The following is a 72,089-nucleotide window of genomic DNA, read 5'->3' on the forward strand; positions in this document are numbered from 1 at the left end:
TGCTGGACAGTAAAGGATTTATGCCCAAGCAGGGGTTGGGATTAGATGGGATGGAGGGCAGGAAGATTGGGCGAATGACCGAAGGAGTGGACGAAGAGGAATGTGTTGAGACAGGCTTTAAAGAAGGCAAGCAAGATGAAGGGACTGTGGGATGGAGTTCCAGAGGGTGGGGGCAGAAAGGCTGAAGGCCTAATGGTGGAGCAGGAAGGTCGGAGGATATGGAGCAGGCCAGAGCTCATTGAGCAGAGGGAGCGGATTGGTCGGTATGGACCTGGTATGGTTCATAGTGGATGACACCTGGGAAAATTGTATTTCTTCTCCATAATCTCTGATCAGATCTGGCACCGTGAATGCATATTTTCCATTGCAGCAAATGTTTCATCGACTGGAGGATAATAATAATAATAATAATAATAATAATAATAATAATAGGATGAACTTACTGCACCAACCAAACAATGTTTAGTGGGTCTTTTAGATCCAGCTGATCACTGGTACAGTTTTACGAAACATGCATTAAGTTTCTCACACATTCTTCATTGCTTGGATCAAGGATATCTTTTGAAAACTTTTCTTCATTTGATAGCTTCTGCTCTAATAATGTTAACAATACAAAACAATATAAAAAAGGCAAAATACAGATGCTGAAAATCTGAAATAAAACCAGAAGTCACTGGGAACACTTAGCAGGTCAGGCAGTTTCTATGGAGAGAACAAAAAGTGGTTTAACGTTTCAGATTGATTCGTCTTTCAGGAGAAGTGGAGGGTGGGTGACAAAAGGCCATTGACCTGTAACGCAAAACAATATTAATTCCGTTCCACTGGAGGAAAGTGTTGGGAAACAAAAACACAGGAGAATCCAGCAAGCAGAAGAATGCATCCCTCTACCATAAAATTTCCTTTACCAATCCTCTGCTCCATGTGCTGAATCTGTCGATGTGGGCAAAGTGCTATTCGGTTTTGTTCTGTTCTGTTGTTTTAAATAGTGTCTCTGTACACTTTAAAAAGTTTTGCAATTCAATCTCCTATTGATATTGCAACCTTATTTATAAATTAAATTAAAATTGCATTAAGTATTACAAGTACAAGTTACTTACAAGTACCCAGGGATAAATTCACAAAGACCCTGTGTTAGTTTGGCACAGTGGTAGCACTTTCACTTCTGAGTCAGAAGATTGTAGATTCAAGTCCCACATTGGGACTTAGAATCACATACTCTAAGCTGACACTCCAATGCAGTGCTGGGGTGGGGAGGGGTTACATAGTTGGAGGTGCTTTCCTTCAAATAAGACGTTAAACCAAGTCCCGCCTACCCATTCAAGTGGGCATTAAGGATCCCATTGCACCCACAAATACATAGTCACTCTACTTCACAGTAAAATCCTATGAGGCATTTTGAGACGACCTCCTGATGTGAAAGGCGCTATACCAAGTACAAGGATTACTAGTATTATAATTAAACCTAACTGAATGAACAGAATATTGCTTTGCCCAAAGCAACAATCTCACTACAAAGAACGCACAGAACAAAATAGCCTCTTAAATTTTATCCTTGGCCTTCTACCTAGAATTGATTTTATGAAGTGTCGAATTTAGCTCTGAAGTGAACCACAGGCTGGGAACTGGCAGTGAATGCTCCTATTTTTATGGTTTGGTATTTTAGAAAACCAAGAGAGAGACAAATATTGAGCCAAATTCATATGACCATTTTATCAGCACTTGCACTTGCAGCTTTAAGAACAATGAATGGTGTATATATTTTCCATGAAGGAAATGCTCATTGTCGGGTCCAAGAATCCTTCAGCACATTGTTTTTAACAGTTTGAAAGCAAAAGTAATATATTCCCTTTTTNGTATTTAACTCTTTTGAGGCTATTTGGTGCTGGGGTAATAACGTTGGTATATAACTGATGCTGGTTTGATTCGATACGTCAGTGGCCTTGCATAGTTACAAAACTATATTCTGTAAAGTTCTTAGTTCTTTTGTGCAAAATATATTTCATTTCTTTCTGTTCTCTTTGCTAAAATAACTTGCGTTTTTAAAACATTTTCAATTGCATATTTTATGATGTGACCTTCTTTGTTTTATAAAGTTTGTGACCAGGAAGAGTTGCGTTGGGTAAGAGTATCTAATGCTAGTGTAAAAGTTGTATTGGCTCCAAGGTAAAAACCCTAATTTTACTGGAAGAACATTTTGTACCACTACTGAATGAATCATTCCAACTACCTATAATCATAGCCCTAGTTGCAATCATCACAAAGCAAAAGACTACCACGGAGGCAGAACGCTGAGAGGAATAGTGTAACCAGATACTGTACACTGCATATCATTGAGCACAACAACAACAACAACAATATTTGATTTATAGAGCGCCTTTCACGTCGGGAGGACGTCCCAAGGCACTGGACAGTTGGGTCAGGACCCGAGCAGTGGGGAAATGGTCAGGGTGAGGGGAGGGAAGGGAGGGAGCGAGGAGGGGGTAGAGAGTCGAGAGGGGAGCTGAAGGCACGGTCAAAGAGAAAGGTCTTGAGACTGGCCTTGAAGGAGGAAAGGGAGGAGGCGGCGAAGGCACTGGGGGATAGAGTTCCAGAGCCTCGGGGCTGAGAGGCTGAAGGCCCGGCCACCAATGGTAGGGCGATTGGGGCGGGGGATGTGGAGCAGACCGGAGCCAGAGGAACGGAGGGTACGGGCAGGTAGGTAGGGGGATAGTAGGTCAGAGAGGTAGGAGGGAGCAAGGCCGTGAATTGCCTTAGATGAGGATGAGGATCTTGAATTCGATCCTCTGGGGGATGGGGAGCCAGTGGAGGCGAGCGAGGGTGGGAGTGATGTGGTCCCGAAGCCTGGTGCGGGACAGTACACGAGCTGCAGAGTTCTGAATGACCTGCAGCTTGTGGAGGGAGGTGCGGGAAGGCCGGCGAGGAGAGAGTTCCCATAGTCCAGCCTTGAGGTGATAAAGGCGTGGACCAGAGTTTCAGCAGCGTGAGGGGTGAGGTAGTGCCGTAGTCTGGCGATGTTTCAGAGGTTATGGAAGGCGGTGCCAGTTGTGGCGCGGATATGAGGGAGAAAGGACAGCTCAGGGTCGAACAGAACCCCGAGGTTCCTGACCGGCTTTGAGAGGTGGAGAGTGCAGCCTTGGATGCTGATGCTGTCAGCGCCTGAGGTGCGGAGGCGCTGACGTGAGCCAATCAGGAGTGCCTCAGTTTTGCGCACGTTGAACTGAAGAAAGATGTCTCTCATCCAGGACTCGATGTCGGACAGGCAGGCTGTCAGGACATCGGTGGTCGTGGAATTGAGGGTAGAGGAGGAAAGGTAGAGTTGGATGTCATCCGCATACATGTGGAAGTTAACCCCATGTCTGTGGATGATGTCACCAAAGGGGAGCATATAGAGGGTGAATAGGAGGGGACCGAGGACAGAGCCCTGAGGGACACCACACGAGTTAGTGCGGGGGCTAGAGGAAAAGTCGTTTGTGGAAACAAAATGAAGACGGTGGGAGAGGTACAACCTAAACCACAGGGCCTTGAAGGTTGAGGTGGGAGGACAAGCGGTGGAGGAGGATAGCGTGGTCGACCGTATCGAATGCGGCCGATAGATCGAGGAGGAAGAGGGAGCCCTGGTCGCAGATGGTCAAGATGTCATTGGTGATCTTGACCAGGGCGGTTTCCGTTAGCACAGCACGGTTATCAGAGAACAGCAGTAATAAATAAATTGGATTATTTTGCACACAGATATATAAAAGATAGAACCCTTTACAATGAAGTCTAGTTATTGATAGGATACCATCCTATCAAAAACACTGCGAGAACAGAAATAAGATCATTGCTGAGTAGCAGAAATCTCTGTGTCAAGAACTCAAAACTGTATTCACTTTCTGTCACTTCAGATTGTCACTTTGATCTGGCAACACAGAATCATTAACAACAACAACAACTTGCATTTATTAGAGCTGCTCACACGGGGTAGCATCCAAGAGCGTTTAACAGTGGCAGAACACTACCCAGGTGTGGGCGTGGGGTAGTTGACTGTAGGCACAGTCGAATAGGAAGGGCTTCAGGCACAACCTGAAGATGGGGAAGGAAGGGGCAAGGTGGATGAAGAGAGGAAGAGTGTTCCAGATTTTCGGCGCATAGTGGCTGAAAGTGTGGCACTAATGGTGGAACAGAGAGCACAAGGAACATGCAGAAGGCTGGAGCCAGTCGAGCAGAGGCAGCGGGTTGTGGGTTGGGGTGTAAGCAGGTCAGAGAGGTAGGGAGGTGTCAGGTAATGAGGGATTTGAAAACAAGTGTGAGGATGTTGAAATCAATCCGTTCGGCAATAGGGAGCCAGTGGAGCCTGGCTAGAACTGATGTGATGAGGATACAGAGGGAGTTCAGCACATTAATTCACAGACCTATGGGGTTTTGATATTCTCACCCGTGATGGTTGATATGCTTATATATAATATCAGTGTTGTGCAGAATTGACATGATTAAACTTAAATTTAACAATAAAATGTGGTTGACTAAGAATTGCATTGGGTAAGAGTGGACAATAACAATTCCGGCAAATGAACTGATATGCAATTGTCAGGAACCTCGCACCATGATTCTTCCCTCACCCCACTGGTCGATGCTGCTGGATATCCTACTCATTCATAACTAAGGCATGAGTTCACTCCTCACTGATGCCATTTTGAATGAAGATTATGCTACGCCTTTGCTCAATAATGAGATGCATGATTTTGAATCCTTAGTTATAGTTCTGTTGGCTAGTTGTGGCACAAGCATGATTAACTAGGATTTGAAGCCATAATCATGATGTTGCTCAGAGAACCAAGGCATGCATAAGGGAGCCTGCATAAGGATGAAGACCTTGAAATGTCAGCGATAATTAAATATCTGTACTAACTATGTATTAATGTGGTAAAGCTTTTTAAAGATTGGATTTAAATTTCTTTTATTGAGAATCCTAGGTGACAGATTCCTGCCCACCATGCAGAAGACCACCAACATTGAAAAAAGTAGTAGAGAAAAAAAAGAATCAAGAAGCATTGAGCTGGCGACACCAAGCTCAGTTGCCACGCTAAAGTTAATTAGAACCATTCCTAACTAAGTAGTTAAATAGGTGATTTGGTTCACTGGCGGCAACCATTTGATCTGTGCCAAATATTGGAATCTGCAGAGTGAAGTTAGCATTGCTCAAAATACCCTTGCTACCTACATTGATATTTTCCATCTGTTTGTAATTGGACAATTAAATTACCAGCAGTCTGAATATCCATTTCCACTCATGAAGGGTGACTACTGAGTACGGCTGATTTGTGTAACTAAAAATCGTATTAAATTGTCTGCTTAGAATTCATAGCTTCTAAGCATCTACAAAACACAAACTATGAAACGGGTCACTTTTATGAAGCTATTTATTATTTTGTATTTATTTTTGGTCAGCTGGTGTCTGACACATGCAGAAACCCATCACCATGCTTTATGAAGCTAGTATGGGGCCAAATATTAAGTAATGAAGCAGGATAAACTCCTTAGAGGAGCACAGAAAGATTCCTGCTTTTATCTGTAACATTGACTGTGAGGGTTTTAAACAACAATAAATATACAGTACATCACAACTCTTGTATTTATGAATAACTATCCAATCAAGATTATTTCAGTGTACACTTATAATATTGAGTTTGACAGAGCTTTGTAATTTTATTCTGTGAACTACACTTTCACCTTATGTACATGAGCAATAACATAGCAAAAACAATTATTCATTGGAACATTGCTGGCAATCATCCATTAATCACTAGTTTGCAGCCAATATTTTACTTTTGCTTCCAGATAAGAAGAATAGGAATACTTGAATTTGATACAGCGCCTCAAAGCCCTTCACAGAATATACTGTAAAATGAATTGACTATATTTTGTGGGTGAAATGCGGCAGCCAATAATCTTACAAGATCATTTGTAAGATATTTTCCTTCCAGAAACTAGGTTTGTAGTACTTGCGGAGTAAATTTTATATTTTCGTGCGCTACCCTTTATCCTTAAGGATTTATACTTGTCCTAATCATTTTATGATTTATTCAAAACATATGAGAATTCTATGCCAATCCATCCAACTTTTAAATAGGACATTCATAGCACGTGGCTATTTTCATGATCTTTGACCATTAGACTTTCCTAACAAGATTGCTCTTGCAGGGTTTATGAGTTCTTGTCAGAAAGCAAAATACTATAAAGGAATCAAGAACACAAAAGAACGACCAGTAGGAGCTCAAGTAATCGTGTATTTCTTCTATTGGACTTTCGCAATCTTAAAATAATGTAGAATAAAATGAACGAAACTTTTGGGCACAGTGGAAAAGGTGTCACCTATAAATCAATGTGGCTTTCAGTTTTAAGACTGAAATGTTAAGCTCCCCGGAGACATGTTCCATTACATTTCTGGGCAAGCTTAATAATCGTGCACTAAATACAGCTGGATAGCCTATTCCTAAAGATTACAAGAGCCATTGACGTTTTATTTCCAGGTGAAATTAAATGATATAGAAAAGGAACATAAAAAGAGAGATTCTCACACCATTGCAAAGAAAAGGCAGTGCTGTAAATATAACAGTTGACTTTTTAAAGTTAGTGCATCTCTAAGTAGATTGGAAGCAGATTTCTGTGACTTGCTTTTTTGTAATTAACTCAGAAATTCAGCAAGGAAAACAAGCAAGTTTCATTCATACAGAACAAAAAACTTTTAATGAATTGGTAAATAGTTTTTTTGGTCAGCTGGGTGTCTGACACATGCAGAAACCCATCACCATGCTTAAGAGTGTCCAAACCAAGCTGAGATTTCCATACACCCACCTACACATGGAAATCTCAGAAATAGATTGTTGGAATGGAATGCGCACTCTCTCCCTGGAGGGATACATCCTACTTACCTAATTCTGGAAAGTATTAGGCACAGGTTTGCAAGAGCCAAGGCTTTGGGATCCCAGATACAGTAAACTCCTGATGTAATAACAATAATAATAATCCTTGTATTTGATATAGCACCTTATCATGTCTTTCAGACATCTCAAAGCGCTTTACAGAATATACTGTAAAGTGAATTGACTGTATATTTTGTGGGCAAAAAATTGTAATGTGTATCACTCCAAAGGAAAAGAGTTCACTGACTCTATCCAGGGCGATTATGTAGGAATTAGTCCTCCAGGAACCTACACCAACATACATGTGCAGTTTTTATGCTGTACCCAGTTGCAATGAATGTTTAACGCTTGCCATTTCACAGTATGTTTGTCACAAAGTTAGATTTTCTGTCAACAACAACTTGGATTTATATAGTGCCCTCCATGCCGGAAGGTGTCTCAGAGCGCTTCACAGTTTAGGATCCTGGGACCAAGCCAGGGGGAGGGGTGGGAAGGTGACCAAAGGCACGGTTGAAAAGAAAGGTCTTCAGCAGAGACCTGAAAATGGGAAGGGAGGGAGTGAGACGAGGGGAGTGAGGAAGGCAGTTCCAAAGCCTCGGGGCATTGGGGCTGAAGGCACGGCCGCCGAAGGTGGAGTGGAGGACTCAGGGGACAAGGAGGAGGCCAGACCCGGAGGAACGAAGGCAACGGGTACTGTTTTGAGGAGAGAGGAGGTCAGAGAGGTAGGGGGGTGCAGAGGAGTGCAAGGACTTGAATATGAGGGTGAGGATCTTGAAGTCGATCCTTTCTGGGACAAGGAGCCTGTGCAGTCTGGCAAGGACTGGGGTAAGCGGGGAGCGGAGTTTCATGTGGGTGAGAATGCGGGCGGCAGGGTTCTGAAAGAGTTGGATTTTATGGATGGTAATGGATGGGAGTTTGAATAGTAAAGTCGGGAGGTTACAAAGGCATGGACCAGAGTTTCAGCGGCTTTTGGGGAGAGGTATTGGCGGAGACGGGCGATGCATCGGAGGCGGAAGAAAGCGGTGCTGGTGAGGGACCATATGTGGAGGAGGAAGGATAATTGGGGGCCGAACCTGATGCCTAGGTTGGGTACGGGTTTGGAGAGTTTTAGGGGGAGGTCGGGTAGGTGGAGGGGGAGAGAACCATGAGATTCTAGATGTTGACGAGAACCAAAGTGTATGGCTTCTGTCTTGTCAACGTTCAGCTGAAGGAAGTTTGCGCTCATCCAGCCCCTGAGATCTGACAGGCAGGCTGACAGAACATCAGGGGTCTGGGGGTCTCAAAGAGAGGTGGAAAAGTAGAGTTGGGTATCATCTGCATACATGTGGAAATGTACCCCATGTCTGCAGATGACATCCCCGAGAGGGAGCATGTAGATCAGAAAGAGGAGGGGGCCAAGGATGGATACTTGGGGTACCCCGCAGGTGACCAGGTGAGAGCGGGAGGAGAAGCCGATTATGCAGATGTACTGCTGATGGTTTGTGAGGTAGGACTCGAACCAGGCGAATGCGGTCCCACTGAGGTGGATGACGGAGGAAAGGCAGTGGAGGAGGATGGCGTGATCGACTGTGTTGAACGTGGCGGAGAGGTCCAGGGGGACAAGGAGGCAGAGGGAGCCCTGGTCACAGATAAAGATAGATAAAACAATAATAAATTGGTCATTTTCAATCTACGACTGTTTGTGGGACACTGCTGTGCGCAATTGGCTGCCGCGTTCGCTCACAAATATACAGTCAATTCACTTTAAAGTGTCTTCTGTGAAGCGCTTTGGGACATCCTCCTGATGTGAAAAGCACGATATCAAATGCAAGGATTATTATTATAGAGAGGATGTCGTTTGTGACTTTCACAAGCGCAGTCTCTGTTCTGTGGGCAGGGCGGAAACCGGACTGGAGGGGTTCGAAGAGTGGGAGGAAAGATGTGCGTGAAGTTGATTGGCAACAACACATTCTAGAACTTTTGAGAGGAAGGGCAGGTTAGAAATAGGGCGGCAATGGCTGGGGTTTGAGGGATCTAGGGAGGGTTTTTTCAGGAAGGGGGTGATGATAGCAGTTTTGAGGGAGGCAGAGACTGATCCGGAGGAGAGGGACTAGTTGATGATGTCAGCCAGTAGTGGGCATAGGAGGGGGAGCTGTGTGACCAGTAAGTTGGTGGGGAGTGGATTTCATGGAGGTGATGGTGGGTGAGAGGGAGGAGGGAGAGATGGGGAGGAAAGAGTGCAGAAAGGGGGTGGTGGTAGGAGCAGATGATGAGGAGAGTGAGGGGGACAGAGAGGGCGTGGTGGTCGGTGACAAGGGGCAGGTGGACGAGACTGCCTGGCAGATGTTTAGTATTTTAGTTGAAAAGAAGTCCATGACCTCCTCACACTTGGCATTTGATATGAAGATTGAGGAGGCCTGAGGGGGGGCACGGAGGACGTAGTGGGTGGTGGAAGAAAGGATTTTGGGGTTGTGTTTAGCCTCCAAGATGATGTTGGATTAAAAGGCCGTTTTTGCGCGTGTCAAAGAGCGGCAGTAGCTGTGGAGATGCTCAAGCCACAGTTGGCGGTGGACTGTCAGGCCAGTTTTCCGCCATCTGCGCTCGAGCAGACGGGTTTGGGTTTTTTGGCGGCGGAGATAGTTGTTATACCGGGGGATCAGGTGGGTTTGGAAATGGTCCTGGATTTTAGGGGGACGAGGAAGTTGAAAGTAGAGGAGAAGCGATCATGGAGCAGCTGGACGGCTGCTTCAGAATCTCAACGGTTGGAAGGCCAGACAGTTAGGATGTTTGAAGATGAGAGGGCCTTTGTGAGGGTCTCAGGGGGTAGACTTTTCCAAGGGCGGTAGAGGATGGTTGAGGGCTTGGTGGAGAAGAGAGGGATGTGAGAGGAGAAGGAGATGAAAAAGTGGTCCGAGATGCCTTGTCCACTATGCTGAGGTCAGAAATGTCAAGGCCATGGGTGATGATGAGGTCAAGTGCATGACCACGGTTGTGGGTGGGTGAGTTAATATGGAGGATAAGGTTTAGGGAGGAGAGGAGGGCAGTGAAATCGGCAGAAGTGGTGCAAGGGGGAGTTTAGGTGGAGGTTGAAGTCACCCATTATGAGTAGGCGCTCGGAGCAGAGGGACAGGGAAGAGAGGAGAGTAGAGATGTCTGTGTGGAAGGAGCCGGGGCGGCGGTAAACAAGGAGGATTTTCAAAGGGAGAGAGGGGTGGAAAAGGGTGAGGTAATCGAAGGAGGGGAAGCAGCCAGAGGAGTAGGGAGTGAGACCAAGGGAGGCTTTGGAAATGAAGGCCACCCCGCCGCCACATTGGTTTGGACGGGGGGTGTGGTGGAAGATGTAGCCTGGAGGCAAGGTTTCCACTAGGGGTACGGGATCATTGAGGGAGAGCCAGGTTTCGGTGAGCCCAAGAATATCAAGGTGCTCATCCAGGATAAGGTCATGGATGGTGAGGGCTTTATTTGAGAGGGAACGGACATTTTGGAGGAAAGTGCGGGTGGGTTTGCTGGAGGGGTGAGTGGGAGGAGAAAGTAGTGCGGAGAGGATTTTGGGTTGTATAGGAGAGATGGTTGTGGAGAGTGGAGAGTTGGGGAGGGTACGTATGAGGAAGGAGGAGTTGGATTTGCCTTATGGAGGCGGTTTAAGCGGAAAGAGTAAGTGATGGGACACGTGGGGTTGCTGCTCTGGGACAGCCAGTGCCGGGAACCACGATGATCCTAGCGGAGGATGCCCAGGCTGGAGCAGAGGGAAGTGGTGATGTGGTCGAGGAGAGACAGAAGGCGGAGGGCGGTGGGAGAGAAGGGCAGAGGGGGAGTAGCAGATAGAGGGGGGTGGGAGGAGAGACATTTAGAGGGAGGCTCGGGTCGGGGTGGCAGCCAAAATGCGCACGCAGAGACCGGGAGCGAGCGATCAGCAGGACGGCATCAGCCCGCAGGCTTCGCCTCCCAGGTCATGGCCGAGTGGCAGTGGCTGCCAGGCCATTGTTGTTGTTGCTGATTTTTAAAAAAATTATTAACTGTGACGTCAAGCTGACGTCACTTTGTGAAACACGCCGCCCCACCCCCTCACTTACCTCAGCTCCTAACTCCACTCCTGACTGAGTGGCTCCTCACCTGTCTGTGCTTTATATACACGGCTAGGCCTCAGCTCCACCCCGTGCTCTCCTACCTTAGAAGATATACTACAACCTTACACCTACTTCCCCCTCTGCACCTAATTCCCACTCTCACCCAATTCCTTCTCACTCTGGCCTCGCCTCCCTCCGGACGTAGCTCACTCTGGGCTCTCTGCTCGAGTAAGGCTCTCGCAACTATCACCTTTTTATACCCTCTGGATGCAACCAGTTTCCGATTGTCACTTTCTTCTGAAGGATTATGACACATTCCCTGCAGCTGACAGCAGAATCAGAGGTCTTGTACTATTAAGGGATTTCCTCTCACTTTGGCCAGTAATCATTTCTTCAGATAGCTTGATGAGCTAAGTTAGTTTAACCTTCTGAGAATCACCCCACCTTCAGAAATTAATACTGAATTACAATTCTCCAATTCTTCATTTTCATCTTCATGTGTTCTCATACTAGGCCACCTCATTGTCAGAGTTTGTGAGCATTTGCTTTGGGTTCCCACCACGCGGCAATGGTTAGCTGAGCATCTCAGTGACATTTTTCTGCAGAACAACAATAACAACATTACATTTGTAAAGCGCCTTTCACATTGGGAGGACATCCAAAGGCGCTAATGATATCAAGAAAGTTCGCTTTGATAATATATCCGATAGTTTACTTACTGGGATGTATAAAATTTGACTTTATGTTATATGTGGAGTGATGAAATAAAGGGGTCCCTTATTCACATTTTACATTGGAAGCAACTGAGAAATTGGCAGCATAGTGATACAGCAAACCTCACATAAGTCGTATCAATTGGGACCATACATTCCATATTATGCAAAGCATGAGTTATGTCAAATTGGCATAGAATATAAACTCTTCAACAAGACTTGGGCAGATATACTTAGGCAATTATACAATTTATATAAATCAGACTTATGCGAGTTTTACTGTATAAGATATGTGATGATATAAGGGCAGTGTTTTATTATAAGGAGTTAATTGTAATTGTTATCTAATGTAGGTCAGTTATGAGCACCACAACCACTGTGGCTCTTCCAGATGGATGTTATATGGGCATCTTGATTTTATTAAAATGTTGATAAAGTCGATAGTGTGTTTTAAAATTTCTTGCTGTGTCAAACTATGCAACTAAAATTGGTTTGATGCTGCGTTCATCATTTTAACTCCAACTGGCAATAAGTGTAAACTAAGTACAAACAACTGTGTTTTTTTTCCCATTTTGGCCACTTCAGTGACATTGCTAAACCCATTTGTCAAGTTTCACTAAATAAAAAGGGCCAGGCAAATAAAAGTTGCTTGCTTATAGCAAGGGAGTAGGCTCCAAAAAGCTGAGATTAATAATTATCAGAGGCACAGCTAGTTGATGTCCATGTGTCACACTGACACATAGACACCAACTAGCTTACTAACCGTCATTAACTCTAGTTTAACAATTGCCATGTATGTGACTCCAGTATAAGAGAATTAACTTTGCCAGCATGTTCCAACTCAACTACAATTTGGACGTAATAAACCTCTGCTTCAACTGTTATAAATTTATATTTATAAATATTTATTATTTAATATTTTCTGCAGATTCCTCCCTCCCCAAATGCACTTTGTTGAAGACCTATACAATGTAGGATGACCAGAATATGAATGACTATCGCAAGTATAGAAGGAAAGTGTATGTAAAGGGGCAAAAGAGAGAAATTCCACCTGTATCTAGATCTAAAACTCTTACTTGTTAGCACTTCAGAGTGTGCAAATTTTGGACAATTCTTAAATTCAGTCTTAATTTAAAGCATGTTCTCTGTATCTTTAAACGTTGCAGGACAGCTGCAGAAAAACAGCTTCAAAAGTAAGACTGAATTTGAATATTTTTTAAAATGTGCAGTCTCTGAAATGCTCAGGAAAACTTTGAGGTCCGGATCCAGCTGGGATTTCTGTCACTTGTAGTTCCTTGTTTCCCTGAATGAGGGGAGGAAAGATAGAAGAGTCACCCCTGGGGCACTCATGTAGTCCTGTTAGCTGCAAGTTGTTGAGCAACATTAACAGAAGCAACAGATCTCTTTCCAACCCCTTCTCCGACCAGCCTGCATTCTCCAATTAGCATGAACAGGGGAATTCACAAAGGACAAGTGCAAAAACATTTTAAAATCATTTTCTAAAGAAATTAAAGTTCCAGTGTAAGAGTAGAAGGCTTCCTCCTTCGAAGATTGATGCGTTAGACACCATGAGAGCAATTGGAAATAGGGACATGTTAAAACAGCTACTCCTATTTGTCACAAGCAGGGAGATTAGGCAACACAAATGCATAAGCACAGGGCACTCACATTGAAATGAAACCATTAAACATACCCTGACCAGAATCATTTGGTACTTTTACTACCAAATTACTTTCATTTGGTAGTTGGTAGAGGTAGAGCACAAACAGATCAGTCACTTCCCTAAAGTGCATCCTCAATGATTCCTCTCATCATTAGGAAAACTGTGGCGTAAATGCGGACTTAGTGAGACATACATGGGTTTCCTTTAGGAGATGTACTTAATGTCGATGGAACTTTTTCCACTATTTTATACAGCTGGATTCCAAGAAGCGAGTTTCTAACTCCAAAACCCACTATAACTGTACGGCCAGTGCTCCACAGATTATATTTTGCACCTCACCTCTGGAACTCACTGCTTTGCCCCCTCTTTATCTATCTTTAAATACCACCTTAAGACTTACTTTTCCTGCTCTGCCTGCTCCCTTGCTCAGCATCCAACTCCCACTGTGCGGTGCTCCAAGATGCTATCCTGTATGAAGGACACTGTATAAATACAAGTTACTGTTGTATTTTCAGTCTCACAGCACAGAAACCATATGAATTCTGCTTCAAACATAGTTCCAGGGCATGCATTCCATGTTGGAACAAGACTTTGTGTTAAAAAAAAATTCTCCTTACTCTTTGGTGAATCTTAAATCAGGGGTCTCCAACCGGTCGATTGAGATAAATCAGGCAATTGCGATCAACTTCTTGGAGGTAAAAAGCCAAACACCTGCACTAGCCAAAGTTCCAGTGGCTATCAAGCTACACTACCCATGGCGCAGCCATCAATGAAGAAAAATTCAATAAAGAAAAATGTATTTGTTGGCTGACCATAAAGGTTGGTCGCCACTGCCTATGCCCTCCAACTACAGGAATAAGAAGAATGACCACTTCAATGAAATATTGAAGGTTGGCTGGTATCTATGGAACCAGATCCACAGATGTTTAGGAGGAAAAAGGGAGAATAGAGTGAGGAGGATTTTGATGTTAATTTTGAATCTATGTGGTGGAAATCGAGGAATAAAAACTTTTATTTAACATAGATTTTTAATGGCAATCTACAGTTTTCTCCACGGAGACATTAAAACATAAGACTATTTTACTTGCAGCCAATGCACTTAAGGTCTCAGATTATTTGGCAGAAGACAATATTTATCCTCAACTACTTCCATGTGCAGTATTGCACTATCCACAGAGCAATATCATTGTGATTATCTTTAAAGACAATGTCATTTTCAGTGATCAATGAATACAGAAACAGTTGAGTGAAACATCGCAAGGAAGAAACAAAATACTTGTAACAGTGATGCAGATGGGTTTACCCCACTAAGTGTGAGGAAGGATAACAAGCAATAAGCACAAACCTGAAAGAGAAACTGAGGCCATTAAAAAGTAGCCAGACTTATAATAACTGAGAACATATGTAGGAAAGAGAATCACCTGGTACCATATCTGCTAGGCCTACCTACTGGCCTCCACTTCATCTCCACAAATGGTTTCTCCTCTAGCCCCCGCACTATCTTGTGCGGCATTCCTCAGGGCTCTGTCCTTGATCCCTCCTCTTCAATATCTACATGCTCCCTCTTGGTGACATCATCCACAGATATGGGTTCAACTTCCACATTTATACAGATGACACCCAACTCTACCTCTTTGCCTCCACCCTCGACTCCAGGACAACTGCTGTCCTGACAGAATGTCTGTCAGACATCAAGTCCTGGATTAGAGCTAATTTTCTTCAGTTGAACGTCAACAAGACCGAGGCTCTCCTGATTGGCTCCCGGCAGCGCCTCCTCACCTCAGGCCCTGACAGCATCACCATCCATGGTTGCACACTCCACCTTACTGAGCCAGTCCGGAACCTTGGCATCTTGTTTGACCCTCAACTATCCTTTCTACCTCAAAATCTGGCCATGACCTACTCTGCCTTCCCCCACCTCTGCAACATTGCCCGGCTTCACCACTGTCTCAAATCACAGGCTGCCAAAACCCTCATATCCGCTTTCATAACATCGAGGCTTGACTATGCAAACTCACTGCTTGTTGGCCTCCCCAACCCCTCCCTCTATAGGCTGCAGATCATCCAGAACTCTGCAGCCCGTGTCCTCTCTCGCACTATCACTCCCATCCTTGCCCAACTCCACCGACTTCCCATCACACAGAGGATACAGTTCAAGATCCTGGTCCTCACCATCAAAACCCGCCATGGTCTTGCTCCCCTCTATCTCTGTGACCTCCTAATCCCCTACCACCCTGTTCGCTTTTTCCGCTCAGTGGGCTCTGGCCTGTTTCACGTCCACTGCCTTGCTCATTCCACTCAGTCCCTCCACCTCGCTCACTCCCTTGTCTCCTTCAAGACCCATCTCAACACCCTCCTCTTCAACTGTGCTCTTGATCACCCTGCTTCCCCCGACTACCCTCTACCCTCACCGATCCCAACCCCCAGCTCGGGTCCAAAACTCTGACTGTCCAGCGCCTGGGATGTCCTCCTGGCGTGAAAGTCGTGATACAAATGTAATTTTGTTGTTGCATGGAGAAAGCTCAACAGTCTACGGGGAGCAGAGATTGTGCTTGTTTTTAAAAATTGAGTTTGTTTTAAAAATAAGTTTTTTAAAAATCTGTTGATGCCCACAGCTAAACCATTCAGTGTCAAGCAGTGGACATTATCTGGAGTGGCAGGATTTTGAAAACCCAGAATGGATTTTTAGCATACGTAATCGCAGGATTTTTTCAGACAGACCCAGTCAGGCTAATTCTGAATTCTTGAGATCCAGATAGCTGGGGATTTACTGAAATTAAACTGACAATGCAACAACAGCAGAGGTCGTGGGGTCGAGGTTGGAGGCAAAGAGATAGAGATAATAATCGAATAATAAATGTACCCGAAAACGCATAATATGTTTTACGGTGACAAAAAGGATTTCAAGGATTTCGCTGTCTTTCCAACAATGAAAACATGTCTGTGACTACAAAATTCTTAGATATGCTAAATTAAACATATTATGTGTTTGAGTTTTTTAATGTTATAGTTATAATCACATGGTTTTCGGGTACATTTCGGGTACATTTATTGTTCAGTTATTATCTCTATCGCTCTGCCTCCAACCTCGACCCCATGACCACTACTGTCTTGACAGATTGATGGGTATCAGAGGATCGAGTTGAAAATTCTTGTCCTCACCTTCAAGGCCCTCCATGGCCTTGCCCCTTCCTACCTCTTGGACCTGCCACCCCTCATAAACCTGTCCACTCCCTCTGCTCAGCAGGCTCTGGTCTGCTCCATGTCCACCCACCCAGCCTGCCCAACCATCGGCAGTTCGGGCCATCTGCCTCTCTGTCCCCAGTCTCTGGAACTCCATCCCACAGTCCCTTCACCTCACTTCCTCCCTTAACTCCTTCAAGGCATGCCTCAACACCCTCCACTTTGACCGTGCCTTCGGTTGGCTGATAATGTCAAGTGTCAAGGAAGTTATTTGTCCACCATTGTATTATCACCCTGTATCATTATAAATAGATTGAGTAAAGTATAAAAGCCACAGCTTAACATCAGTACAGCAAGATCTTAACCACTTATGAGAGTGGATGTCCTTTATTCCAGGCTTGCATCTCTCAGTGCTGGTTTGTGTGTGCACTGCCAAGTAATTCCCTGTATCGTCCTCACAGGGCTACTTTGCTTGATCTCAGTTCTACTGCTTTCTCTATGATTTCAAATCTAATTCAAGCACTTCGCCTTTTATAAGCCCAGTCCCATCAAATATTTTCCCTATCAAATATCTCAACTTGACATGCATCTCAGTGTCTCCAATAAAAGGCACCAACCTCCAGCTTCCTCAGGATACCAACATCTGCACCTGCCAACACAGTCACTAAACTTGACTAAAATTCCTCAAAATAAAAATAATAATCCTTGCATTTGACCTTATGCACCTTATCAAGTCTTCAAAACATCTCAAAGCGCATCACAGAAAATACTGTAAATGAATTGACTGTATATTTTTGAGACGTTTTGACATGATAGGTGCTGCCATATAACAAATGTAATTATCATTATTTCACAAGATTTTACACGCAGAATTTGCTGTACAGCATTTTACATTTTCAGTAACGTAACAAATCATTCACAGATCAGATTAAACAGAAAAACAGCAGTGTAAAAGGTGCCTCATACCAGTACAAGCATCTCAGGATGTAAAGTGGCTCCTCAAGGAATTCCCAGGTATGTCACCCACTCATGAGAACCCAAGATCTTCTCAGGTCAGAGCTGAGTTTTCATAAAAAACAGTAGGATGTACATAGGCTTTCCTGCTGCAGGTGCACCTTTCATTACAATACTTTTTTCCAGCACTATTTGATTTGGTATCATTTTTCAATGAGAGCTTTTCAACTCTGTGATGTTTACATAGATTTGCATAGAATATAGACCACGGAAATAGGCCATTCAGTCTAACTCGTCCAAGACAGCATTTATACTCTATGTGAGTTTCCACCCTCTCCTTACTCCCACGATAACCTTCTATTCTTTTTCATTGAGGAAGGAAAAGACATTTCCATCAACAATTCATCGAAACGTCCAACCTGAGTTATTTGGCAAGCTTCACACTGCTTGTCCATTTAAGTCCACCCTACACATTAAAGCTATGATTACAACAACAACAACAACAACAAGATTCCATTTATAAAGCGCCTTTCACGTCAGGAGGACGTCCCAAGGCGCTGCACAGTTGGGTCATGACCCGAGCAGGGGGGAAATGGTCAGGGTGAGGGGAGGGAAGGGAGGGAGCGAGGAGGGGGGAAATGGTCAGGGTGAGGGAAGGGAGGGAGCAAGGAGGGGGAAATGGTCAGGGTGAGGGGAGGGAAGGGAGGGAGCGAGGAGGGGGAAGAGAGTCGAGAGGGGAGCTGAAGGCACGGTCAAAGAGAAAGGTTTTGAGACCGGCCTTGAAGGAGGAAAGGGAGGAAGCAAGGCGAAGGCACTGGGGGATGGAGTTCCAGAGCCTGGGGCTGAGAGGCTGAAGGCCCGACCACCGATGGTAGGGCGGTTGGGGCGGGGGACGTGGAGCAGACCAGAGCCAGAGGAACGGAGGGTACGGGCAGGTAGGTACAGAATTAACAGGAGCTGAGTGGGAAGAATCCCTGCCCCACAGTCTAGCCCTCCAAGTCCTCCTGATGACGCAAGCTGGCTGAACAATGCTGCAAAGTATTACGGACCCGCCTGGTTCAAAAACAGTATCATCAAGATTGCCACAGGGGATCAACTCAATGCTAATATTCAATTTTCAGGCATGTCACCTTGTAGCCAGCTCAGCCCCAACGAGACTTTACTTATGTTCCACCCAAGGAGTTAGCTGATCTCAATTGGGAGGCTAATAGGTTGCAACAATTCAGCGAGTGAGGGAAACAATCATCTATTGATCACTATCCAATGAGATATGCTGGAAGAAGTGGATGGCTCTCTTGGGTGCAACCCTGCGTGAGGGGAGTAAATAAATGCAAGCTGTTGTTGTTGGTGGGTGGAAATTGGGGGAGAACGTGTCTAGGCTCAGCTGTGATGCCTCCAGTAATGGTTGAAACAGCTTGCCGACACTCTTTGTGACATTTGAAGAATAGGCACTTGGACGAGGTGCTGGAGGCCAGCCAGTGGCCCCGGAAGCATACCCTTGCATGATTCAGGGGATAACACGAAGGGGAGAAAATTAAAGGAAAAAAAAATGAAAACAAAACAATAAATACATCTCTTCAGAAGCAGAGCGAATTGAGAGTTTACAGTATGAAAATGAAACACTAATTGCCAATGAAAGTTTTTCAACTGAATGCACTGTCCAGACTACTTAAGTTTGTAGTTTTTGAGTACTATATGTGGATTTCTAGAAGCCCGACTGGATTTCAACCCTCTCGCCAAAGCCAAATGGCAACCCTGAACTATCAAGGGAAAGATTGCTCCAGAGTCACAAGACATGCCAAATGAATTATACTGTTTCTCTCAAATCCATGGCATTTATCTTCATTGCCCCTGCTCTTTTTTAGGAAATTATCTGGCTGAAAAACATATTGGCTGTAATCCGAGGCTTGGACTGCATACAGAATATACTTTACTAACTAATTCCTACATCTGCTGTGCATACGCCCTAAAAAAACACTAAGTTGTCAGGCAATACAATCACAATTGAAGTTAGGACAGAATAAATAAGCTTGTAAATGTTCACAAAATGGGGTTTTATCTTCCAAGATGGCAGTTTTCCTTGCCTCTCCCCAATTTTCACCCTTTCCTCTCTGCAGAGAGTAACTCACGATGAAGTATGATCCACAGATGTCGACAGTTCTCCAAGTACCTCGTCCAAGTAACCCTTCTTCATATAGGAGGTCAGACAGTGTGCTTGTCGGGAGACTATGCAGTGAATTGCAAAGCATCTTGGTTGAGTCAATGTAAACTGATCAGTGCAAGAACCTTGGCTATTCCATAGCTCGTGAACACTATAGTATTTGGACAGTGGCTAACAACAACTTGCATTTATATAGTGCCCTTCACCCCGGATAGGGTCTCGGAGCGCTCGGTCACTCACTAACCTGGAACCGATGAACATTGTGTATCAGATAGATAGCATTTTGATGGGCTATTGTTTTTCCTGGAATAGCTGCAGACCTTTGACTGTACCAAAGGGACAAATATAAAAGTTGTGAATGGTAACATTCTGAACAAGAACAGAAAATCCTGGCAATACCAAAGGAGGTTTTCAGGCACCTGAAAGGGAAACCCATGTTTCAGGCAATACTCTTCATCAGACAAAGTGCACAGTGGAACTCCCTACAATGGAGTTTATTTAACCTTCAGAAGCGGTTTGATGAAATCTCACATCGGAGGTTTTCTAGTTAAGTTCAAAGTTAGTTATTCAGAGTCGAAAGTGCGACTGGATAGGAATTGGCTTGAAAACAGGCAGAAGAGAATGCCCATGAGAGGCTGATGTCAGGTTAGGGAAAGGTGCAAAGCAGGGAACAGCATGGCTCTATGTTTCAACCTGTGTTGTTTCTAATCTATGCTGTATAATCGACGTTAATTGTAAGCTTGTTAACTCTGCTGATGGCTCTTTAGAGGTCTTTCACATTATAGTTCACAAGGTTCAAAATGTGGTGACAAACTACACACACTGATATGTTTTGCATTGCCTCCATGCTTCTGGAGGTCAATTGTGGCTGAATATCAACCACAATTTCCCTGGTTTCACTAACGTTGTTTGAGAAGCACAGATTGCGAACTAAATTGGCCGTGAACACTCTCACAAGACTAAATCTGAGTTAAACTGGTGTTTTGTGAAGCACCAAGTTTCAACGTTAATGGTTGGAGGTTTTGTGGAAAACACATTCCTAAAATCTGGCGAGGATCACTCCTGAAATGAGCTGATAATTAAAGTCTACCCTAGACAAGAAGCGTAGGCAAATATCACGTGTGATAAATATCACATCACACGTTGTAATTACATTTGTATACATTACTGCGGCTTAATACACATGTGTGATCTTTGCAATGTCAGGCAAAAAAGGTTTAAAAAAAAGATTTATTTTTAACAAAGAAGCAAAAGTCCTCTGCTTCAAGTAAAAATAATCCTTTAACGCTGATTGTTCTGGCACGTCTAGAGATTGGCGGGGGAGGGAAATTTGTTGTGTTAGGCATTGTGGCCCATTATAGAGGAATTGTTTGTGTAAAATAAATGATCTGGAAACAGTTCAATTTCCTTATGGCAGCCCTGATATCCGCTGTTTATGAAATTACAGTGACTAATCAGTACAAAGCCATGACAATCATAATAATTCTTGCATTTGATTTAGCGCCTTATCATGTTGTCAAGACGTAGCAAAGTGGGTATGGTGTAATGTGGTGTAACTGTGTGTATTTTGTGGGTGAACAAAATGAAAAATGCTCTTTAGCATCTTAACATGCAAGAAATTAGTCTCTTGTAAGAAATAGAAGATTTGCTAATGTACTGATGGTTGATTTGAGTACAATGATGAAGAAAATAACTGGGAAACCTTGATTTATTGTCAATAAAGTGTTTGTCATAATCCAGCAAGTCCTGAGACCTGAGTTCAAGTCCAGCCCAGACTGGTCGGGTGAAGTTTCTTCTTTCTAATGTTCCTGAGTGAAAGGAGTTTAAACACTCTAAGCTGGCTTCATTGTAGCTGTGAATCCACAGCCTGCATCTACACAGCATTTGGCAATGATCCAGTGAGGCTCTCTTACAACATTTAGTTCATGGGGTATTGTTCCCCTGACAATGCATTACCCTTTCTCAACATTGTATTAAGAGTGTCAGACTAGATAATGACTTCAATTCCTGGTGTGTGGCTTCAACTCACAACTTTACAGTAAAATTCTCTCACTTATTTTCAAATCCCTTCATGCCCTCGCACCTCCGTATCTATCCGATCTGCTCACCCTCCACCTCCACCAACTGCTGCCTCCGCTCAGCCGGCTCCAGCTTCCTGTTTGTCCCTCATCCCCTCCGCTCCACTATTGGTGGCCATGCCTTCAGCCACTACGCCCTGAAACTTTGGAAATCTCTCCCTCAATCGCTCTGCCTGGACCTTTCAATCCGCACCTTCAAATCTGCCTAAAGATCTTCCTTTTTGATCGTGCTTATGGTCACCGCCCACCTCCCACTCCCCCTGGCTTGTTGTCAGACTACAGAACTGTGAAGCGCTCCAGGATACTATGCTGGGTGAAGCACTATATAAATGCAAATTATTGTTGTTGTTGAGTAAGTAAGCTATTTCCCTCCTCTTCGTTGAAGGAATCTACACGCATGTTGACATTGACAGTGTCACAAGATGTCACCGGAGCTTGCTGGATAGCGGTACATCATCCAACTGACTTTTGTTCACAATTGAGCCTGTACAGTGAGCGGTGTTAGGCTAATCAGCCTTATCGGTGTGGTGGGGTGGGGGGGGGGGGTGCACATCCAACCAAGATTATTGAGTTAGACTTGGGTAAGTAGGTTAGGACTTTGCTGTGTACATATTGGCTGCCACATTTGCCTACACAATATGCATCCATTACACTTTACAGTAGATCTATGAAGGACTTTGAAACATCCTCTCGATGTGAAGGTGCTATACCAAACATAAGGATTATTATCGTGGAGTCCTGTAGCTCAGTGGTTAGAGCACTCGCTTTGCAAGCGAGAGACCTGAGTTCAATTCCAGGCAGGGCGAAACCTTGGGCAAGTTTCCTTACTCCACACAGAGCCTAATAATAATCCCTCCAAAACCAAAAACAATAATAAATTGGTCATTTTCAATCCATGACTGTTTGTGGGACATTGCTGTGCGCAATTGGCTGCCGCATTTCGCCCACAAATATACAGTCAATTCACTTTACAGTATATTCTGTGAAGCGCTTTGGGACGTCCTCCCGACGTGAAAAGCGCTATATCAAATGCAAGGATTATTATTATTATTATTATTATTATTATTATTATTAATGCCACTTGGATGAAGTACAGAGAGTGGCCAGTGACCATGGAATTACATCCCCAAAAGTGTATAAGGGAAATGCCTTCTAGAGAAATGACCGGGGTGTAAGAAAAATGGAAGTGAAGATTGGACAAATTAGCTTTGCTAATCATAGCAGTAGAATTCGTGTTACTTGGGCTCAGTTGGTCACACTCTTGTCTTTGGGCTGTAAAGTTATGAGTTGAAGCCACACACCAGGAATTGAAGTAATTATCTAGTTTGACACTCTAATATAGTATTGACATAGGGTAATCCATTGTCAGAGATGCCATTCTTTCAATAAGACAATTATCTAAGGTTTCATTTACCTGACGTTTATAATTCCACAGCACCGTTTTAGAGGTCAAGGAGTTCTCTTGCCCTTGAATATTATCCCTGTCAAATACTCCCACATTATTCCAAACTTCACCAAAATATGACCATTTAACTTGGTTCTGCTACCTTAACTGCTGCTGTCATGAATTACTGCAACTGTCATGGAAATTTAGTTTAACTTTGCCTAAACCACTTTGAGATGTTTTAGAAGTGATTAAGGCAGTGTATCAAATACAAGTTTTTTTCTAATTCAATTTCAATACCAGTACATAGTATACATTTTAACCAATTGCTTTAATCCAAATTAATCCATTAATACTATGCCTTTGATAGGAACTATATAGTAGTGTATGTAGCAAAATAGTGTGAATAGCCATCAATTTATTTGGAGCTTTATATTAACTGGAAGACTTCCAACTGGTGCAGAGCAGAACATATGGTTTTCTTGTGTTCAGTTAAAATAAAACACATGTAGAACTGGTCAGATTCTTCTATTGCACCACTTGGAACTAGATACCCAAGCGCCAAAGATATTTTAATATCCCCAAAGTTTTTTCTGCTTTATGTTGTTTATTATTTTCTTCACATTTTCCCTCTGGGTGTCAGCCTGGTGCACAGAATAGTTGTGAAGTTTTCTGGATGCCCTGTAACTCTGAAGCTGGAGAGTGCTGGAGTATTGCTGGGAGCATTTGAATTCATCTAACAGATGACATTTGCTGGTTCTTGGACTTCTCACTAGGCGAGGTATAAAATGGTAGCAAACAGTTAAGGTCATGAGGAGACAAATGGCCAGGAAGAGATTTGACTGCACATATCAGTGTTTGCGTCCAAAAGGCAAATGGGGAGCAGCATTAAAATATTAAAGACCCATATTGTTCCACTTTCCTGCCTGAGGGAAAATGGAAGCAAAGGCAAAATAGATTGAGAAAGATGGAAGTGACAAAATAAATGAAAACAAAGGCAAGCTTAAAATAAGATAATGAATGTGCTGTTTAACCTGTTGATTACTTTTGCTGTTTGAGATCAGTAGAAATGCTGGTCATGGTGCTGTTATTTACTCACCTAAAATGCTCATTTAGCCCCATGTAGGATAGTAGATCTAGGATTCAGAGGTGAAAACCTTTGTGGTTATTGGCCTGGCTCCGTTGGTAACATCTGAGTCGGTAGACTGTCAGTACCCATATTGAGACTTTTAAGTCAAAACTCTAGTCAGATACTCCAGTGCAATCTTACTGGAATGCTGGATTGTCAGAAGCACCATTCTTTGGATGAAATGTTAAACTGAGGTCTTGTCTACCTGGTCAGGCAAACATTAAACATCCCATGCCACTATTAGGAAAGAGAAGGGTGTTTCTACTGGTGTCCTGGTCAACAATCCCCCAGATAAAATTGATCATTTGCTTCAAGGCTGTTTGTCCCTTTATCTCCTTCCAACCCCACCTGGTCACCTGTAGTGTACCCCAGGGCACCATCCTTGGCTCAATTCCTCATATATATGCTCCCTCTTGGCGATGTGATCCACAGGCATAGGGTCAACTTCCACATGTATACAGATGACACACAAATCTACTTCTCCTCCTCCAGCTGTGACTCTAGGTCTGCCAATGTTCTGCCAGCTTGTCTGGCAGACATCAGGGACTGAATGAGTGCAAACTTCTTGCAGCTAAATATTGACAAGGCGAAAGACATACTCCTTGGCTCCCGTCCACATCTTCTGTCCTGTAACTCTGACCTCCTCAACCTCCCTGGCCTATCCCTTAGACTTACTGAACCGGTGCACAACCTAGGCGTCAGGTTCAACCCGCAGCTGTCCTTCCTTCCCCATATGCGGTCCCTGACCAGGACTGCTTTCCACCACCTCGGCCACATTGCCTGTGTGCGACCATACCTTACCCCAAAAGCAGAAGAAACACCATCCAGGAGTTTGTCAACGACTGCCTCGATTATCAAATGCCCTTCTCGCCGGTCTCCCCAGCTCCACAAAATCCAGTTTTTCCAAAACTCCGCCGCCCATATATACACCCGCACTAAACTCCGTACCCCATCACACCAGTTACCCCAGGCTCCCCTGACTCCCTGTCACTGAACGGATCGATTTCAAGATTCTCACACTCATCTTCTAATTCTTTCATGCCCTCGCACCTCCCACTCTCTCCAACCAGCTTACTTCCCAACCCACTACCCACTGCCTCCACTCGACTGGCTCCGGCCTCCAGCTTGTCCCTCATGCCCTCCGTTACACAATTGGTGGCTGCACTTTCAGCCACTATGCCCCAAAACTCTGGAACACTCTTCCTCTATCCCTTGCCCCCTCCTTCCCCATCTTTAGGTCATACCTGAAGACCTTCCTCTTTGACCATGCCTACAGTCAACTCCCCCCGCTCCCCAAATCTGCATTGTACTCCGCCACTGACAAGTGCTCTTGACACTACCCATGTCAAGGGTACTATACAAATGTAAGTTCTTTGTTATTTATGGGACATTGCTGTATACAAATTAGCTGCTGACTTTGGCTAAAATTACAGTCACTACACTTTACAATAAAATCTTGTGAAGCGTTTTGCGAGATCTCAATGACTTGATAAGGACTAGTTTCAACCAAAACTACTGCATTTTGATTAACACAGACCAGGAATCAAACCTGCAACCGTTTGGTCTCTATAACCTAATGCTACTCACTTAGGTAATTCCTTAACCCACTATGTCACAGTTCTTTCCTGAGAATAAATGATTGACTGTACGATCTCAGCTGCAATATATTGCTCTTCCTGTAGCTCTCCCTTTCTGCTTTCCCACAGTATCTATGTGGATCTCTGACAATCAGAAGTGTCTCAATCCTGGAGTGGTCTAAAGCCATGTTTCTATACCCGGCTTTGATCAAACTTTTTCAAAACGTCGATCATAATTGGTGGTATAAACCTATCGAAAATGTGAAAATGCCCTTGAATTGCTGTAAAAGTGGTGCTAATGAAACCATCAACAAGTAATAGGGTTGTTCACCTAATTGGTTTATTTTTTTCTAAAACAACTTCTGTTACTAGAATATAAGTTGCTTATTGCATTCAAGGCACAAAGAGGCTGTACCCAGACACATTGTTTAACACTTTACTTCAACAAACTGAATTGATTAGGGTTTTTTTTGTGGAGTAAATAGGTTAACAACAAATCCACGTGAGCCAATCAGACAGGATGAAGAGTGGAATGGGAGGAGATCAGAGAGATAGGGAGAGGCAAGAGCATGAAGGCATTTATAGGTGAGGTGAGATCTTATAATAATAATTAAAAGTTAGTGCTGTATTTTTTTCTGATCAACCGTGTGTCTGACACATACACAAACATATCACCATGCATAATAGTATCCAAACCAAACTGAGAGTTCATGGAAATTCCAGAGACATTTATTGGATTGGAATGCACACTCTCTACCTGAAGGGACGCATCCTGCTTACATTATTCCACAAAGCATTAGGCACAAGTTAGCAAGAGTCAAGGTCTGGGGACCCCAGAGTGTGTGTTGGGGCACTACAGAAGTCTCAAGCAATGTATGTATGTACCAGCTTAGACTATGTGATTCTGAGTCCTAATGTGGGGTTGAACCCACAACCTTCTGACTCAGAAGTGAGAGTGCTACCACTGCACCAGGCTGACAACAGGGAGAAGGACTCAGAGGCACATGTGGTCTTCAAACTGTGCAGACCAGATGCAGATATTTCTAAGTAACATTTTACAAACTCACCATTCACATTTTAACTCACAGATTAACCTGTCCTGCAACAATCCTCATCATAATTGAATACTTCCAGCTCAGGTGCCAATTCAGTATTTTAAGTGCTTTGAGAGGTCCTACCAACATGCTGAAAGATGCTGTGTAAATGTAAACAACAACAACAACTTGGATTTATATAGCGTCCTCCACGCTGGACGGCGTCTCAGAGAGCTTTATAGTTTTGGATCCCGGGACCGAGCCAGGGAGAGGGTGGGGGAAGGTGACCAAAGGCGCGGTCGAAAAGAAAGTAAGTGGTATTGTAAATAAAACTTCACTTATTTTATATGAGTAATAAACCATATTGCTGCTACATTTACACAGCAGTGGGAAACAGTGGCTTATCCAATTTATTTTTCATGTGATTCCAGCCTGTATAGCCCAATGCACAAGCAGGCTCACAGACTGTGCAGTTAATTATAATCCTTGCATTTGATATAGGACCTTATTACATCTTCTAAATGTTTCAAAGCGCTTCACAGAATATACTGTAAAGTGTAGTGACAGAATGTTTTGTGGATGATTGCAAAATTGTGTTCAATTCCTGTCCCAAGTTAGCTGATCTCAGCTAGAGTAGCAGTTGGGGTGCTTTAATTGACCCAACTTTATTGAGAAGGAAATGTTGGCCAGGATCCCAATCCTAGGGATACTCCTGAGAAGCTACAACAACAACTTGCATTTAAATAGCGCCCCTCACACAGGGTAGTATCCCAGACTGCTTGACAGTAATAGAGCCCAACGCTGAGCCGAGGGGAGGGAGAGATGACCCTAGGTATGGTCGAAGAGGAAGGTCTTCAGGCATGACCTGAAGCTGGGGAAGGCTGAGGGATATGGAGGGATAGAAGAGTGTTCCAGAGTTTTGGACCATAGTGGCTGAAAGTGCAGCCACCGATAATGATCTGGAGGGCACGACGGACATGCAGAGGCCGGAGCCAGTCAAGTGGCATGAAGAGATTTTAAAACGTGTGTGAGGATCTTGAAATCGATCCATTTGGCGATAGGAAGCCAGTGCAGCCTGGCTAGAACTGGTGTATGGAGGTATGGAGTGTAGTGCGAGTGAGTATGTTGGTGGCTCATCAGTTATGTGTGGGAGGACATCTAGTTCCAACAAGATTGGCTTGCCTGTGAAGCCTGCCCTACATTGTTAAAAATAATATCCTGGCATTCACTGCTTGCACATAAATAATGGGCTTTTGGATGGGATGCAGGAGACCTTCTGGCGACTGTGCTCCAGCAAAGGGGTGGTTCCTTAAGGAGAAGTGGGCAGTGGGGAGAAAATTGCCAAAGAAAAGAAAACAAGCAAGATTAGAAGTACGTAAAAAAGAAATATAATGTGTTTTGAGTTCAACCTTTTATCAGAACTGGATAGGACTGGAGGTGACTGGATAGCAAATTAACAGACTCTCCTTTCACCTCCGAAACCTTGGTTTCGATTCCCTGCATCGATGGAATAAAAAAAGGTCATTGAAAAAGGCTCCAGTGAGGGAGGCAGTAATTGCCAAGGCAAACAGAAGGTTAGGGTAGGCAATGGAGGCGTATAATAGTAACTCTGTAAAGAATGAGCAAAGCTTGCATTAGGCACCTATTAGAACCATGGTTGTATGTTCTGTATTTGGGAGCAAATTAAAGCAGCCAACCCACACACGCAAGAAGGACACACTTCCGCAAACATAGAATTAGGAGACCTGTAGCTTAGCGGTTAGAGCACTCGCCTCACAAGCGAGAGGACCTGGGTTTGATTCCTGGCAGGGCGAAACGTTGGACAAGTTGCCTTACTCCACACAATTCTGTTTACATACCAGTAAGTAGGAATCTGGTTGTTAGCCAATTGGCGGATCGCTTTTCTGGGGGTAATAATTCCTTAAAAAAAATTAAAAAGCAATAATTTGGTTACTAAATCAAAGACTGGTTGTGGGACACTGCTGTGCGCAATTGGCTGCCGCATTTCACTAACTAAATATACAGTCAATTCACTTTACAGTATATTCTGTGATGGGCTTTGAGACGTCTCGAAGACATGATAAGGCGCTATATCAAATGCAAGGATTATTATTATAACCTGTCCTATATCAATCTGTCCGCTCCCTCCGCTCAGCAGGCTGCTGCCTGCTCCATGTCCCCTGCCCAGCCCACCATTGGTGGTCTGGCCTTCAGCTTTTCTGCCCTCACCTTTTGGAATTCCATCCCACATTCCCTTCACCTCTCTCCCTCCCTTGCCTCCTTCAAAGCACGTCTCAAGACACTCCTCTTTGACCACGCCTTTGGCCACCCTCCTACCATCCCTGCCCTCCATCCACTCTGATCCCAATCCCCCAGCTCAGATCCATGATTGTCCAACGCCTTGGGATGTTCTCCCAATGTGAAAAGCACTATATAAATGTAATTTTGCATTACATTGTATATTATAATTACTTGATGGGCCATATAGAACAGCCAGTCAGGTTTAATTCCTGCGCTGAGTTAGCTGCACACATACTGTATTTATTGCATGATGTCTTTACCTGCTAGGGCAACATGGTTATTTTATTTATTCTCACCTGCGACCAGCATATATACCTACATTGGTGAAAACCCCAGCAATTCACAAAGCAGAAAGTTTTGCATTAACAATTACTTAATGATTGTAATGGAATTGCAGGAATCACAGGCTCTTGGGGGGAGGGTCCAAATGTGTAATAAAGTTTGTTCAATATTCCATTGTTTATTTCACTCAGTCGCTCAACTTCCCAGATCGCAAATTGCCGCATTTTCAACCACATTGTTGCCTTCTCCGATGACCCATTTCTCAGCAACACTGCAGCAAAGTGAGTACAAGGAAAAGTGTTGTTGATGGTCATTGGGGTGGCAATAGTGGAAGGAGGAAACGGTCAACAAAGTTTGACTGCACGTTTTACGTCTTTATTCTTCCATGAAAAGAGCAAACAATTATGCTGTGTTATCAAAAATATTTATTCATAAGTTTTTCTAATACAATCTGTATTTTTGAATATGTTGCGATGTTGCTTAAATAAATATAGGCAGCTATGTTAACATTCTACAGGGAATGTAATTATTATAACCTGGGAATGATACTGGCTACATAAGACTTTTAGACGTTTGCAGAATTTATGAGATTTAATGATTTACAGGTACATTTTGATTATTATTTGAAATAACAGGTCACAAAATATCTTTTTTAAAAAAAGTTTAATACTGATGGAAAAAAATTACCATTTATTTTATTTACTTCAGAAAATGAAGTCAATATATTTAACCAGGAAATGTAAACAAAAATCAAAGTCCAAAAGATGCAATAAAGTTAATTCTTAATCCCAGGTAAAAGCTTGCGGGTTCCATCTCTCACGCTCTCTTTCTTGAAAATGACCAGTTCACATCTGTTACCATTTGTACACAAAAATTCAAAAGTCTCTTATTCATCAAGAGAACATGTGAAAATCACCTCCGATATTTTGCAAAGTTATATAACAAACCAGTTGCTCACAAGGTTCGTGCCAGCATTTGATGTTTAAAGTATTAGGTTAAGCCCATGAATGTATTGTAGAAATTGACAAGTTTTCACATAGAAGTAGAAGGGAGGAGGCAGGATAAAAAAAAACTTCCTCTTGGTGAACAGTGTAAAAAAATGTCATGAATACTGATCCCTATCTGTCCAGTAAAAGTGTACTGCTTGGTCACCAATTGGTTGCAGTAAATCTACCGAGCGTGCAGTTTTGACTTTCTGTCCTTTTTCTATGTAAATCGCTGGTGATTTTTCTAATGACTATACTAATAGTGGTACGCATTATTCATCAGCAATGTTCATTGCTGAGTTCATAATTCCATATAGAAAAGTAGAGTCTATTGTATATTTCTTTAACAAAGTTACAAATTGGGGATAAGTTGGCAACGAGGCTTTATCCCTTTCGGGACTGCTCACCTCCAGTCATCCTCCTTCAGCAAACAGGTTGTGGTATCCCAAGCCATGGGCACCTCTGCAGCCAATACCACAAAGTATTCTATGTGAGCCGTGCAGGAGGCATACTAGCAGCAGGGTGAGAGATCATTTTATTTTTTCCTCTCTCCGCCCATCCCCCTCCCTCCCCCCAGGTGGAATGCTACTCTCTTATGAAGCACTCCTCTGCTGAGCCAATGTCCGACAAGCCTCATATCAATTGTGGCATTCAGAGTCAAGTGGCAGGTAACCCTGAGCCCATAACCAACTGGTTTGAAAAGGCAGCAATTTATGTAGCAGGCTATTCCATCCCCTGTATAAAAAAATCTTTATAAAATAAAATGTCCAAAACGTACTGAGGCACAGGTACATTTCCAGTTCCAGTTAGTGCTTGACCTGACAGTACTTTTATTTTTGTGGAAACTGGGAGTTTTCTTGATGCTGCGGATTAAAGACATCTCAGATACAAAAAAAAATCAAGATTGGTATCACTTCACATTTTCATTCACATATTCAATAGTCGTTCAAGGAAAGATTAATAAATGACAATAAATCTTTGGTTTTGTAAAAAAAAACATAAAATATCGCAGAATTAAAATCACTGCAGTCTGCTGCCTCACTGGAAATCACTTACACAAAAACTACAGCATCAGCCCATGTTCTGGAAAGGAAAAAACAAGTCCAGTTTAGGCATGGAAGCTTAGTTTGTGAAGCGAGTACAGCCAGACCCATTTACTTTCACCCAGTGAATATGGCTTGGTTCATTCAACAATGCATCAGCTGAGATTGTAATGAAGGGTGAGGAGTGGGTGGAGAAGTCATTTCAAGAGTCCAAATACTAAATCCACCCCACTATCCACAAGCACTGCCAGTGAGGTATTTGTGACACAATCAAGCATTTTGCCCAATGGAAAAAAGTGCAGAGCCATCAAAACAGTCATAATTGTTCCACACAGATTGGTTCTTTCAGCCTGAATTGCATGTAGAACTACTGTTCTATTTAGTTTCTTTGGCACAACAATATGAACCCTATTGCATTTCTTGAAGTCACAGCAGCAATGATCCATATCCTTTTGGTGGCATCACTTTCACTGCATGATACCACCTGATGCTGTAATGTTTTTGTGTGTGTTTATTTTAAACTGAATAATGATACCTGTAAATGTAAACGTCATACATCAATCACCATGTCGTACTGCTGCTCCTTTTTCCGCCGGCAGCATTTGGTGATAAGGACAATATATAGAGTTAACAGCATGACCCAGTAACAGGCATATAGTATTGCCCCAATAATGAGAACAGTCTGCTCAGAATCAGAAAAAGAATCTCGGGTTTCATTGTATATTGTGTACATTGCCCCTCCCAGAAGGATACTAAACCACACTGATACTGGGATCAGCCCAATGAAGTTCACCACTATAGTTTTCCTTCCCGACGTCCCCCAACCTGCTTTGTTTATCGTAGCAATGGCAAACATCTTTGCAGGAAGTAAACTCGACATGTACAGCACAGAGTAAAGAGACATGAAGACCATCACAATGTTGCCTCTCAGACAACTCGCAAAGGAAGATTTGATGAGACCCACAAACTGGACGGTCAATAGAAACAGAAGAATGTTCCAAATTCTTCCTCTGTAAAAAAGCTGAATAACGGTGGCTATGAGGAAGAAGGGGAAAAATCCAGTGATCACTGCTTCATACGTCATCCACAGATGGTGTTTATGGAACCAGAGAGAATTGTACAGCCACTCTCTGAAGTAGGATTTGCTCCAGCGGGTCTGCTGGTTTAACCACCTCAGGTATTGCGTTGGGGTTTCTGTGAGACATTTGGATCTTGCTGTATATTTTGTTGCATACCCTAGGCTCAGGACACGGTTTGTCAGATGTCTGTCATCCCCAAAGCTACATTTCGAGCCCAGAAACTCCTGATTGTACCAATCTTCGACAAATTTGTGGAGTAAGCCATTTCTGTACATGCCTAAAGGCCCACTAATGCATTGCACACAGCCAAAATAGGATTGACAGGCTCTTTCGACGTTAAAGGCCATCCAATACCTTACACTACTAAGGAACGATATCCAGGAGTCATATTTGTTGAGAATCTATTAATTGATAGAAAAGAAAAAGTTATTAGTTGATAGTGAGACAATGGCAACTTATTTAACAACTGAATTAATTTAACTTCTTGGAAACTGTAAAATAATTTGATTTTTTTATTTTGTTTACATTTAAAGAGTCACCATCTTCCTGGAAAAGTGCTCAGCAAATCTTTGTTTAAGACACATAATATGATAATAATAATAATAATAATAATAATCCTTGCATTTGATATAGAGCTTTTCACGTCGGGAGGACGTCCCAAAGCGCTTCACAGAACACACTGTAAAGTGAATTGACTGTACATTTATGGGCGAACGCGGCAGCCAATTGCGCACAGCAATGTCCCACAAACAGTCGTAGATTGAAAATGACCAATTTTATTATTGTTTTTGGTTTTTTGGAGGGATTATTATTAGGCGTGTGGAGTAAGGAAACTTGCCCAAGGTTACGCCCTGTCTGGAATTGAACTCAGGTCTCTTGCTTGCAAAGCGAGTGCTCTAACCACTGAGCTACAGGACTCCATGATAATTTAGGCCTGGCCCAGTTGGCATCATGCACACACCCGAGTGAGAAACTAATAGGTTCAAGCCCCACTTTGGGACATTTGAGCTCAAGTCTAGGCTGCCACTGTGATGCAGTGCTGAAGAAGGGACATACTGTATTGTAGGTCTCTTTGTCTTTCAGATTAAACTGAAGCCCCATCTACTTGCGGGATCCTGCAGCACTATTTGAAAAGAGAAGGGAGTTTCTCCCAGTGTCCTGACCAACAATTGATCATTCACACAAATAGTGATTATGGGACATTACTGTGCGCAAATTGGTGGTAGCTTTCATCTACAATACACAGTCACCAAACTTTACAGTAAATCCTGTGAAGTGTGTTAATACATTTCCAGAATGTAATAAGGTGCTATATTAAATGAAAGGATTATTTTTAATTTATTATAAAACATAAAAAACATATCACTCCTTGTCTACGCGATAACATCATGATAGCAATGATGTACAGCTCATCCAAAGTTCTTCACCTCCCAAACAAGAAATATGACCAAGCACCTTTTAACATTAAAAACAGGAATTCAAGAAGTGGGAAGGACCACATGGTCAAGCCACTCCTTCCAAAGGACAGAAAAATTATCCGTTAGGGTTCTTGATTGTTATACAAAGACTTCTGTTGGAAAGCTGAGTGTGATTTTGGATACAGACAAAGCTTGATCATAGAGCCAAGAGAACTTATGTCTAAAAGCATTTTTTGTTTGCCAGATTGTTTCTGGTATATCAAGTGAGCTGACATTGTTGGTGCGTAATTTGACGTTATACAGCTTGTGATGTACGCAAGGATAAGGAAAAAGAAATCAAATGCCTTGAGCAAGAGAGAGAAGGAAAAATCTAGCAAACCAAAAATGCTTTTAAACTTAAGTTCTCTGGCTCTATGCTCAAGATTTAAGTACTGCATATTGAAATCCATATCGTCTATGCCTCTTAGCATAAAGACCTTTATAATATACTATTATGTTTCATCTTCATATTTTTTCTCTGCTAATCTCGATTTATAACTTAAAAGGTCTATTTCAAATATCTGTCGCATCTAAACACATTCAAGTGAATCAATTTCCTTTTGAAGGTATGGTGGCAAGATATGGACAACATTCTGAATAGGAACATGACTAATCAGATTGAGTGATCTGTAAATCTTAAGAGTTATCTTTTGTAAGGTTCTCAATATGAGTTGTTTTGCCAGTTTTCTGCCCTTTTTTTCTGAAAATGCCAACCCTTGCTGTATGATACTTCCAGAGGAGCTAGCATCCCTCTTAATACCCCATGTGAGCTGAAACAGTGTTGGTGGGTAATTTGACGTGAAGAGCATCACAGTTGACCCCATTCTACATACACTTTCCAGAGGGGATAACTGCATAGTGAGCAGAAGTGGGATGCTCAGCTGAATTTTCCCTCCCTAGTCCAGTGGGATTAAGGCCAGATGTTCACTACAAACTGCTTGCCAGCTCCGATCAATTAAGTTAATTGGACAAAAATTGAAACTACAGCCTTCTTCTTTTGTATGACTTTAGTACATACAGCAGATGGTACACATAGACCAGCCACCGGAGAGCTTTGTTGTCAACAGCTTCACATTAGCTGGAATGTTCAACAAATGATTAACATTCAAGAGGATGCTAGACCTTCACACAAAGTAGTGGGGAATAAATAGAAAGATATGGGAAGGAATAAGGAGTGGGTGGAGACTAGTGTGAAGTATAAACACTCCACACTGGCTGTGCTGAGGGCCCCATTTCAGTGTTGTAGATGCTTTGTAAATCTTTGTTAATCACCCCCAACTCCTGTTCCTGCTCTTTTTCTAATGGGCGACTCTCCAGTGTGAACATTACTGTGTCCTATTCCAATCTGTATTACCCTTTTTAATGCCACTGCCCCATGATGTTAGTGAGTCCTAAAGACTATCAATAATCATGCCCACCGATTTCATTCCTTTTATATATCAAGCATCTCTTACCAAATTATGCATTCTACCCAACCATAATTTGGTGGGAGATGTGAAAGGAATTGGGATTGGTTGTAGACCACAACTAGTCAACTTACATGGATTCCTGCATCTCAGATTCTAACACTATTCTTTATGATTTCTCAAGAAGTATCCTTTTATCTCGAAATTTAGGTTTAAATCCATCAAGGTGGAATTAATCTCTTGACTGAGTTGTTTCATAGAATGATGGAACTTTTCAGCACAGAAGAAGGCCATTTGGCCCATCATGGTTTTGCTCTCACTACCTATTTAGTCTCCTCTGCATTTTCCCCACACTGGTTTCTATTTTTTTTCTTTTTCCAACTGTTTCTCTAAATCCCTTTTAAAAGCTATTATAATTTTCCTTCAACCACCATTTTGGACAGAACATTCCTGGTGACTCTTTTAAAACTCCTATATACTCTCCCATTTTATTGAATTTTAAATGTATGTCGTTTGTTGTCTCACCAATGGAAATAGTTATGTACAATGAACTCAGCCTCATACCAATTCATAGAAAGAGCAGATTCAGAGAACAACATTGACCATTATTCAACAAATTAGTACTAGGCCATCAATATCATGCAACAGAGCCACAAAAGAGCTCAGTTGGTTACACTCTGGGCAACAACAGTGTCGATTCAAACCCCATATCAAGACTCAAGAGTTTGTTTATTGGTTTTGGGGCCCTTTTTCAAGCAAAATGGAGGGAATTCTACTGTGTCAGACTCATGTCAGATCTGTCCAGAAATATTTTGATATTGATACCATTGTCCAAAGCAGAGAAAGTATTCCTTTTTTTGTACTGACTTTCTTCAGCTGAATGTCTAAGAATTCAAGAAAAGGTTCATCTCAATGGACCAATTCCAATTCTAGGAAATAACTGAAAAAAGTGCGTTGCTCCTCTGAAATTTTGCCCGTCTCTACCTTACCACTGTCACAGCCAAAACCCTCACCCAAGCCTCACTTTTCCAATGCCCTGATCATGGGCCTCCCCAATTCCTACCTCCACAAACTTAAAGACTGCCATGAATTCCACATCTTCTCCCACACCCATGTTCTTCAAGCCGATTACCAGCCAGCTCCACTCCATATCTCCTAATAGCATCTAGATTAACTTTAAGATGCTGAGTTTTGCCTTCAAGTGCCTCCAGAGTCTTGCCCTACTCCCTAACTCAAAAGTTTTCCTGGGTACCTATTCCCTCAACCATTCCCTCTCCTCTGCCAACTATGACCTGCTGTATACCTTCTATAGCTGTGAGTAGCTTTTCCAATGTTATGGGTGCTATAGAAGTGCAAATTGTTATTGTTGTACCTGGACATCGCCACCAACACCTCCAACCATTGGATCTTCCTCCAGGATCTTAACCATCTCCACGGTTGCAGCAGGGTCTAGCATTGTATCAGAATCACAAACCTGAGGAGAGCAGAACGAGCTGGTTAACTTCTTAAACAGAACGCTTTAACAAAGCACTGACTTTAAAACACTGTAAACTGCACCACCTTTATTCAGTAATCACAGAAGTATCTGAAACTACTTGTAGTATTATTAAACATTGGAGAATCAGATGAGCCGTATGTTATCTGTATTGAATTCATTAACAAATAAAATAAATTGCCATGTCCATTTTCTGAAATGCTGCAACTACCAATGCTGATTGGATAATCTCCTGAGTGAGCAAATTGTGATTTTTTTAACAAAAATAGAAGTGATCAGTAATATTCTGCTAATGGCTGTTTACCATTTTATTTGAAACACCCCTAAGACGTTATCCTACATGAAGGTCACTTTATAAATGCAAGCTGTTGTTATGATAAACAAAAGTTGTTGTTAATTAAGGCATAAAACACTTCTAGTCAATTCCTTTTAAAAATAATGGAAAGTTTTTTCAGGAAATGATTTCATCTAGTATATGGTAAAGATAGAGATAGACTTAGCTACCATATTCCCTGCGGTTGAACAGCTTGCCGATAGTCATTTTCTAGTCTCAATAACAACAACACAACAAAATTACATTTATAGAGCGCCTTTCACATCGGGAGGATGTCCCAAAGCGCTGAGCAGCCAGGTGTCGGGGTCCGAGCATGGGGGAGGGGTGGTGTAGGGGTGAGGGAAGGCAGAGAGGTGGGAGAGCGACCAAAAGCACGATCGAAGAGTCTCATTCTAGATTGGAAGATTGACAAGTCGAAGATGGAAGGGAACAATGAAAACTGAGATAAAATATTATCTAGAATTACTCAGTAATTTTTCAGACCCATATTAATTTTACATATGAAGACTTTCAGTGATAATTAAGCTTACCTCTATCATATATTCAAGCAAACATCTCTTCGTGCACATGTGAAGCACATAGTACAGTAAGTAAGTCTTACACTGGGGCTCATTAACGCCACAAAATTCTCACTAATGGGAAAACTTTTGGTTGCCTTTCACTCTGTATAAGTGGAATGAATAACCCCGCTGAAACCTGGCTTGTATGTTGGGATTCTAATGTGAGGGTTGATATAAATTAAATGGTGATTCAGTGAAAGGTAATTGGGCAAAATATGCTCCTGTTGTGTCCAGGACTTTTGCTTCTGGAACTGGTTTGGTTTTGGTCTGAAAATAATTATAACTCAATTACTGCTTAGTGAAGCATCCAATTTGACTTTTATATATAATGTATACACCCAGACATATAGAAGTTTTATCCATTCCAAAAAGCACCACATCACATATCACGCTTAGACTAATTTGTGAGACTGAGTGACGTAGTTACATCAAACATTTCGCTATTGCACACATCTCTGTTTTGATTCAGAACAAGACTGAGATGAGCTTAATTACAGTGCAACAAAATGAACGTTGTTGCTGCTGATGATAAAGGGATTTGACAACTGAAATGTGAAGAGTGATAGAGACCCAGTTCAGATCACACTTAATATTCCTCATGATCCGAGGAGAGGGTTCCTCTCTCCCCAAAGACCTGCTCACTTTCAAGCTGAAGGGTCCTGGGAGACCCTAGGATATAAGACGTCTCAAGAACAAAGAATGAAATGTATATGCACCCTGAGGGCCTCTGCGAGTGAATTTCTTTTATTTTAGCCTTGGAACAGTGCATTATCTTAAAATAAGGTTTACACACTGCAGCGAGCTGGTTAATCTAGAGAGTGGTTGCTCGGGATTCATTTTTAATCAGAATCAAGCTAAAGACTTATCTGGTAGTGGTTCAGTGGGAGCTTGCCAGACAGTGCTCTTAATGACAAACAATATTAATTTAGTAGTTAAACTCTAGTGGTATCCCAATGTATACTCTGGGGTACCCAAGCCATGGCTCTTGCCAACCTGTGCGTAATACTCTCCAGAATTAGGTAAGCAGGGTGCATCCCTCCAGAGAATGTGCATTCACAGGAACATTTCCACATGTAGGTTGAAATGTGGAACTCTTAGTCTGCTTTGGATACATTTTAACATGGTGATGGTTTTCCACATGTGTGAGTCCAAAATAAATCAGTTGACCAAAATAAAAAAAAATTCACAAAATTAAGATCAATTAAAAAACTGTACAAGACGGAACACGTTTCGTGATATGCATTTCTGGGCCAGTCATTGAATGAAGACTTCCTTCAAAATCCCTCCTCTTTGGAGGTGGATTCAAAATTCAGTTCAAGGAAAGTAGATAAAAATCTCTAGTAACCCAATGAGATTTAATAATGTGATCTGTAGTGGAGACACATCCTTGAACTGCCTTTTGAGTTTGATGTTGTGTTTACCAAGTTTGGATCAAGGACAAGAACATTAACTGGGTATTGTTTTGGGACTACTTTATAGATTACTTTACCAGGTTAATTAAAAGGAACTCCAGTCTACTGATTATCCTTCCCTCATGCCTCCAAATCGAGAGCTAATTGGATCATAAGGAACATGTGAAAAAGAAACCTTTGCAACACCTTTTGTATACACAGTTCACATCACCTCATTTCATGAGGTCAATTCATTTTAAAATATTTATCCAATGTTGCTAGTCATTCAAAGGCAGGGTAACATGTGCTGTGTTTACAAAATGCCAGAGTGAAGGACTCTTCTGTACACGAGGTCCAAGTGGTCTCCCTATTTGACTTGGAACTGTTCCAGAATGCTGGTGCTTACCTGCACGTAATCCACAGTGCAGCCCAGTGCTCTGAACGCAGTGTACATCACTTCTCGTTTCCCTCCCCATTTCTGCATGATGCAAACACTCTTATTTGCCCTGATCAGTGCCGTCACATGGTCCATGCTCTCTCTATGCAACTCATCAGTTTCACCCAGGCCCTTCTCGTGATAGTTACTCTTCCAGATGTAGGTAGCCGATCGATCCCTTCCCATGACTTCGCTAAATATGTCCATCATGTAAATATCCTCTTCCGCATTTCCATCTATAACCATGATGACATTCATCCCCGGGTAGGTCAGCCTTTTCACAGATTGCAAGCACTTCCGTAGGTAATGAGGGTCTTCCTGGTAGGCAGCGATGCATAGAGCAACTGACTTGTTCAGCTTTATGGGAGTTTCCAAAGATCGCTTCATTTTTCTGTGTTCCAAGAAAGCGAAGAGGCTTTGAATGATCAAATGCAAGACGAGGATGGCTCCATACATTCCAAAGGAGAAATAATAATTGTCTGTGGCTATGAACTGATAACCCACGATGTAAGCAGCTGCAATGCCCAGGAGAAGAGCCAAGCCGAACAGGGTGGTCCCCACTATCCTCAGGATGGAAGTCACATTTTTACAACGCATCTGCAACAATATAAGTCAAGGCATTTAGTTTCCAGTGGCAACTATAAAATACAATCAATGAGTAACTCTTTACTTGTCATACTAACAAGACGCGCGCACACACACACACGATTTCAACAGACATGTGTTTTATGCAAAATCCCTTTTGAAGGAAATCCTGTATTCATTCTAATAATGGTCTGCGAGTGTCTGATTGACTGTCTGCTCTCTTGGTCATGTTTCTATTTAGTCAATGTTATATTCACAAAGATACGAATCTCAAATACCATCACATGTTATTGAAACCAGAATATGCCCAGCACAGTTCGAGATCGCCCATGCTTTGACATACCTGAGCATATCTGGCCTTTGTCAGCTGGTAAATGGTAATGGATGAGACAGGAGATGGCCCTATAGAGTATTATTTTCTCCTTCAGTGTCAGTGAGCTGAATAGTGAAAGGTCAGAAACTGCAGTCTGAAGTTGTTGCATGTCTGGCTCGTGTATTTATTACACGTTGCTCCCTGCTAGTATGTTTGTTTTTCCATTTGTCTCTGTTTATGTTACTTTTAGGAGACAGTGCTCGTTCTGTTGATTCGTGTACACTGGATTTCCTGACAACGATTTATAATCAGACTCGCACAAATAGTGCCCAATAGAACCTTTCAAAAGTGGACATGTGAAACCTCACAAAGCTTCCTGACCAGTTCTATACTAATCCGACCAATGTCATTGAGGCCCTTTGGCCCATTTACAACTTAGCCGTGCATATAAAATGTTATAAAATGTGGTTGGGACAGTTGACAATTTACTCTCTCCCCCAAATCTTACATTTTCTGGCAGCGTAAAACTGTTTCACAACAACAACTTGGATTTATATAGCGCCCTCCACGCCGGACGGCGTCTCAGGGCGCTTTACTACCCCCACCCCCTCACAACACACACACACACACATTGGCTCTGGACTCAACTCATTATTCAACATAAGCTACAATTAGTCTTGGAACATTTTATATTTTGGGTTTTCCTCCCCCTCCTCCCATTGGATAGTTTACAGTTTCCAAAGACTTTTGTATTTGTTTCAATTAGGTCTTAAGTTAATTTTCAATGTCCCATCTGTTGACCAGAACCAATTCCAAATGCCGCCCTCTTACATCACTTATTGATAAATCTCAAGTCAGGGTTGTGAACAGAGGTATGTCACTGCTCCCGCCTGTTGCCATACAGAATGGGGTCCAATTTGTACACCAGCACGGTTTCCATTACCTAATACAGACAAGATTAGATCCAGGAACAATTAGAATACTGTTATTATCTATAATAGATGTGCTGAAAGCCAGTGGGTTTGGAAATAATGGCTCATAAAAAAAATGTAAAACACCAAGTATGGTTCTTTAATAAATAACAGGATCGTTACAAGTAAAATACAATCTGTTGCTATTATCTTAAAAGGGTGTTTAATGTCATAATTTTGAACATAGGTCAAAAATCCAGAAACAGCGATAGTAATACTTATTACCATAATCGTTTACCATAAATAATAATCTTTGCATTTGCTTTAGCACCACTCGCGTCAGACGGAGGGCTCCATGCACTTCACGTGATGTACTGTGATGTGTAGTGACTGTGTAACGTTTGTTGCTGTGGGTGTGTGAGTGTGTGTGCAGAGCAAAGTCCCAGGCTGACCACAGAGGCAGGCGATTACACGTGCCCTGGCCTTCCTTCCTTTTGAAATGAAGTTACAAAAGGAAATGAAAACAGACAGCAGAATAAAACACTGCCAATAGGTGGTAACATCAGTGGCTGAGGGTCAGAGCTGCTCCGCACCGTTTGTTCAGTGGAGCAGCTCATTCTTTCCTACATCATTTGTCTTTTATTGGTCTTAAGAGAAATCATCCTTGTGCCATCAGCTCCCTCCCTACATCAGAGCCGCTGGGAGAAGCGTGACTCAATATGCCTTACTAATGCGGAGAACTGCGTAAAAACAAGTTATGTTAACGAATACATCTCTAAAAGGAATTCTTCATTGCCAAAGTACAGGCCAAACCCTTTCACTTGCTGAAGGCACAGCCATGAGCCTGTCAACGCCTGACCACGACACGAACCATCACGGCGTTAGAAGAACGAACAGGAAAGTTGAAGCTCAACGAGATACAGATTTCAATGTTTTCAGTGACGAGCATTGTACAACCGCGCTGTTTAATTCAAGCTTTAAGGGCAGGCTGTGCGGTGCGGTTTAGCCCTCATTGCTTTGATGCAGCCGGATGCAAAATCGTCCTTGAATAACCGAGACCTGGTGGGTCATGAAGGTAAATGGCAACTGTTTCAGAGTGCAGTGTGCAATATCCTCTGGTTAAACATTTGTTTCCAGTTTGCAATACCACCTAGAACACTACGTGGGGTTATTTGAGGTGGACGCCACTCCTTTTGGCTATTTTCCCTCCTCCCCAAATAACGTTTGCCAAACATTTATTTCATGAAGTCGGCGCCCCTTGGACCGTTTCTACAATCACATCTATAACCACGATGACCTATTGACAAAACTCACGTTAAAACCTCCATACATCAGGCGCACATTGGTGCCAGTCAATGAATTGGAGCAACATGAAACAAATCCCTAGCACAATAAAAGCAACCCTTTCTTCGCTACAGACAGATAGGAGTTTCAATTCTGCAATCGGTGCTGTAATAGGGGCCATTGTTTGTGATTAGTTTTGAAAACAATATTTATGTTCCTTTTTAAATGCCTGAGGAGGTTGGAAACGTTTCTGTTTGCCATGGATGAGGAGAGGGACAAGAGAATAGTATTTGCCCTCACACAACGAAGCTGAAGATTGATAATAAAGGGTTTGTAATTGTGTTTGGTTACAGCAGGTTATCGCTTTCCGCCTGACTCTAAATTGCCCCGCTGAAAGCCAGCCAAGTCCTTTTAATATTGTTCAAATCAAGTTACACAGGTAATCACAGCCATCTGGAAACACCAACCCCGCTCTTTAAACTTAACGCTCCCACCGCACAGATGGGAGGGGTTTAAGGGTTACATCTGGAACTGATTTACTGAACTAACGGAGCAACTATATGGGAAGACGCTGCAACTTGCATGTTAACTATCATTTTAAACAATAAAAAATAAAATCTACAACCTATAAATGCCAAATATTGCCTCCAGATATGAGGCAGGGATTGAATATGTGTGAATGACATGTCAATGACATGTAACGTTTTAGTGTCCTCGTCATTCAGTTTGCTCCTCTGACCCTAATCTGAATACTGTCTGCAGAACTTCCTTATACTGTATATCCACCACTGTTTGTGGGACACTGTTGTGTGCAATTGGCTGCCCCATTTCGCTCACAAATATACAGTCAATTCACTTTACAGTCTATTCTGTGAAGCGCTTTGAGACGTCTAGAAGACGTGAAAAGCACTATATCAAATGCAAGAATTATTATTATTATCAGCCTATTTATATAAATATGTATTCCAACTTCAAACTTATTAAAACTAATCTTGAAATCCCAGCGCAAACGTACTATCAATCATAACGTACAATATTAGGCATCTTTTTGCACTGTATATAAATCAATGATTGTTCTCAAGTTAATTACACCATATTGGGTGCACCGCCTTTTCCTGTTGGGTAACCAGTAGGTGAAGCTCAAGTGTGTTTCTTTAAAGCTACTGATGTCGACTTCAATGGCCGTAAAGAGAAGATTCAAAATCAGATCTAGATTTCCATTAAGATCTTAAAAAGCTTCGACACAAAAGCCTTTGTTCTCTTAAAAGTACCTTGAAATGCAAATACTGTATCTATCTTATCTGTGTGTTCAACTGAGTTTCTTTTTGAAAGACATTGCGCCCGACTTTTGTCAATGCCTTGAAACATTTACCGTGAAGGCCAAAAATGAATTAGTTAGGCCCCTGGATGTCTGTCAATTTGCAAGGTTGGCAAAGTGGCTCGAGTAACGTTTTAATCGAAACGATTCAAGGTATGCCAAAAGAAGATCAAAAATGCGTCAAAACTTTTAAATGAAGCCTCCCGTCTTATTAATGCGTTTAATTAAAGTTTATATAAAAATATATATATATATATATATAACAGCTTTCCATAAAGCAAGCCCCAAGCGTCTGCACGTACATCAGTCCCGTGACAGACGAATGCATCGCAGGGGAGAGTGCTGGGGGTCTATTAACCCATCATACATGATGACAAGGACTCTGATTAAGTAATAAGTAATCCCTGCACTGTGTGTGTGTGTGTGTGTGTGCGCACACGCATTCCGAGTTAATTCAGCGGCTTCCTGTTCAGTGCAGAGGGAGATGTCCCACTCAGAGCCATCAGACGATCAGAGGAGGGGGTGGGGGGTGGGGGTGGGGTGGGGGTGGGTGGGGGTGTGATTAGAAAGCGAGCAGCCCTGAGCCCCCCCTCTCTCCCTCTCTGGCTGTGTGCGCGCGGCACTCCCCCCCCCCCCCCTGTCCCGAGGGGAATCCCCGCCACCCGACAGACAGCCAATCAGAGCCCGGAGCGCTGCTGGGCGTGACGTACATGGGAGTGTGACACTCGGGTGTTCCCCACCGCCGCCACGAGGTTTCACTACAATAGGAACCGGACTCCATCACCTCTACAGCCACACACTCCCCCTCTCCCTCTCTCCCCCTCTCCCCCCCTCCATCCCTCCATCTCCCTCTCCCTCCCTCCATCTCTCTCCCTCTCCCCCCCCTCCATCTCTCCCTCTCCCCCACCCCCATCTCTCCCTCCCCCTCTCCCCTCCATCTCTCTCTCCCCCTCTCCCCTCCATCTCCCTCCCCTCCATCTCTCTCCCTCTCCCCCCCCCTCCATCTCTCCTCTCCCCCCCCTCCATCTCTCCTCCCCCCCCCCTCCATCTCTCCCTCTCCCTCCCCTCCATCTCTCCCTCTCCCTCCCCCCTCCATCTCCCTCTCCCCCCCTCCATCTCTCTCCCTCTCCCCCCCCCCCCTCATCTCTCTCCTCTTCCCCCCCCCATCTCTCTCTCCTTCCCCCCTCCCCCCCCCCCCTCCATCTCTCTCTCCCTCTCTCCTCTCCCTCCCCGGGCACTGAGCAATCACCCACAGCTCAACAATCCTCTCAAACTGCACCCTTTTCCTTTTCCTTTTTTCTTCCTTCTTTTTTTCTTGCATATGCACGCGTGCATTTTTTTTAAAACACACCGAGCGAGGCTGCAGACCTTAACAGAGCGAGGCGAGAGGCTTTGATCTTTTTGTCGCGAAAAAAAAGAAAGAAAAAAAAATAAAAATAAATAATTCACATCTTAAAAAAAAATCCGAACCAAAAAAAAAACCCCCATTTCAAACGGCCAATAATCCATCCTCACAATTTTTGCGTGACTTCCCATTTAATTAAAAAAGAGGCGTCTTGTCCCCCCCCCACCCCACCCCAACCCCCCATCCTCCACCTTCCACCCTCCATCCCTCCAGACGATCTGGAAAACGAAAGGTCTCGAAATGCTAAAGGATCACCCAAAAAAAAATAAAAAGCATTGGGTTTTACTGGGCATCGCAGAACAAGGGAGGAGAGGTGGTTTATTTGGGTGCAGTGTATTTCAGGTCATGGGTGCCGCATGGTGCTGTGTTTGTAGCTGTGCCCCCCCCCCCCCACCCCCCAACCTCCAGCTCCACACCCCCCCTCCACCTCCAGCTCCACATCCCCCCCCTCACCCTCCAACCTCCAGCTCCACACACACCCCCTCACCCCCAACCTCCAGCTCCACTCCCCCCCCACCCCCAACCTCCAGCTCCACCCCCCCCCTCACCCCCCAACCTCCAGCTCCACTCCCCCCCACCTCCACCCCCCAACCTCCAGCTCCACTCCCCCCCACCTCCACCCCCCAACCTCCAGCTCCACTCCCCCCCCCTCAACCCCCAACCTCCAGCTCCACTCCCCCCCAACCTCCACCCCCCAACCTCCAGCTCCACACCCCCCCCCTCAACCCCCAACCTCCAGCTCCACACAACCCCCCTCACCCCCAACCTCCAGCTCCACTCCCCCCCCTCCACTCCCCCCCACCTCCACTCCCCCCCCACCTCCACCTCCACTCCCCCCCACCACCTCCACTCCCCCTCCACCTCCACTCCCCCTCCAGCTCCACTCCCCCCCCACACCTCCACGCCCCCCCCACACCTCCACGCCCCTCCCCCCACCTCCAGCTCCACTGCCCCCACCTCCAGCTCCACTCCCCCCCACCTCCAGCTCCACTCCCCCCCCACCTCCAGCTCCACTCCCCCCCCACCTCCAGCTCCACTCCCCCCCACCTCCAGCTCCACTCCCCCCCCACCTCCAGCTCCACTCCCCCCCCACCTCCAGCTCCACGCCCCCCCCCACACCTCCACTCCCCCCCCCCACCTCCAGCTCCACTGCCCCCCACCTCCAGCTCCACTCCCCCCCACCTCCACCTCCACTCCCCCCACACCTCCACCTCCACTCCCCCCCACACCTCCAGCTCCACTCCCCCCCCCTCACCCCCAACCTCCAGCTCCACTCCCCCCCCCCCACCTCCAGCTCCACTCCCCCCCCCTCACCCCCCAACCTCCACCTCCACTCCCCCCCCACACACCTCCACTCCCCCCCCCACACCTCCACCTCCACTCCCCCCCCCCCCCCCCCCCACCTCCAGCTCCACTCCAAAGAGCATTCGCAATGTTTTCAGGTAACGAGTTCCGTTTGGACAACGCGCAGATTACAATCGGGCGATCAGATCAGAACATCCCCTGTTTCTTTATTGCCTCGTTTCTTTTTCTGGGGGCAAAAAAAAAATTTTTTTTTTTGAGATTATTTTGAAGATTATTTCCCTCCTTCCCCTTTGCGGGACGAGACGAGAGACGAGAGACGGAGCAGCAACAAAAGACGGGCGTTTGGAAATTGCATCTGGAATTTCACGCACACGGACCGCTGCGTTCAGGGCAGATCGGAGGGGGACCTTTGCTCTCGATTTAATGGAATTGCTTTCTTCCCAATTTGTCAGTGGTTTAATATCTGTCATTACGTCCCACAAATTAACGATATGGATATCATAAACTCAAAAAAAAACACACACACACACACACACACACACACAAGACATCAGAATCACAACCAAAGCAAAAGCACAACACGTTGATGAACGAACGGTAGGACGTACCTTGACAACTCTTTGCTGTTGGGGAGATGGACCTTTTCCAGCGCTCTCCTGTCCTGTTGGAGCTCAGTTGTCCTCTGCGTGTGGTCTGTGGTCCGTTTTGCTCTCTCTCTCTCTCTCTTTCTCTCTCTCTCTTTCTCTCCCTCTTTCTCTCAACTCTCTTTTCAAGTCTAAAAGGATAAAGTCAGTGCTTCATCGCGTGTGCGACATACACTGCAATCGCAGCTCTGCTCTGCGAGGCTCAAACTGACCAGAAACCTGCTCCAAAATTTCTTTTGAAACAATTTTTTTTCCTGCTCTGTTCAATTCTTCAGCTCCAATGCAACTCTGCTTTTGGGGACAGAGGGGAGAAGGGATTCTGGTTGTACTTTTAAAGTTAAATATTTTTTTTTGCAAAAAAAAGAGTTTTCCAACTGTTTGATTAATGTCAGCGTTGGAGCTTCAGTGCTGAGCACCTGGTTACCTCCCAATAAATAAATCTTAAATAGGTTTTCTTTTCAAAAGATGATCCATTCGCATTTAGTTTTTTCCCCCCCCACCTAGTTATGCAAGTAAAAATCTAAATCTATACCCTGTAAAGCAGGCACCAGGGTTGCAGTAACCCCGGGGTCCAGCAAATCCACAGCTCATAAGATTTCTTAACACAGATCCGTGTGCAATTCCTATCAGACGCCAAACTTTTTTTTCTTTCCCCCCCCCTTTCCCCTCCTTGTGTGTTGACTTTTTCTAAACCAAGTACAGCCCAAAGGAAGTTTCGCGGACTTTTATAACAACGCCAACTTTTTGTTAATGAATGGGGTGGAGGGGGTGGAGGGGTGGGGTAGGGGGGGGGTGGCAGAGGGGAGGGAATGTCTGAACCCGCCCATGGATGCAAACTGAGCTGTAAACCGTTTTGCTGGAGATCCGATGATCACAGGAGCTGAATATCCAACATCCTCCTTTCTCCCCGACTCACATTTTATTCCAGAATACACGTGCATTTGACTCTCAACCCCTGTGACTGCATTTTAATCCTCACTCACTCGCGTGTTGCTGAATGAAATCGCCTTATTATTTGAGATCAGATGCCCGGGGAAGGTAGTGCATAAAGTTGCAGCAATTGCCTACCAGTAAGACACAATTTCCACCCTCCCCTCCCACCCAAAAAAAAACTTTTATTTTTAAAAATAAAACAGTGTGAGTGAGTGAGTGAGTGAGTAAATTCAATTGATGACTGCAGCGGATCTCCCTCTTACACACACACGGGAACACTGTTGCACAGAGTTTGCATGGTCTGGTGGGATGGTTTATTGCTGTGGGTGTAACTTTGCTTCGTTTCACTCGGATGTGCTGGACCGAGCAATTCTATATAAAGATAGGATCGGGGTGCAGGGCTGACTGCAACAGTTTCACCCCCCAAACCCCTTCCCTCTGCCCTCTTCAGCTAACGAGCGAGAAATCCCGCATCGTGGTCCTGTACCTGTTCACTACCAGTAGTGATCAGCAGAGGGCGCCGCCGGCGCGGTTTGCAGCTCGAACTGCGCACAAAAGGGTGGGAGGAAGCGGCGCTCAGCAAAGGACTCACCCGCCCATTCACCCCAATCCCACACCCACTCCTTCCCCAGGAACATTTCAAAGGAATCATGTTAACAATTTAATGCAGATCGTCGGCGCATTAAATAAAACACGTCAACCAATTGGCAGATTTCGGTGCATTTTATAATAATAATAATAATAATCCTTGCATTTGATATAGCGCTTTTCACGTCGGGAGGACGTCCCAAAGCGCTTCACAGAACACACTGTAAAGTGAATTGACTGTATATTTGTGGGCGAACGCGGCAGCCAATTGCGCACAGCAATGTCCCACAAACAGTCGTAGATTGAAAATGCTCAATTTATTATTGTTTTTGGTTTTGGAGGGATTATTATTAGGCTCTGTGTGGAGTAAGGAAACTTGCCCAAGGTTTCGCCCTCTGCCTGGAATTGAACCAGGTCTCTCACTTGCAAAGCGAGTGCTCTAACCACTGAGCTACAGGGCTCCATTTTACCCACCTATTAATCAATCAATCAATCACATCTGCTCTGTGAGTCCCAGCCATGGCTTACGTGAGTGAGGCTGGACAGGAGCCTGAGTCTCTGCTCAGACTTGATCAAGACAGGAGTGAATGAGAGAGAGAGAGCTTGTGTGTAAGGGATGAGGTGAGCAGAACTCAAAGGGATCTTTGTACAATACTTTTGGGGCTGGGGAAGCTCTCTGTCAGCAGACCGACTACAAATTTGATCCAACTAAACTACCACAAGAGACTTATATATCTTTATGATATCTCATTCAACTTTCAATGTTTTGCGAAAGGGTTTCTCCCACACCTCGGCAAATGCAGCCAGCCAGCTGCTCAAAATGATTTGGGATTTGAAAAGTAGCAATAATTAATATTCCCACAGCACTTTTACATATCACAGTGTCCGGGTATCTGTAATACATCTTATTCTAAACACATCAAATCAAAACCCTTAAACATTGCCCACCAAAATAGAGCTTCTAGTGTGAATGAATGAAATGGACTATAAAGTAGTCACTACACCCCCTTTGCAAGGGGAGGTCATATAAGGAATTTTAATTCAGAATATTAATAACGCAAAGGAAATGTATAAAGTGTTAATGGGTGGGGGGTGGTCCTGTAGTGTACTGAATTTTTAAAAAAGATTGTTTATGTCTAATCTACTTGGACCCCACTTGGTAATCCTCCTATTTCAGGGTTGGGCATTAACAAAACGATAAATTAGAATAAATCTGATGACATGACAAGGCACTATATCAAATGCAATGATTATTATTACTGTTCCACAGCACCAAGAGTCTTGCTATCAGGACCGTTTTAAAATTATATCAAAGAGTTATAAATAATTAGATAAACATAATTTTGTTTCATCTCTCTTTAGCCTTCCAACTACCACCCACACGTTGCAGTCTCTCGGTCTCTAATTAAACTAATTATACAAGATCTTGGTACTATTCATATACAAGATGTGTTTTAATATGAACAAAATGAGCATTCTCATTGTAAATCCTCATAGGAAATAATATCTCCTTAGGGTTCTGTCATAAATCTGATGTGATTTTTTCTAACTTGCCTCCACCCTCCTCTGAGAATCAAGGTCTTATGAATGATTGTTATAATGTATAAGCAGTCTCTCACCTCCCCCTTCACCATGGCACATTTAGTGTATAATCAAATTGTCATAATTTCTGCTCTATTTCAATTGCTTTCTTGCTAATTTTCACCTCGTCTCCTCTGATGTAGGAATTTATTCTTATTGGGTACAAGTCTGACTGTTAAAGATCCCATGGCATTATTCAAAAAGAACAGGGAGTTTCTCATGGTCTTCTGGCCAACAATTCTCCAAATAAAATTGGTCACTCACTCCATGGTTGTTTGTGGGACATTGGCTGCCATTTCTGCCCACAAACTACACCACTTTACAGTGTATTCTGTGAAGCTCTTGGATACATCTTAACAACATGATAAAGTGATTTATCAAATGCAAGGATTGTTATTATTATTATTATTATCACAGTTCCACAGCACCAACTCCCCTTGTTGCCCAAGCGATTATCCTATATGTATGATCATAGACAGTTAATGCTATTTGACTATGGAATATATAATAGAATGGATCCTGCCATCACTCAATTTCCATGGATTTACCCACTTTGCAGAAAAGTTTAATTTCCAGTATTTTATGGGATTCCTGAATCAAAATCACATGGGTCTTTCTCAGGTAATCAAAATTAAAATGACCTCCTCATGATGTGAAAGTCACTATTCCAAATGCAATCAACAATAATTGCATGTGGTATCGTTCCTTTGAGGAGTCTCATTGAGGAGGTCTCACAGTGCCTCACAGGATCTACTGTAAACTGTAGTGGCTATGTATTTTGTAGGTGAACACATCAGCCAATGCGCCACAGCAATGCCCCACAAACAGCCATGAAGTAAATGCCAAAGTACATCACCTAACTTCTCCAAAACAATTCAATTCCTGAAACAAAGGTACTGCTGGTCAACAACAATGACTTGCAATTATATAGTGCCCTTCATGCAGGATGGCATCCCGGAACACTGTTCAGTGGCGGGACTTAAGGATAGAAAAAGAGGGGCTGAGATAGGGAGTTCCAGAGGTTGGGGGCTGATAGAGAGGCTGATGGCACAGCCACCGATGGTAGCATGGAGGGGCTGAGGGACCCACAGAAGGCCTGTGCCAACTGAGACAAGAGGACAGGCACGCCCACAGGAATTTTAATGGGATTCCTTGTTACGAAATGCCACACTTAAAAAGTGAATTAGACCACACTTAAAAAGAATAGCAGATCAGTAGCTTTGAAATTCAGACTGAATTTAAGAATTTTCTAAAATTCTATAGCAGCTTAAATTTTAAAACAATGCAAATACCAGCTCACCAGACAAGATCTCCCCGATTAGTCTGGGCGTGGGTTTCAGTGTGTTTGGTAACATGTTTGGTAACATGTTTGGTTCCGGTGTGATTGGGGCAGAGCTCTTTCTGGGGTTGAGAATCATCTCAAAAACGTTCAGATTTATTATATTGTGACCTGGCCTCTTTGCTAGGTACTGTATAACTTGAACAAAAGGCAACGAGCAAAGTGAAGAGCAACTCTGTGGCTAGACTGCCTGCCAAATATTGTTAGCCTTAGTGGTTACAGTTGGTGTCAGTCGTGCCAGATTACCATTTTTTTTCAGAAATACAGCATTGTTCCCCTTGCACTGTGGGATACCACATGCAGCTGTGATTATTTATCAATAAAAGACCCATCCAAAATAAATAGCTTTCAAACCCAGTGTGGCCAGGACCAGCTCAGAGTTTTTAGCCAGTAGAAGAAATCAAAACTAGCATGAGCACATCGACTTCAGAAGTGTATGATAAAACACTGGAAACCACTGCTCAGAATAACAGCCAATTGGTCAGATTAATGACAAAATTAATCTATGAATGTAACTTTGAGATACACTGACATGAACAAATTACCTATTTCTCTTCTGTGAAACATTAGGGTAAAAAATCATCATGGTTCACTGTCTATCTATGAATAAGTAAATATGCCATTGATGTTCTGTCTGTGCTTTTCAGTTAGAAACTACCTACTACAGCGCTGTGTAAAAAAACTCTTTAAAGTAACAATTTGTGACGTTCAGTTGAAAGTAAAATCGATTTAAAAGCAGCTCGGGGCAGATTTTGTGAGAGAAGGGAACAAACAGTGACTACGTGACTGCTGACATATATACCAGTTTTATAGATGTTTTATCACCTACTTTCTTCTTTGATATGCCATTCGCAGTTTCCTTTACAGATTCATTATTTGGCATTTAACAGTCATATCGACAAATACATCAAGCCGCTTATATGTCGACAGTTGAATTAGGTAGGTGTTTAGGATCACTACCCCAAATAACAATTTACACAGAAAGTAGATCAAGGCTGTGTTTGAAATTTTTATATGAAATGTTATATAGATGTTCTACCTTTAAAAAAAGGAATGAGACATTTGGGAATCTCTAATAAATAATTACTGGTAACTACACACACAAGTATGTACAATATCCATTACCACTCATGTTGGTCTGGCTCAGTGGTAGCGCTCTTGCCTGTGAGTCAGGTTGCAGGTTCAAGCCCTAAGGCTCGACTTCAACATAGGATGACATTCCAATGCAGTGCTGGGAGTGTGTTGTATTGTTAGAGATGACGTCCTTTGGGTGAGATGTTAAACTGAGGTCCCACTTCCCTGTTCAGGTGAATGTTGGTGATCCCATGGCGTATTCAAAAAGAGAAGGCAGTTTCTCCAGGTGTGCTGGCTAATAATACCCCAAATAAAATTGGTTATTCACTTCATGGTTGTATGTGGGACAATTTTGTGCTCACTAGGGATGTCATGTTCCCTACAAATACACAGTCGTTCCACTTGAAGTGCTTTAGGGGGATGTTCTTCGAACAGGAAAGGCACTATACCCAATTGCAACGATTTTTTTTATTACTAGTAACTACACATAGCATGTACAATACTTATCACTGTAGTTACACACAGTATGTACATTATTGATTATTGGTAACTACACAGTGAATCCAATATTCATTACTGGTAATTACACAAAGGATGTTTTAGGCAGAAATCTGAATAACTTTTTCCTGGTTTTTAATAAATAATAATAATAATAATCCTTGCATTTGATACAGCGCTTTTCACGTCTTCTAGACGTCCCAAAGCGCTTCACAGAATATACTGTAAAGTGAATTGACGGTATATTTGTGGGCGAACGCGGCAGCCAATCGTGCACAGCAGTGTCCCACAGACAGTCGTGGATTGAAAAGGACCAATTTATTATTGTTTTTGTTTTTGAAGGGATTATTATTAGGCACCGGCAAATTGTGGCTTGTTTAAATTCAAATAAACTTAAAATATATCAATATTACATTTTTATTTCAAAAAATATTTTGTTTGATAGGACTGACTCTTACTGAGGTGTGGTTCTCCTTGTGGTAGCAGCATTCTGGTTCCTCCCTCAAGTGGCTACTCGTGATGCATGAGGTTACAATAACTTGTAGTTATGTAATGTGTAACAGAGCATCTCAAAGCACTTGACAAATATTTTGGTGGTTACTTAGCAGGAAAATAAGTGGTTTAAAGCCATTGACCAAAGATACTGTCAAAAAATCTAAACAGTGAGTATCAACAGAGTAGTAGCTTTGGACACAACAGCTCAGTCACATCTGAGTCACACCGTACATCCAGACATTGCACTTCCCAAAAGTGGAAACCTTCCATCTGGATAGTCACCAAGAGAAATAACTCTGGTTGAATTCTCCCTCGCTACTGAAATACATAAGGGAACTGGAAATCATGACAGAAAAGTGCTCCAAGACACTATTTGTTTGGAGGGTGCTATATAAATGCAATTTGTAGTACAGTAGTAAAGTAAAAGGTAAAAAAGGAAACCTCTTTAGTGGCAAAAGGAAATGAAGAGAATGAAGGGAAGGTATTGAGATGTTTTAAAGAAGAAGGAACACAAAGTGAAAATCATAAAGAAACAAAAGAAAAGAAACCAGAGAGTAAGAAATATAAAAAAAAGAAATTCAGAAAACATCAGAAATTGAAAATCAAGACAGTCTAATTAAACCTTATGTATGGAGTCAAAATATACAGGAAGAAAAAGATTGAATCTCCCTGCCACTAAACTTGAAAATCAACAAGATGCATTGACCAGGAACTGAACAAAATCTTCATCAAATAAAACAAATTCAATAAATTCAGTAATTCCTACACTGGGTAGGAAATGTGACTCAAAGAGTAATTGCTTACTCACATACCAGTCAACCATATCTCTATATAAGACAATATGTCAGTTAGTGGATAAGAGTGGGGGTCAGGAACTGCATTAAGCCCTTTTTTAGCCTGCTACAGAACAATGAGAATATGTAGGGGGAACATATTCATTCAGCAGTCAAATATTGTTGGCAGGAACGTAATGTAGGAGTTCATAATAACGGGCACCCCCACTGACAAGAGGCTCTCTTCGGTTAGCTGGAAGTAAACAATTATAACCGCAGTTATGACTTATTAAAATCAAGAATAATGCACAACAGGGTTAGTGTAGTGCCTTAGGACATTCAGCATCCATTTATTAAAAAAATATGTTCAAACTTTAAGCAAGAGAAAATATATCAGGCGACCTTTAACGAAAAACTCCGGGTCTCAAAGATCTTATGTACAAAACAGTCCTCCAGTGTCTAGTTACTCGCACTGCTTCATTTTGATCATTTCATCAGCACAGTAAAAGCAGGCATCAAAGTGAATGTGTTCCACTTACCTGATGGTAGCCATTAGCTACTTTGGGAGATCACTGACTGCTTTCAATAAATACTCAACATATAATTTCCTAGTAGGCAGCTGCAGGTCATTTCTCAATAAACCTACAGAGATGGCGTCATGATCGTTTAACCTCTTATGGGAATGTTATTACGCACGAAGGACACTGACAATGGCTGCTGGCACACAAACAAAATAAAAATCCCACATAAGATGAAAGAGTAAATATTATAAATCACAGATATCAGAGAAGATTGCAAAGCTCATTTTTGATTCAGACGATGCTTATAATTTACTTGAGATTTGCGCTCACAACTCATGATGTCACCAGAACCCCTCTGTGAGATTATTTACCTTTTAATCATTATATGCTCAATCGAGCTATTGAACTAAGCACATCACAAGTAATAGCACAAAGATTAGAAATGGCAGCAAAGAGAGGATATTTGTTTTCAAACAAATGTAGTTGAACGTCAGAGTTGCTGTCCTGGACATGTCAATGTAATAAGAAAAATCACCCAAAAAAGAATAATAAATGAAAAATGTTAATAATAATAATCCTTGCATTTGTTATTGTGCCTTGATAAAACACGTCATGGGATTTCCTGTAAAATTTGATGACTGCTTAGTTGTAGGCAAAGGCGGAAGCCAATTTGTGCAGTGATGTCCCACAAACAGCCAGGAATTGAATGATTAGTTTTATCTGGGGGATTGTTGGCCAGGACAACAGGAGAAATTCTCTTCTATTTTTGAATAGTGCCAAACATTCATTTAACATCTATCAAAACAAATAGGCATGACCTTAGTTTAATGTCTCATCTAAAGGATGGCATCTCTGACAATGGAGCACTGTATTGGAGTGTCAGCTATGACTGTGAGTTCAAAATGGCAATGTGGGCTTGAACCCGCAGTCTTGTCTCATCAGATTGAAGAATGAAGAGGAAGCTGAGATTGTGCTTCTGATGATTGTTTTGAGATTGTATGGAGGAGTGTAGAAGGACAAAGGTAGAAAGGTCGCAGAGTGAGAATGGGAGGGAGAGTGGTAGAGGGGTACTACAGGGAGGTCAGGAGAATATACAATAGAGATGCACCAAAGGGATAAGGACAGGGAGCAACTTAGGGAAATTTTCATCAGTAGAAAATTGGTGCTAGGGAAACTGTTAGCACTAAAAAGTGACAAATCCCCTGGTCCGGATCACTTGTATACCAGGGTATTAAAAGAGGTAGCTTATGAGATATTGGAGGCCTTATGTCTGATCTTCCAAAATTCCTTGGATTCTGGAACAGTCCCCATAGATTGGAAGATCGCAAATGTCACACCACTATTTAAGAAAGGTGGAAAGGAAAAGATGGGGAACTATAGGCCAGTTGGTCTCACATCAGTGATAGGAAAAATTTTAGAATCATGGATTAAGGATGTGGTAGTGCGGTATTTAGGGGAGCACAATATAATTAGGCCAAGTCAACATGGCTTTACAAAAGGGAAGTCATGTTTGACAAATCTCATAGAGTTTTTTGAGGATATTTCCAGTAAACTAGATAAGGGTGAATCAGTGGATGTGGTCTATTTGGACTTCCAGAAGGCATTCGATAAGGTGCCGCATGAAAGGTTAGTCCAAAAGATAAGGGCCCATGGAATTGGGGGGAACATATTAACGTGGATTGGGGAATGGTTAATGGGTAGGAAACAAAGAGTAGGGATAAACGGGTCCTTTTCAGATTGGCGGGATGTGACTAGTGGAGTGCCACAAGGATCTGTACTTGGGCCTCAGCTATTTACCATCTACATCAACGATCCAGATGAGGACATCGAAGTTAATATATCTAAATTTGTGGATGACACAAAACTAGGAAGTGTCAACACAGAGGACGACATTAAAAAAATGCAGCGAGACATAGATAGGTTAGGTGATTGGGCAGGTAGGTGGCAGATGAAGTATAATGTAGGGAAGTGCAAAGTCATCCACCTAGGTAGCAAAAACAGTAGAGCGGTTATTTTTTAGAAGGGGAGAGATTGGAATGTGTTAGTGTCCAGAGGGACTTGTACACCAATCACAGAAAGTTAGTCGCAGGTGCAGCAGCAATTAGGAAGGCGAATGGTATGTTAGCATTCATTATGAAAGGATTAGAGTATAAGAGTAGGGAAGTCTTGCTGCAACTGTATAGGGCCCTGGTGAGACCACACCTGGAATACTGTGTGCAGTTTTGGTCTCCTCATTTAAGGAAGGATGTACTTGCCTTGGAGGGGGTGCAGCGTAGATTTACTAGGTTAGTACCAGGGATGAAGGGGTTGAGTTACGAGGATAAGCTGACCAATTTAGGCCTATATTCTCTAGAATATAGAAGAATTAGAGGGGATCTTATAGAAACCTGTAAGATCATCAAAGGGCATAATACAGTAGATAGTGGGAACTCTTCAACTGTGCCTTCAGCTCTCCTCTCGACTCTCTCCCCCTCCTCGCTCCCTCCCTTCCCTCCCCCTGACCATTTCCCCCCTGCTCGGGTCCCGACCCAACTGACCAGCGCTTTGGGACGTCCTCCCGACGTGAAAGGCGCTCTATAAATGCAATCTTGTTGTTGTTGTTGTTGATTCTTTCCCTGGTTGGAGAAACTAAAACCAGGGGTCACAACCTTAAAATCAGAGGCCAGCCCTTTCGCACTGAGTCGAGAAAGAACTTCTTCACTCAAAGGATGGCGAATGTATGGAACTCACTACCCCAAAGGGCTGTTGACGCTCAGTCCTTGAACATATTCAAGACTGAGATAGATAGATTTCTTATTGCGAAAGGGATTAAGGGATATGGGGATAAGGCAGGGTCAGGTTATTAGCTGGAGTTAGATTAGAAGATCAGCCATGATTGAATGGCGGGGCAGGCTTGAAGTGCCGAATGGCCTACTCCTGCTCCTACATGTTATGTTATGTTATACTGTATACAGTGAGCCAGAGGTGTTTGGCAAAGCAGCCAAAATTCTATCTTGGCCTTCCTACACATAGAGACTGCACCACGAGATACAAGTAAATGGCCATCTCACAAAGAAAGGAAAGGATGTTCCTGACCTCCCTGTGGTTCACCTCATCACATCTCCCTCCTATTCTCACCCTGTGACATTTCTCTTTTTGTCTTGTACACAACTCCAGCCAACCTCACCACAGACAGCAGCAGCAGAATCTCAGCTTTCTCGTCACTCTTCAGTAAGTGAAGAAAGAAACAATGAGGCAAGTGTAACATCTTTTAAAGTTGGAGGAGAAGGTATTCATTTGCATGGAAGGGCATAATCTCACTTGAATCCGGCAATTTGCACAGGAATTGAGGAAGAGCCATTTTAAATGGCCAATTCTGTCCTTTACCACTCTCTTTGATGCTGTGGTCATTTCAGTGTTATGGGCATGCTTCAATCCCAAGAGGTCTGCATTTATCAGGCTTCATTGTAGAAAATGTCTTCAAAATGACCTTGATTTAATATCTCATCTAAAGGATGGCATCAGCAGGATTGCTGATTTGACAGCGGCGGAATTTTCTGTGTGATAATGACTATCTGAGAGCCGAAATTACATTGAGCCTTAGCCTAAAATACCACTTTTTACCTTAAGTTTTAAGTTTGTGAAATCCAGAAGCCAATTCTTTTTAAGAACTGCAGGAAAAATGGCTTCTAAATTGAAAATGAATTTAAGAATTTTCCAGTTTGCTTGATTTTAAATTTCAATAGAAAAGAAAATTCTAACTGAAATTTCAGGCCTCAAATGTTTTCTACAAGAATTTTAAACAGTGCTAACAGTAAATACCATTATGTCAAAGTGGTGACAAAAGGCTGCAATGATTCACCAAAGCTGCTGTAAGATAAGAGTAAAACATTCACTATGAAACTTGAAGAGACAAAAGTAACTGGTGTTTAGATGAGATGGGAGATAAAGGGTTACTGTGTGTCAGGCATAAACTACCTATAATCTGTGGAGGATTAACCCAAACAATAAAATCAAAATGAAACTTATCAGGAGTGGGTGAAATTCAATGCAATTAAAGAGAAATTTCAAATTAAATTGGAGAAGCTTATTGGGTTTAATTGCCAAGTGGAGATCATCACTGAGCTTGCACTGACCTACTTTTATTTCCGTATGGGAAGTAGTACTGGGACATGTGTTTTCTTTCCCTCGGTATTTTACCTAAGGTCAAGTGAAAGATCTAGATTCATAAATTCATGGAAAGTACAGCTCAAACACAGGCCATTCGGCCCTTCTAGTCTATTTGTTGTTTACACTCCATATGAGAGTCTATCCTAGATCCTATCCCTAGGAGGGGAAGAGCACCCCTTTAATTGAGCTCATAGTCTAAGTTGATACTCCACTGCAGTATTGAGGGAACGCTGCATTGTCAGATGCTATCCTTTGGATGTGATGTTAACCCACTCACTAGAATCAGAAAAGAAGAATGTCGCTTGGCATTCTTGTTGTTTACAGCAACAACAACAACAACTTGCATTTATATAGTGACTTTCACATCGGTAGAAGGTCTCAAGGTGCTGGACAGTCGAGGGTTTGCACCCAAGATGGGAGTTGGATTCAGGAGGGATAGGGGCTAAGGGGGATGGGAACATGATCAAAGGCATGTCAAAGAAAAAGGTCTTGAGATGGACCTTGAAGAAGACAAGGGAAGGGGTGAGATGAATGGACTCGATGCAGGATGATAGTTGGATCCCATTGAACTATATTCCAGCATGAAGCTTCAAGAGAGGAAACAGGAACTGAAGAGTGGAGAAAATTACATGCTAGACATGCAAATACATTGCATTACTATTCATTGCAGTTAGACTTCAGCTTGTATTTGACCAGTGTGAGCACACTAATAGCAATAGAATGAAAGTTAATATTAACTGTATATCCTTTGTGCTCAGTTGCTATGTTTGATGGGGATTAGAGGCTTTCCTCTGGTTGTCTCATGGGTGGTGAGTCCATTAAGTGTACATCTGTGGTCTGCTTCAACTAAGCAGATTTCTCAAGAGCTCTTCATTCCAATTTTATTTCTCAGCACATTTTACTAAAGATGCTTATACTTCTTGCAGAAACGTTACTTTCATTCCGTTGTTCTTGGCTGGATTCAAATTCATGATTTCATAGCCAAATTGATTTCACGCTAATCCACTGCTCCATCAAGTCCCAGAATTATGCTATCCTGAAGATCCTGAAAGATAAAAGATCCGGTGTTAGATTTTTATAGTTACCGTATTTATATTTCCAGATTAGTAGTACTTTAAGTTCCTTTGCCTCGCCAAAGTGCACATCAAAGCAATTTTCATTAAATAATGAAAAAAAGATGTGTTAACACTCTCTGCCAGACCTACTGACAGTGGTCCCATTATAGTCTTCAGCTGCACTGGTAACACATGGATATGTTTGGACTCCAGTTTCAGTTGTTTGGATGCTGGGCCAATAAAGCAACACAACTGCCAATAGTTCAGGAAAGCAATACAATTGGTATCAGGATGGAGTCATTGCTAGTTTTTTACTTACTTCCAAGTTTCATTACTTTGTATTTGCAAGTATTCTATTGTGTGACCAGTGAATGTACTGCATGTGCAGAGTCCACTAGTTCCAATGTTGCCTAAAAGTGCAGTACAGTAAAACTCAATGGAAATAAGAATGTTGCGATCTTATTCAGGAAAAAAATGCAGTGCTGAGCATGGCGTTTACATGTTAATGTATAACAACAACAAAAAATTACATTTGTATAGCGCCTTTCATGTCAGGAGGACGCCCCAAGGCACTGGACAGTCAGGCACCATACCCAAGCTGGTTGGCTGGGATTAGGTTGGGGTGGAGGGTGGAGAGGGTAGGGATAGGACGATGACTGAAAGATTGGTCGAAGAGGAGGGTCTTGAGACTGGTCTTGAAGGAGGCAAGGGAGGTGGCGAGGCAGAGGGACTGTGGGATGAAGTTCCAGAGGGTGGGGCAGAAAGGTTGAAGGCCCGCCTGCCAATTTGATTATTTGATAAGATTATTTGATGTCCACACAGAGAAATAATCTGCTGCAATTAGCAATAATATTAATAATCCGTACATTTGATATAGCGTCTTTAAGCACTCCAAGATGCTACCCTGCTTGAAGGTGCTATATAAATGCAAGTTGTTATCATGTCATCAACACATCTCAACATGCTTCAAAGGATTTACTGTAAAGTAAAGTAGTGACAGTGTATTTGTCAGCAGAGGGGGCAGCCAATTTCCACACAGCAATGTCCTACAAAAGTCATGAAGCGAATGACAAATTTTATCTGAGGAATTGTTGGCCAGAAACTGGGAGAAACTGCCTCCTTTTTGAATTGTACCAAAGGTTTTTAAACATCCTCATAAATAGGCAGATGGAACCTTGGTTTAATGTTCCACTTGAAGAACGGGACGTCTGACACTGCAGCATTGCCCCCGCATTGCAATGGAGTATGTGCTTAAAGGCCTGACTTGGGACTTATCCTGTGCAACCAAAAATAAACAGTTAACAGCTGGTAGTGGACATTATCAGTGACATCTGAACAGCAGACATTACACACTGTGTTATCGATGTCTGGAAATATACTTATCTATTTTTGCCACAATAAGGCACAACACTATCAAGTGCGAAGATACATTGTAACAGATTTTCAAGGGCTAAATGGACATTTCTGGATATTGCAGGTAAATGGCATTATTAATTGCTTCATACCTGTATTCAAAATGTCATGAAAAGAGTCTTAAGAAATAAGCAGTAAATTGACAACAGTTGTTGATTTCTTCATATAAGTCTAGTTCAGTTAGTAGCACTCTCACTATTGGGTTTGAAGATCGTGGGTTCAAATCCTACGTCAGGACTTTAAGTTCATAGTCCAGGCTGACACTCCAGTGGAGTATTAGGAAACTGTTTCATTGCTGAAGATACTACCCTTCTGGTGAAATGCTAACCTGAGGTTCTGTCTGCCTATTCAGCTGGATGTTAGAAATCCTGTGACCTTATCCAAAAAGAAAAGGGCATTTCTCCTGGGCTCTTGATCATGCTCTTTGCGAGACTTTACACACTTCATCTACAAATATCTACAAATCATTATGCTTTACAGAAATTCTATGTGACAGTAAGTTGTTTGGAATGGCCACTGGCCGTCATGTTTAGGACATTTTAAGGTATGGCACGTTCGGAGAACTGGGGAATATTGGGTTGTATTTTGTATTCCATTTGAAATTTGGAGTTAATAGAGGAAGGCATTCATAGGTGAGGTGAGGACTCATAATAATAATCAATGGTTAGTGCTGTATCTTTTTCTGGTCAGTTGGGTGCCTGACAATTGCGGACACCCATCATCATGATTAAGAATATCCAAACCAAACTGAGATTTTCATACATCCCACCTACACATGGAAACTCCAGAGATAGATTGTTTGAATGGAATGTGCTCTCTCTCCCTAGATGGATGCTTACCTAATTCGAGAAAGTATTCGGCGCAGGTTGTCAAGAGCCAATGCTTGGGGATCATAGACTGTGTGTTGAGGTACTGCTGGCAGTCTAACCAAAAAATGTATAGCTTGCCAAGACAGTGCCACCTGGCAAGCATTCTCGCTGCTTGTCCAGCTAGAACAACCCAACCCATTAGGGCTTTGAATTGCAGGGTTAACAGGGGCTGAGTGTAATGATTTCCTGCTCCCAGGTACTGGTTTGCCCTTCCGAGTCTGCCAGTGAACCAGGCTAGCTGTGTTGTCATCAGCATTGTCCTGGAATACTGTCGACCAGCCTGGCTCAGGAGCTGGACAACCTAGACTGCCACAGAGTGCTGGCTGGATTCCAACATTCCATCGCCAGGCATGTCACCTTAGAGCCAGTTTAGTATCTCCTCATCAAGGAAGGTAGTCATTAGTTGGTTGTTCGAAATCTGACAAGCACAGGTGTGAGCCCTCACTAGGTGAATGGTACGTCCCAGGAACTTCTTATGAACTTCCCAGTGGACAACACATCTCAGCATGAAATGCGTGAGAGCATTGTCACCATCTTCCTGTCTGCAGTTTGGGCACACATCCTTTCCCATTGAGCGATGGTTCCCATTGAGTTTAAGCAGCAGCTTACCTCTCTGCAAGCCAGTCAAGGTGGATTCCAGGTGCTGGATATACAAACAATGTAATCTTGTTGTTCTCAAAGCTATGGTTGAAGCAAAGAGCATCATTGTATTTAAGAGGAAACTTGCTGCACATTGGGAAGGGAATAAGATGGGTGAAAGCTTGTGTAGAGTGTAAACACTGCCATAGACCAGTTAGGTTTAATGGCCAGTTTTTGTTCTATATAATTCTACATATATCTGAAACACTAGCACAAAATGTACAGAATAGTAAAAATAATTATGTCTACTGCAATTTTATTCTTATTGGCTGGAGAGCAATAATTTGTAAAACTGTATTGTATTTCTCTTAAATGTATTCCATGAAACAAGCTAAGTTTTTCAGTATTATTGGCAATGTCCTGTCACATACTGATGTAATATGAATTTATTTTAAGATTTGAATTCAGTGCAATTTTTTTTACTCTTGTAGTTTTATTGTATTTTATTTCATTGTAGTTTTATTGTAAGCATTCTGAGACGCTACCCTACTTGTAGGGCACTATATAAGTACAAGTTGTTGTTGTATTTCTTATATATATAGTGTCATATTCAATAAATGCAGTAAACAAAGCAAAATACCATAAGTCTAACATTACTCTGTAACATTGGGCAATAATGAAGCTTTTTCGAGATTAATAATAAGAGATTATGACTCTTAAGGCAACTTATCAATAGGATGTAATATGTAGTTTAAATGAAAACTACCTGAATGTGCCAGAGGTCAGCCCCACTGAACCCATTCCCAGTGAACATCATGAGACTGAGCTTTTGATTTTTGCTCATCAATTTCAATGGCAGAAAAATAGCTTACTCTGAATGTTTATTCAGTAAAATTCTCCAATTGACTAACCAATCATCCAATCTGTCTTCCACTAGCAGTTCAAAGCTGCAAATCCAACAACAGGCAGTTCAAACCCTTAATTCATTAATCCCATTAACCTGCAGTCCAAAACTGTAATCAAATAACCATAATCGAATATGTGACCAGGTTTCATAGATATTTGCATGGACAGCAGCTTTACGTGTGAGTGAGTGTATGTGTGTATGGTGTGTGCATGGGGCCAGGGTATCTGCCTTGGCATCACTGGATTACTTCTATTTAAGTTTAGGAAATTTTGAATTGAAACTGCAAGTTTCTATGGTTACTTTCGGTTATACTGCTTCAACAATATCAAGTAAAAGCAATCGTAAGATTACATGCCAAATGCTTCCATTAGCTGAAAAAATTATATACACAAATAATTCTGGATCATCACTTGTATTGTCATATAATCACCCAAACTTGGTTATTACTGCACGTCATTTGGCTACAATTAGACAGTAAAGTCCTGTTATTATCATAATGAATGAGTTGTCTTCATCCATGCAATAGAGCAACACAGGACACCAGCCCTCAGCAACAGGCTGAAAAGTAAGGACCTCTTCAACGATGAATGGACCCACAGCTCAGCGCCATGCTCCGCCACTGTCAAGCGCTCTGAGATGCTACCCAGTGTGAGGAGTGCTATATAAATGCAACCTTTTTGTTATTATTGTTTAGACACACTTTCTTTCTGCTTAGCAGTTTTTTACAGTCAGTCATGCACTGGATTCAGAACCCTTCCCAATGAACCACACAGGTGCCCCGTTTGGATCTGATGGTTGTTTAGTGCTCTCCCTGCAGATTACAGTTTACTCCATTAACTTGTAGAAGCAATATGGATTGGTGTGAGTGCCTTGGAAGAGAGAGTGATATGAAGCCACTTCACGGCCACTGTGCTATCCTAAATCACACAGCTAGTCCTCCTCAGCAGCACGTGCAGCAATTTCTTTTGTAAAGCACAAAAAAACTCTGGTAAAATGTCTTTTACATTTGTTTCCAGGAAAAAATTGGGTCAAATGTGGAATCCCCGATCTAAAAATGATAGAATTAGTCCCACAGCACCCTGGAATTCTGTGAAACTATCAGCATTTACTTAACAGCTGGCAGATTCAATTTTGTCAATGCTTGGGTTTCTTCCGTGAGTGCGGGTAATTAGCCTCAGGGGACTCAGAAATATCACTACCAGTGACTTTTTATGCAAATTCTTCCAAATCACCCCCAGTAAAGGCCTCACAGATTTTCTCTATCCTTTTGTAGCTTGGTCCAGCACAGGCTCCATTTGACGTAACTGCGATTGTGGATGGATTTGCAAGGATGTTAATACAGACGTTAGCAAAGGCATGTTAGTATAGTATATTCTATAGTGGTATATATGCAGAAATACAAGATATTCTACATTTACCCTGACAGTTAAATCTTTCAAGAATATAATGTTTTACCAGTGGCCTTGTCTAATCTATTGTAGCATTTTATTTCAAATCATTGTAACATTTCATCTGTTGTTTGATAGAATTATGTATTTTTTCTTACATTCATAAGATGCTAACATTCTCTTGCTATTAGAGATAGAAAGAGATCCCTTATAACTTATCAGGCTAGGCTGCAGAAAGCTAGACTTAATATGGCCTTGACTGTCTTTCTACTTTGCCACTATACATGGCACCTGCATACTCCAAAGATTTTGAATCATTCTCACAGGTGCAAGTCACATATATAGAATGTTTACAGCATTGAAAGAGATTAATCAGCCCACCGTGCTGGTACTATCGCTGCACTGAAACTAATAATAATAATAATCTTTGAAACTGATACAGCATCTTATGTTGAAATGTCTCAAAGCACCTCACAGAGTTTTCTGTAAAATATAGTGACTGTGGATTTGTAGACTGAAACAGCAGTTATTCTGGATGCAGCAAGGTCCCTCAAACAACCATGAAGTAAATGTCTCATTTTGTATTTTATCGATGGCCAGGACATCAGGAGAAACTCCCTTCTCTTTTCAAATCTGTAACATTTTTGATGTCCACCTGGAAAGCAAATGGGATCTCAACTTAGAACCTCATCCAAACAACAGCATCTCTGACAATACACAGCTGCTCCAAAACTGCAGTGGAGTGTCAGCCTAGACTGGGAGCTTTAAGTCCTGGAAGGGGCTTGAACCCACAACCTTCTGATCGAACGGAAGGAGTACTTCCAACTGAATGTAGTAAAGTATCCATGTTATAATAACAACAACATGCATTTATCTTATACCAATCATCTTATCTAACAGTCCTCTTTGTAAACAAAACATCTTCTGACTTTCCCCTTGTTTCCCAATTCCTCCCTCCACAAGCTGCAGATAATCCAGAACTCTGCAGCCCGTGTCCTCTCCAGCACCAAACTCCGTGACCCCATCTCCCCCATTCTCGCCCGACTCCATTGGCTCCCTATCCTTCAGAGGATGCAGTTCAAGATCCTGGTCCTCACCTACAAAGCCCTCCATGGCCTCGCCCCACCCAACCTCTGCAACCTCTTAACCTCCTATCAACCCGCCCGTTCCCTCCGCTCAGCCGGCTCCGGCCTGCTCCATGTCCCCCGACCCACTCTATTAGATTCTCTCTTAATCTTTGCTTCAGTGAAACCATTCTCAATTTTATAATTGACCTACAAATAGAGTCACTACACTCTACAATAAATCATGTGAAACGCTTTGAGACAGTTCAATGTGATAAAGCGCTGTATCAAAAGCAAGTCTTGTTATTATTTTAAGTCTCTCCACATAATCCTTTCATTCCTGGTATCATCCTAATGAAACTCTACTCTCCGTGGCCATGATGTTTCCCCTTTCTGTACTGAGGAACCCCAAACTGGAAGCAATTTTCCAAGTGGAGTTAAACTGACGACTTGTACAACATTATCCTTGCTCTTATATATTAAAACCTAGAATTCCATTGTTTTTTAAGGTCCAATTGCACTTCCACTGTCCTAAATCAGAATTTTTAGTGTACAATCAAGGTTGACACTCAAAGCACTTTGAGCCATTTTGACTTGCTAAACTGTTATATCAAATTCAAGGATTATTATTATTCATATTATTTGTGTTTATATCTAATTGCTCGGTCATAGAGTTTTCTGTTCCTCTTGCAGTTCTGGTACCTCAGTAAAATGACTTGTTAATAAGCAATTCTAACATTTTATTATTCTCTGCTGTGATCTCTCTTACAAGCACCTTCTCTTCCTTGACTATCCTCTTGTTATCATTATAACCAGTTTCATGCTGTCCCTTAACCTTGCTGCCTTTCTCTTTTTCCCCTTTGCTTCCCTTCTATGCTTTTGGAACATTTTCTGATTTACTTCTGTATTATCATATGCCACTGTTAAGAATTTATTTTGATCTAATATCCCTGTTCATCATGGAACTCCAGTTCTTAACTCAATGCCTCTACTCATAATTGGAATGTTGTTGGTTTGTATCCTATCCATCTCATACTTAAATATTTCCTACTGCTGGTCTTCTGTTTAATCTGCTAACTTTTCTGTCCAATGTTTCTCCAGAGACTTCGACAACTAAACTGGCACAAGTGACTTTCCCACAGATGAATAATTTATGGCACTTAAGCATTTGGAAATCTCTCTCCAGTGTGGAATTTTCTGGGAAATAAATGCTGAAAAGAATGCATGTTGCTTGGCACATCAATCGTGTATTTGTGCAAATTCACAGATTAAAATCTCTTGTCCAAATAACAGCAGGACAGAGTAAATGTGGAAATGTTTGAACATAAACCTCTATTGGTGAACTAGTCTGACTGATTTAAATTGTGGGTATTAATAGTGGGTACAGTGCAATGTGAGCATCGTGTCATTTCGAAGCACCACAAATTATAAATTACTTAAACATTCTGTAGTGTTCTGATAACGTATTGCTGGAAGGGATACAGTAGTATTCAGTTTTAAGCCAGAAAAAAATAGTAACCAACAAAACAAGGCAATGAATAGAGTTTGGACTCAAGTTCAGCAGGCATTCCATTCAGTATGCTGAATTTGGCAAATTGTTGAATTCATTTTTACCTTTGAAGACAGTTTTCTTCAGTTCTTGAAAGAACTTACAGAAAACCGGTTTCAAAATTAGAGATTTTTCGGCGGAATTTCACTCTGCATTGCTTTGTTACTAGAGTTAATTCTAGACCCAGTTGAAATTTCTGCCCAGAGATGAACAGGGAGTTTGATTCCAAATACTTTATGGAGAAATGTTGGAGGCAAATGGCGTCAGCAAATTCAAGAGGGAATTAGACAGCTATTTGATGGAAAAAAAACAATTGAGGGCTATGAGAACTTGAGTAAGAAAGATTTATTTTTACTTTGGGACCAAGCAATGGCCTTTTCCAGTCCTATTCATTCTTACTGGGTTGGTTTGTTTCAGTTGGCAGCATATTTGCCTCTGGGTTAAAAGCTTTCTCATCCAAAGACGAGACAATGACAATGCAGCTCTCCTCAAAACAGCAAAACTACATTTTGGAAGTTGGAAGTTCCTGACTTGAATCAGTAAGATCCTCACTCGTCTTGGAACTGCCTTCCTAGCAGGATTCTCTATAAGGCTCTGTGAGTGTTCCAAGGTGCAATTTGTTTTCCCATCCACATCCATTGTTACCATCCAGAAGAAGAAAGGGTGGTGGAAACAGTTTCAATAACAGCTTTCAAAACAGAATGAGATAGGTGCTTGAAAAGGAAAAAAATGTGCAGGGGTATGGGGAAAGAGATTGAGTAACTCTGGCAGAGGTAGCCAAGTGGCCTCCTTCTGTGCTGCAATATTCTATGATTCTAAGAGTGAGACTGAGAAGTACAGTAGCTCTAATTTCAGTGGCTCTAAAAGTGGTGCTTTGAGAAGTGAAATCGACCACCTGCTCCCTCTACCCCATCCCTACCGCTTTCCTTACCTCCCAGCTCCACCTCCTTGCCCCTCTATTCACTGACATTGTAAACTTCTCACTGTCCTCTGGTACTGTTCCACCCGATTAAAAACCGCCATCATCATCACTCCTATCCTTAAAAAACCCTCGCTGGACCCATCTCACTCTCAAACTACTGCCCCATCTCCAACCTCACTTTCCTCTCCAAGGTGCTAGAACGAGTTGTTGCTTCCAAGCTTTGCTCCTTCCTCTCCCGCCACTCCATTCACAAACCCCTCCAATCGGGTTTCCGTGCCGCCCACAGCACAGAAACAGCCCTGGTCAAAGTGACAAATGACATTCTGTCCATCTGCGACCAAGGCTCCCTCTGCCTCCTCGTCCTCTTTGACCTCTCTGCTGCCTTCAACACCGTGGACCACTCTATCACATCCACCACCTCTCCTCTCACCTTAACCTTCACAGCTCTATCTTTGACTGGTTCAGATCGTAACTCTCACACCGCCTCCCCTTCATCTCCACAAACAGCTTCTATTCTAGCCCCCACACCGTCTCATGCGGCGTTCCTCAGGCCTCTGTCCTTGGTCCCCTCCTCCTCAATATCTATATGCTCCCTCTTAGTGACATCATCCGTAGACAAGGTGTCAACTTTCACATGTATGCGGATGACACCCAACCGAACCTCTCTGCCTCCACCTTTGACTCCAGGACCACTGCTGTCCTGACAGAATGTCTGTCAGACATCAAGTCCTGGATGAGAGCTAATTTTCTTCAGTTGAACGTCAACAAGACCGAGGCTCTCCTGATTGGCTCCTGTCAGCGCCTCCTCACCTCAGGCGCTGACAGCATCACCATCCATGGTTGCTCATTCCATCTTACTAAGCCAGTCCGGAACCTTGGCATCTTGTTTGACCCTCAACTATCCTTTCTACCACACATCTGCGCCATATCCCGCTCTGCCTTCCCCCACCTCTGCAACATCGCCCGGCTCGGCCACTGTCTCCTGGATTCTGTGGCAAAAGTTGTGCTTTCGAAAGCTGGCAGTATTTTCTGGCAGATTTTAGTTTACATAACTAGACTGCTAAACTACTTAAGGATCCTTGGACACTTTCGCTTGCTATTTTTATGGCTCAGTGCATAAATGCTGTTACATGGTCCAAGTTGAGCTCAACCATATGTCCCAGCGCCTTAGGACGTCCTTCCCACATGAAAGGCACCATATAAATATAAATGTTGTTGTTGTTATGTGTCAAAGAACTTTGTATTTTATGAACTATTTCTTTTGACCAGTAATTTAAGCAATAGCTGAGCAGAAATAAACATAATGTGGACTTTTCCCACATACAGCTTAATAATAACAATAATAATTCTTGCATTTAATATAGCATCTTTCACGTCAGGTGGACATCTCATAGTGCTTTACAGGATTTATTGTAAAGCAGTGGTGGCCAACCTTTTTGGTAAGCCAACAAAATAAATGTTCTTGATTGAATATTTCTTGATTTATGGCATAAATCAAGATATATTCCATCAAGAAAAAAATGGAAACAAAACATTGATTACAACAACAACTTGAATTTATATAGTGTTCCACATGCAGGGTAGCATCGTAGAGTGGTTGACAGTGGCGGAGCACAACACAGAGCCTGGGGAAATGGGAGAGGTGACTGTAGGCGCGGTTGAATAGGAAGATCTTCAGGTGCGACCTGAAGATGGGGAAGGAAGGGATAAGATGGAGGGATAGAGGGAAAGTGTTCCAGAGTTTTGGGGACATGATGTCTGAAAATGTGGCCACCAACAGTGGAACGGAGGGCACAAGGGGCATGCAGAAGGCCGTAATCAGTCGAGCGGAGGCAGCGGGTTGTGAGTTGGGGGGTAAGCAGGTTGGAAAGGTAGGGAGATGCCAGGGCATGAAGAGATTTGAAAACGAGTGTGAGGATCTTGAAATTGATCTGCTCAGCGATATGGAGCCAGTGGAAGCTGGCTAGAACTGGTGTGATGGGGAAACGGAGTTTAGTACAGGTGATTATGTCTTGTCCAGAACAGAATATGGCCTGCAATTGAAGAGGGGATAAATTCAAAACAAATCTGCAGAAACACTATTTCAGTGAGCTAGTAGTAAATGTATGAAACAGGCTCCCTAAGGAAGCAGTGGAAGCAGGAAGTGTTGATTCTTTCAAAAGCAAATTAGATAATTTCTTTTACGAAATCATATTGTGGGATATAGTATATGGATTGGGACATGATGTGTGTATGCTACTGCAGGATGGTGGAAGGCGAACTGGATGGACTTTGGTCTTCTTTCGTCGAGCAATTCTTATGTTCTTATGTTAAAACCGGCTCACCCAGATTAGTGCGAATATTCGGCAGGCCATTTCTTGATGGCCCCACAGGCCACTTCTGGCCCACAGCAACATGGGTTGGCTACCACTGCTGCAAAGTTATAATAATTGTGTATTCTGTAAGCGTTGTTAAAGAACCAATAGTGTGGCAGCACTTATAAATGACAGAATACATCCTCCTTTTATAATATTATCTTTGTGAATCCTAAAAGTGTATAAGCTGGAGTTGTTCTATATTGATTGCCTACTCCACCTCCCTACTCCAATCTACTCCACTATTGATGGGTGGGCTTTCAACATATTGGCGCCCGCTCTGTGGAACTCCATTCCCAGGTTTTTCCAACTTGCTCTGTCCCTCCCATCTTCCAAGGAACGTTTCAAAACGTACCTCTTTGATCGTGCTTTTGGTCATCTTTCCCCTCCTCACACCCCTCAGGACCGGTGTCCAGACAGAATTGTCAAGTGTTTGGCATATCATCTCAATGTGAAAGGTACTATATAAGTGTAAGCGCCATTGTAGAATTTTTGGACCATAACAAAATGCTCTGGGGCTTCAACATGTGTTTTGCTTCAATTAATGGAAAGCCTAAATCATTCTCCATCTATATGCCCAAAATATTTAGATTCAAAGGGAAATTCGAGCAAAGAAATTGATTTCACCCAATAAGTATATATGCCTCCAAATGCAGGTCTGTCTGTCCCACTATTTTGG

The 72,089-nt window shown here is 42.6% G+C and overlaps 1 protein-coding gene across 1 annotated transcript; it reads right to left on the reverse strand.

The window, feature by feature from the left end:
* Nucleotides 1-30,072: 30,072 nt before the first annotated feature.
* has2 (hyaluronan synthase 2) lies at nucleotides 30,073-48,031 on the reverse strand. Its single transcript, XM_042332392.1, has 4 exons — nucleotides 47,324-48,031; nucleotides 39,565-40,191; nucleotides 36,751-36,852; nucleotides 30,073-32,916 (listed from the first exon to the last, which is right to left on the reverse strand). The coding sequence occupies exons 2-4, from the start codon at nucleotides 40,189-40,191 to the stop codon at nucleotides 31,987-31,989; spliced, it is 1,659 nt and encodes a 552-aa protein (XP_042188326.1). The 5' UTR covers nucleotides 47,324-48,031; the 3' UTR covers nucleotides 30,073-31,986.
* Between the last annotated feature and the right edge of the window lie 24,058 nt (nucleotides 48,032-72,089).

This window comes from Callorhinchus milii, unplaced genomic scaffold, assembly GCF_018977255.1.
Source record: "Callorhinchus milii isolate IMCB2004 unplaced genomic scaffold, IMCB_Cmil_1.0 Scaffold2, whole genome shotgun sequence".
Lineage (NCBI taxonomy): Eukaryota > Metazoa > Chordata > Chondrichthyes > Chimaeriformes > Callorhinchidae > Callorhinchus > Callorhinchus milii.

Coding starts and splice junctions, on each gene's coding strand:
- has2 (XM_042332392.1), bottom strand. CDS start 40,191: ATGCGTTGTAAAAATGTGACTTCCATCCTGAGGATAGTGGGGACCACC. Junction 36,853..39,564: donor GCACTGTGGATTACGTGCAG/GTAAGCACCAGC, acceptor TGCTCTCCTCAG/GTTTGTGATTCTGATACAAT. Junction 32,917..36,750: donor GTGTTGGTGGCGATGTCCAG/GTACAACAATAA, acceptor ATCAATTAATAG/ATTCTCAACAAATATGACTC.